Source organism: Triticum urartu, chromosome 1, assembly GCF_003073215.2.
Source record: "Triticum urartu cultivar G1812 chromosome 1, Tu2.1, whole genome shotgun sequence".
Lineage (NCBI taxonomy): Eukaryota > Viridiplantae > Streptophyta > Magnoliopsida > Poales > Poaceae > Triticum > Triticum urartu.
The window spans coordinates 291,805,190-291,877,278 of record NC_053022.1 but is presented as its reverse complement, the minus strand read 5'-3'; the positions used below and the strand labels follow the sequence as shown (position 1 = coordinate 291,877,278).

Below are 72,089 nucleotides of genomic sequence, written 5' to 3'. Positions count from 1 at the left end.
GGGACGGCTGTTGGAAATATGCCCTAGAGGACTAAGAATGGATCACAGGACAGCGGTCAAAGTTATCCTTAGTAACTAGTGGACTAAGGAATTTTCTCGATTATGGAGGTGGTAAAAGAGTTCGTCGTAAAGGGTTACGCCGATGCAGACTTTGACACTAATCCAGATTATTCTTAGTAAGTAAACTGGATTCGTATAGTAGAACAGTTGTTTGGAATAGTTCCAAATAGAACGTGGTAGCTGCATCTAGGAGATGACATAGAGATTTGTAAAGCACATACGGATCTAAAAGGTTCAGATCCGTTGACATAACATCTCTCACAAGCATAACATGATCAAACCCAGAACTCATCGAGTGTTAATCACATGGTAATGTGAACTAGATTATTGACTCTAGTAGACTCTTTGGGTGTTAGTCACATGGGGATGTGACCTTGAGTGTTAATCACATATCGATGTGAATTGGATTATTGACTCTAGTGCAAGTGGGAGACTGTTGGAAATATGCCCTAGAGGCAATAATAAATTAGTTATTATTATATTTCCTTGTTCATGATAATCATTTATTATCCATGCTAGAATTGTATTGATAGGAAACTCAGATACATGTGTGGATACATAGACAACACCATGTCCCTAGTAAGCCTCTAGTTGACTAGCTCGTTGATCAATAGATGGTTACGGTTTCCTGACCATGGACATTGGATGTCATTGATAATGGGATCACATCATTAGGAGAATGATGTGATGGACAAAGACCCAATCCTAAGCATAGCACAAGATCATGTAGTTCGTATGCTAAAGCTTTTCTAATGTCAAGTATCATTTCCTTAGACCATGAGATTGTGCAACTCCTGGATACCGTAGGAGTGCTTTGGGTGTGCCAAACGTCACAACGTAACTGGGTGGCTATAAAGGTACACTACAGGTATCTCCGAAAGTGTCTGTTGGGTTGGCACGAATCGATACTAGGATTTGTCACTCCGTGTAAACGGAGAGGTATCTCTGGGCCCACTCGGTAGGACATCATCATAATGTGCACAATGTGATCAAGGAGTTGATCATGGGATGATGTGTTACAAAACGAGTAAAGAGACTTGTCGGTAACGAGATTGAACAAGGTATCGGGATACCGACGATCGAATCTCGGGCAAGTATCGTACCGCTAGACAAAGGGAATTGTATACGGGATTGATTAAGTCCTTGACATCGTGGTTCATCCGATGAGATCATCGTGGAACATGTGGGAGCCAACATGGGTATCCAGATCCTGCTGTTGGTTATTGACCGGAGAGTCATCTCGGTCATGTCTGCATGTCTCCCGAACCCGTAGGGTCTACACACTTAAGGTTCGGTGACGCTAGGGTTATAGAGATATTAGTATGCGGTAACCCGAAAGTTGTTCGGAGTCCCGGATGAGATCCCGGACGTCACGAGGAGTTCCGGAATGGTCCGGAGGTAAAGATTTATATATGGGAAGTCCTATTTTGGTCACCGGAAAAGTTTCGGGTTTTATCGGTAACGTACCGGGACCACCGGGAGGGTCCCGGGGGTCCACCAAGTGGGTCCACCTGCCCCGGGGGGCCACATGGGCTGTAGGGGTGTGCGCCTTGGCCTATATGGGCCAAGAGCACCAGCCCCAAGAGGCCCATGCACCAAGAGATGAAGGAAAGGAAGAGTCCTAAAGGGGGAAGGCACCTCCTAGGTGCCTTGGGGAGGATGGACTCCTCCCTTGGCCGCACCCTTCCTTGGAGGAAGGGCCAAGGCTGCGCCCCCCCCCCTCTCCCTTGGCCCTATATATAGTGGGGGAAGGGAGGGCAGCAACACCTAAGCCCTGGCGCCTCCCTCTCCCTCCCATGACACATCTCCCTCCTCCCACAGCGCTTGGCGAAGCCCTGTTGGAATCCCGCTACTTCCACCACCACGCCGTCGTGCTGCTGGATCTCCATCAACCTCTCCTCCCCCCTTGCTGGATCAAGAAGGAGGAGACGTCGCTGCTCCGTACGTGTGTTGAACGCGGAGGTGCCGTCCGTTCGGCGCTAGGATCATCGGTGATTTGGATCACGACGAGTACGACTCCATCAACCCCGTTCTCTTGAACGTTTCCGCGCGCGATCTACAAGGGTATGTAGATCCACTCCTCCCTCGTTGCTAGATGACTCCATAGATAGGTCTTGGTGACACGTAGGAAAATTTTGAATTTATGCTACGTTCCCCAACAACGGCACCCTGCAAACCACCCGCCTCGGCCTCCAGCCGAATGTTGAAGCCCTCACTGTTGAACCACACTTGGACATACCCCTTGAGTTTGGCCGGGGAGCGACACGCAAAGCGCATCCGCACGGGACCGAGCCCCACCAACGACGTCTTGTCCACCTCCATCGGACGCCCAATTATCACTGTCCCTGCCATGAGGCGATCCACGCGGCGGTGCTTGGGCGGCACACCCCAGAGCTTGACCCACACATCCGACATGATTTCGGCCTTGGGCTCCTCCAGAAGCGCTTCCTTGATCTCTGCCATGATGTCGTTGATGGAGAGGTACAGCTTGCCGCTGCGCGTCTCCATCCGTAGCATGGCTTTGTTGGGGAAGACAACGGAGAACAAGTCGTCCCCGACGGTGGGGGAGCTCCGCCTGCAAGATGGGGATCGACAGCTTTCCGGGCGCCACCGAGATGAACGCAGCGTCCGCCACCACCGGGGCGCGCACCTCCTCGCCCTCCGTCTCCACGTAAGGCGGGCAGAAGAAGCCCTCGCCGGGGATGGCGTTGCCCATGATCTGAAGCAACAGAGGCCGCCCGCACGTGGGGCAGTGCGCCGACGTGTGTCCCTCCTCATGGCATACGACGCACAAGGGCTTGAAGTGGCACATGTTCTGGTAGTGGCCCGCCCGGCCACACTTGAAGCACTCTGGCCCGTCGGACTCCTCCACTGGGATCGGGGCATCGACCGAACCCCTCGACGCCGACGGCCCGGCCGCCAGAGACGGCAGCGCCGAGCCAACCCCCTTCTGCTTCTGCTTCTTGGCAAGAGGGTCCCCAGCCCGCTCGCCGCTCGGAAGGAGCAGAGATTCTTTCCTCTTGAGCTCTTTCTTCTGCTCTAGACCATGGCGCCGATATTCCTCCTTCTTCTTCTTTTTGCGCTCGCGATCCTCCATCTTCTTCCACTCTTGCTCTGCAAGCCACCAAGGAGGCGGCGGCCCCCAGCCCGTCTCCCCGGCGGGGGGCGCCGGCACCTTGGAGAGCGCTTTCGCCCGCAGATCTTGCTCACACTGACGCTCGGCCGCCGGGATCGGAGGCGACATGGGAGGCTTCTCCACGCGGCGGGATCCCATCCGCACCGCGGTTGCGAACGAGCAGGTGAGGGGAGGGGGAGGAGCAGAGCGGAGCGGACGACGAGCGAGATGCCCGAATCGCCGCACTTGCGAGTGGGATGCGGGAAACCCTAGCGACAGATCTAGGGCACCCGTTGGCAGCCACAGCCACCTATTAATAGGCGGAAGCGACCGCACCTCCTCCACCTTGTTGGGCCCGAGCCTAATCGCATGCAGGCGCAAGGCTACCGGGCCAGGCTGGCCAGGCCTAAGCACCGGGGAGCGCCCCCACTGGCGAAGACGCAGGCGGGTCGGCCAGTGGGCCCCCCAGCCCACGCTCTGGCAGGCTGGGCCAGTCCGACAGGCCCATCGAGGGAGCCGGCCCGGGCGTCGTCGACACCGAAACCCTAGCCAGGATCCGCGGCTCCCTAGCAGGGGCAACCCCGCCGCCGTCGCCGACCCCTGTCGACGCCAGCGAGCTCACCGAGCCCGAAGGTGGCGCAGCCACCACCAGATCGAGGCGCCCCACCTCCGGCAGGACACGTGAGCGGCCCTCGGGGCCCGCATCCACGCCCCTCGGCGGCCGCCAGATCCGCGGCGCCAGGCGGCGCCCGCCATGCCCACCAGGAGCGAACGCGCGCCGGCGACCAGCCTTGAAAGAGCCCCCCAGCTCCTCCGCGCGGGCGACAAAATCACCCACCGAGCACGCCGCCGGCGGCCTCAGCAAACCACCTTCACTCACCTGACTACTAACCTGAATTGACTCCTCCTCGTCGCTGTTGGAGTCGCCTCCCCCCAGCGCCCAGAACCTGCTCCCAGAGGGGGGCGAGCCAGGGGACCGCCCGCCGGGCGAGACGCACCACCGCGCGCGCTCCACGGCAGGTCGCACCGCCGTCCATCCATCCGCCGCCACCCCGGGGTTGCCCCCGCTGTCACCCGCGGAGTCGCCCCCCGAGTTGCCTGGTCGTACGAGAGCCGTTGGGTCTCCCATCCTCCTATTTCTGCCTATTCGGCACAAAGCTTTGTCCTGTATCAAGTTAGCAACATATATATAAAGCAAGAAAGAAACATAAACAGGAAAGAAACATGATGATTGTCTTAGCTCACGTGGGTAATAACATGGGTCTAATTTGAACATTTATAAGCACGCTTTCAGCACTAATTTAAGCTGTTGCCAACTTCTGCAGGACTTAACTTGGCTTGCTGACTAAATAATACTACCTCCGATCCATAATAAGTGTCGCAGTTTTGAACTAACCCCAGTTCAAAACTGCAACACTTATTTTCGGATCGGAGTGAGTACTATGTTAAGTTGCCTTCTGCTATTTGATCACACAACTTTTTCTTTAAATACTGAATTTGACTTGTATCATTCGTAAGAATTGTGCGTTCTTCATTCCAGCCCAAAAGATCTACTGTGCATCATAATTTTTGCTTATGTTACACATTATCTTTTATTGGTTAAGCTAAGGAACTCTCCCGTGTGTGCAAGAAAATAGTGCCCATCAGGACCAAAACAATTAAAGCCAGTCAAAAGAATTAGTACAAATCTTGAAGGGAGAAATACGAGTGTATGACCCGAACTCAGGGGCATAAAGACCAGGAAAATAAATAAAATACAGTATCATAATCTGGCAAGCAAGTGAAAAAGGCAATAGCAAGAACATCAACTCAAGAGGGCACTAAACGTCGACCTGATGGAGAAAAGCAGAGGAAAAGATGCCCTACCTGCCAATAGCTATACAGATCAACAAATACTGTGCTGGAACTTGGGTACAAAACTATGCATGTGCCGAATTTGCAAGGTGTCACGAGGAAATTCAAATCATCAACCATTGCAAGTCAAGGAATCATCAACTGTACACAGTGCAGTAACTGTGAAGCAAATTACGAAACAAGGGCAACAAAATGAATTAGCAAGAACAGCAAGGATGAAGAGGAAAGCACAACTTCAACTGAAAGGGGGTAGCAAACGTGCCCGGATGAATAACACTGAAAAAAGCAAAGACAGTAATTCCAGTGGTAGTAAGGTATGGAACTTTGAAGGGGCATCAGCTATACAGAATCAACAAATAATGGACTTGAGATTTCAAAATTTATGTACTAGCCAATATTGCCATGCGGTAAGGGCAAATTCAAATTATCAACCAGCACAAGTCACAGAATCATCAGTTGTAGATAGTGCAATGATGGCTGAGCAGATGATGAAACGAAGACGCCAGGATGAATTAACGAGAACAGCACGAATGAAGAGGAAAGCACAAATTCAACTCACAAGAGCAGAAGGCATGCTAGAACCAATAACGGTGAAATGGACAAGGATGATAATTCTAATGCCAATAAGATATGGAACTTTGGGGGGCCAACATACATTTGCCAACACAGCCATGCACTTATGTCGTATGCAGAAAGAATACAATCTTCCAGAACAAGACAACCATCCTTTGCACAATGCTGCAAACAAGGGAAGATTATCTTGCCACCATTTAAAGAACCACCGTCTTACCTTAGAAGTTTATTGACAAGGGGTGGAGGAAAAATATCAGCAAACTACCGAAAGAACATTAGGTCTTACAATTCCATGTTTGCGTTCACATCAATGGGGGGGGACTTTGGATAAGAAAATAAACGAAGGGCGTGGACCTTATGTTTTCCAACTGAATGGCCAGAACCGCCACCAGATAGGAACCCTGCTACCCGAAGAAGGAAATAGGCCTCGTTTCCAGCAGTTGTATATCTATGACACAGATAATGAGATCCAAAATAGGGTAGAAGCATCAAAATCTGGTGAACGTGATGCCTCACTAAAGCAAACAATTGTCAGTGGCCTACTAAGCATGCTCGACGAGAATAACACATTAGCACAATCATTCCGAATGGCAAGAGATAGATTTAAAGAAGATGACTACAACAACTTCACTCTGCGTTTACTTGGCAGCAGGGATCAAAATGGGAGGTAAGATAACATGCCATCAATATCAGAAATTGCTGCACTGATAGTCAAAGATCCAACCCAAAAACATTACGGACGTGACATTGTTCTCGAGTACAAAGATATGAAACCTAAAAGGGTATCAGAAATCCATCCAAAATTCATGGCCCTGCAATACCCGTTGCTCTTCCCATACGGGGAAGATGGTTATAGACTTGGAATCAAGTACAAAAAAAAAGAAAGGTGTAAGTAACAAGAAATACATCACCATGTTGGAATACTATGCATATCACCTCCAACAGCGCCCAGGCCAGTCAATGTTAATGCTAATGTGTGGAAATCTGTCAATGCAGTTTGTGGTAGATGTCTATACATGCATCGAACAGGATAGGCTCAATTGGATCAGAAAAAATCAAGGAAATTTAAGAACACAACTTTATGATGGACTACAGGACGCATTCAGAAAAGGAGACACACTGACAGAGTAAGTAGGGAGGAGAATAGTACTCCCAGCAAGTTTCACAGGAAGTCCTCGAAACATAGAGCGAAACTACCAAGATCTGATGGCAATATGCCGTTGGGCTGGACATCCTGACTTGTTCGTAACATTCACATGCAACCCTAATTGGCCTGAGATTCAGTTGATGCTAGATGAAGCCGGGAACCAGAAACCAGCAGAACGACCTGACATTGTAGTTCGAGTGTTCATATAAAACTAAAAGAGCTAATGTTTGATATTAAGAGTAAACAACATTTTGGAAAGACTAAAGCAAGTGAGTATCAGTAAATCGTCACTTATCAGTAATACATGCTTGCACTTTTTTATACTAGTAATTTACTAATACAAAGTGAAAACATATATGCAGTCATCTTCACAATAGAATTCCAGAAGAGAGGACTCCCACATGCCCATATACTAATATTCCTTGACAGAAGAGAGAAAGGGAAGTGTCTCAAGCCCTCACAAACAGATCAAATTATATGCGCTGAAATCCCGGACAAGGACAGGGATCCGGAAACATTTGAAGCTGTCAAGAATTTTATGATGCACGGACCATGTGGTGAGGAAAATCCAAAGTCACCCTGCATGGAAAAACGTATGTGCAGTAAGTACTTTCCAAAAGAATTCTGTGATGAGACGGTCGTTGATGAAGACAACTTCCCAAGATACAAGAGACGGGATAATGGCCGACAAATAGATAAGGGAGGAGTCAAGTTGAATAACGGATTTGTTGTCCCATACAACAAAGATCTCCTGGTAAAATTTCAAGCACACATAAATGTGGAGTTGTGTAACCAATATATGCCAATCAAATACCTCTTTAAGGATATCCGTGAAGGAGATAACCAAGCAACAGCAATGGTTGAAGAAAAAGACCAATCAAAAAACAACGATGAGATTAAAATGTACCTTAGATGCAGATACATAACAGCAACTGAAGCATGCTGGCGAATATTCAAGTTTCCTCTGCGGTACCAGGAACCATCTGTTCAGAGGCTATTGTTCCACCAGGAAAACAAGCAACAGGTAATTTTTCCGGACTCAACAAACCTAGATGAAATAATACAGCGGCCAAGATCAGGTGTCACTGTGTTTACTGAGTGGATGGAGATGAACAAAAAGCATGAAGATGCCCGATAACTAACATATGCAGAGTTTTCTACACAATGGAGATGGGTTAAGAAAGAAAAGAAGTGGACAAGGCGAATAAGAGGAAAGAAAATTGGCAGGATCTACAATGCACATCCTGCAAGCGGTGAAAGGTACTATCTCAGAGTTCTCCTCAACACTGTGAAGGGTTGCATGACATTTGAAGACATCAGGACATACAAATCAGCATGTCATGCGCTAGGGCTTCTTAAGGATGACAAGGAGTGGATTGAGTGCATCAAGGAAGCATTCGAATGGGCATCTGGGGTGCAACTGCGCCAATTGTTTGCAACTATTTTGTGCTACTGTGAGGTTACTGACCCAAGGATGCTATGGGAATCCAACTGGGAGGCACTCTCTAAAGACATACAGCACACACCAAGCTGGATCATGTACTTCCCAACCCCCTTCACTCCTTCACACAATAGAAAATGCACTTCAATCGAAATTGAGAAGAAAATGGGACAAGCCGGAAAGTCACTAAAGGAATACCCTGGAATAGAGCTACTAAACATGCCCGAGTTAAATGGAACTGAGAACAGCCTTATAAATGAGGAAATGAACTACAACAAAGACAAGTTGAAGGCTGAACACGTGCAAGTAGTGAACAATCTAAATTTAGATCAAAAGAAGGCCTTTGATGCAATAATAGAGTCAGCGGATCAATCGTTAGGGAAAATGATATTTGTGGATGGCTATGGTGGGACAGGTAAGACATACCTTTTGGAAAGCTATCACTACAAGGCTACGATCGGAGGGAAAAATCGTACTCACAGTTGCATCTTCTAGCGTCGCAGCGCTTCTGCTTCAAGGAGGTAGAACAGCACACTCAGCATTACCGAAAAAGGGTTTCCCCCCGCTTTGTATTCCAAAGCAACCAACACCGATACATAGGAATGCTCGGGCGAGAAGCACAACAAGCCCAAAGAAAAGAAAAAGAACAAAGAAGAAGAAAGAAATGCCAACAATGGCAACTCGACAAAGCGCGGATGACCCGCCACCGCTGCGCCCTCCGAAATTGACCCACCATAGACCCAGGCTCCGACCCACCGCGTACCAAGCAGCACCTCCAACAAGGGATGCGATATCGACGATGCTGCTGCCCGGACATGTCCTAGGGTTTCCCCCGGCACGCGAAAGGAAGTGGGGGATGGATACATCCGACACCCTCCAAGAAGGGATCATGGCAACCGCAGGTGTCACCGCATCGGAGCCGAAAGAGAGCCGGCAAGGGATTTCTCCCGCACTCCAAACCCCACCGCCCAACCAGGCCGGAGCCAACCAGCCACCTCGCCGCCCACCAGCATGCGCCACCACGGTCTTGACGCCACCCACGCCGCCTCACCAAGATCACCACCACGAGGCCAAGAGGATGGAGAGAGACGCACGAGGCGACAGGAGCAGCAGCACCGGAGCCACGCGGGAGGGAACTACCCCCACGGCCATCGTGTGGGAGGCCCGAGTCTCTGGCACCGTCGCGGTCGCCGTCCGGACGCAGCAGCAGGGCATACCAGGCCACCCCTGGCCCGGCCAGGACCGATTTGGGCCCATAAAGCCCCGCCGGCCACGCTGCAGCAGGGCGGCACCAGCGCCGCCAGCATCCACCCGCCCATCGCCGCTCCCCGGCCTCCCGGAAGCCACACCAATGACCCTCCCTGCCGCCGGCCCGCGCAGACCCAGATGGGGCCCGAAGGGCCCAGATCTGGGCCGAGCGGGTGCCGCCAGATCACACCGTCGCGCCGCCCCGCCGCCAACGGCAGCGCCGCCGCCCAGAAGATCCCCCGCCACCACGCCGGGGGGCACCGCCGCCGCGCCGGACCGTCGCCGCCTAGGAGCACCCCGCAGCGCCGCACCGCCCCACGTCAGAGCGACCGGCGAGGGGAAAGGCCAGTGGCCACCGCCGCCACCGCCGCTCGGGCCAGGCCTGGCGCCAGACGCCAGCAAGGAGAGAGGGGAGGGGGAGAGCTCGGGGAGGAGGCGCTGGAGGCGCGACCGGTCGCCCGCGGGGGCGACGCGGTCGCGAGAGTCATCTACCCACACTCAGCATTCAATATTCCAATCAACCTGACAGATCAATCTACATGCTACATCAACCAAGGTTCTGAGGTGGCTGATCTATTAGTGAAGACATCACTAATAATATGGGACGAAGTTCCAATGGCAAACAAAAAATGCTTCGAGGCACTTGACAAGAGCCTAAGAGATGTGCTCAGGTTCACCAATGAGAATAGTTGCAACAAGCCCTTCGGCGGCATGACAGTTGTTCTAGGAGGGGACTTCCGACAAATCCTCCCTGTTGTGCCAAAGGGAAGAAGGGAGCACACTATAAGTGCATCAATCAAATGCTCATACCTCTGGCAACATTTCAAGGTATTCAACCTTACTAAAATTATGCGGCTCAATTCTCTGTCCAATGAGCAAGCAGAGCAGCAGAAAACTGCAGAATTTGCGGAATGGATACTACAGATCAGCAATGGAGACCCATGTTTATTAGATGAAAAGGAGTATGTAAGTATCCCCAGCGACCTGCTTCTACAAAACGAAGATGATCCGAAAACAAAAATCATCCAAAGTACCTATCCTGACCTGCAAGATAATCTATGCATACAGAAGTTCCTGGAAGAAAGGGCGATATTGTGTCCATTGAATGAGACAGTCAAAGAGATAAATAAGGATATCATGCGTCAAATCCAAGGTGACAGGGTGACATACCTGAGCTATGACAGTGTGAGCAGATCAATGTCTTACAGCCATGAAACGGAATTGCTGTATACTACAGAGTTTCTAAACAAGTTAAAGCACACGGGATGTCCAGATCACCTACTTGAGCTCAAAGTTGGTCTGCCAGTGATGCTTCTTCGCAACATCAATCAAAGTGCAAGGCTATGTAACGGTACTAGAATGACAATCACAAAACTTGGAAAAAGAGTCATCAAAGCGCGGATCATAACTGGAGCACACGTCGGTAGTAAGGTATGCATCCCTCAGATCATCACTTTGACAGTCGAGCCTAAATGGCCATTCGTTCTAATAAGAAAGCAATATCCCCCCTGAGGACTGGTTGCGGAGGCAGCTAAAAATATCATACCTTGGGCTTGCGTCGTTGGAACGCACGATTGCGAGGCAGCAGGCACGCATCACCACGCTCAAGGATGAAGACGCCAACACGACATTCTTCCATCGACAGTGCTCTTTCCGCCGGCAGAAGAACCACATCCACAGCCTCACCGTAGATGGACACGTGATCGCGGACCAGGAAGGGATGGCGCAGGCGGCCTTCTCTCATTTCGACGACCTGCTGGGCTCGGCCCCCACCCATGGCCACTCGCTGGATCTATCGCAGCCTCGCGACCTGACTTGCCTCGACGCCCCATTCAGCCCCGAGGAGATATGGGACGCCGTCAAAAGCCTCCCAGCACGCAAGGCGCCTGGGCCCGACGGATTTACAGCCGAGTTCTTGCGGGCATGCTGGAGTACAGTCAAACAGGACTTCCTAGACATCTTCCATCCGCTCTTTCTGCTGCGCGGTCGCGGCTTCAGCAAACTTAACCAGGCCCTGTTGACCCTGCTCCCGAAGCGCGTCGATGCCTGTCAGCTCCGCGACTACCGGCCGATATGCCTGATACACCTCGTGGCCAAGATCTTCGCGAAAGTACTCTCGCTTCGCCTTGCGCCAAGGTTGGGCGACCTGGTCAGCTGCAACCAGAATGCATTCATCCCAGGTCGGAGCCTCCACGACAATTTTGTCCTGGTCAGACAATCCATGAAGCTACTGCACCAACTCAGGGTCCCAAGAGTCATGCTCAAACTTGACCTCACGCGAGCCTTCGACTCCCTATCTTGGCACTTCCTCTTCGAGGTGCTGGACCGGTACGGGTTCGGGCCTCGGTTCCGGGAGTGGCTTGCGATACTGCTTTCGACCTCGAGCACCAGGGTCATGCTGAACGGCGAGCCAGGGCCGCCGACTTGGCACCGATGCGGACTGCGACAGGGCGACCCCGTGTCGCCACAGCTCTTCGTGCTTGCCGTGGACACCCTCGGGCGCCTCATCCGCCGTGCACACGAGTCCGGCATCCTGCAACAGCTGCACCCCCGACGAGCCATCCCGGCCATCTCCTTATACGCCGACGATGTGATGCTCTTCTGCCATGCCACACCGGGAGACATGGAGGCCATCAAGGGCATACTTACACTCTTCGGTGAAGCTAGCGGCCTCCAGGTGAACTACGCCAAGAGCTCGGCCACCATCCTTCATGGCGACCCCGACGCGGCTGTAGCGATCGCCCATGTTGGATGCAGGACGGCAGACCTGCCCATCACCTACCTCGGCATTCCGCTCACATTGCGCCGTCCCACGGCCGCCCAGCTCCAACCCCTCGTGGATTCAGTGGCAGCCAGGCTTCCAACTTGGAAAGCATGGCTCATGAATAAGGCTGGACGGCTCGCATTGGTCAAAGCGGTGCTCGAGGCCATCCCGGTTCACCAACTGCTCGCCTTCGCCCCCCCCCCAGAAGACCCTGAGGCAGCTGGAGAAGATACAACGGGGCTTCCTATGGGCCGGACGTGCAACTGCCAATGGTGGGCACTGCCACGTCAACTGGCGCCATGTTTGCCGTCCATTGGAATATGGTGACCTGGGGATACGGGACCTGGAGCGCGCTGGCCTGGCACTGCGGTTGCGATGGTTGTCGTACACTCGCACGGACGACAACCGCGCATGGCAAGGCCTTGACTTGCAGTTCACTACAGAGGAGCATGCGCTGTTCTTTGCCTCCACTGCCATGATCCTCGGTGACGGATTGACGGCCCTGTTCTGGGACGACCGCTGGCTCCAAGGGCAATCCATCCGCGAGATCGCCCCTGCGCTTTACCAGTGCATACCCAAGCGGAGGCGCAAGGTGAGAACGGTGGCGGAGGCTCTAACAGGCAACGCTTGGGCACGGGACATCCAGGGAGTGCTTGGGATACATGAAATTGGGCAATACCTGAGGCTTTGGCAGGCCGTGCAGTGCATCACCCTCACAAATGCTCCTGACCAAATGCTCTGGAGGTGGACGGCAAACGGCACTTACACGGCGCAGTCATGCTACGCTGCGACCTTTCATGGATCCACGAGATGCCCCTCATGGAAGCTGACATGGAAGAGCTGGGCACCACCCAGAGTCTGATTCTTCCATTGGCTGGCCAGCCAAGACCGGTGCTGGACAGCTGAACGGCTGGCCCGTCGCGGCCTGCAACACCACCCCAGATGCCTCCTCTGCGATCAAGAGCCGATAACCATCCAGCACCTACTCCTGACCTACCCTTTCGCGCAGCAAGCCTGGCACGCCACCCTGGACTGGACGCGCATTCCAGCACAGCCACCACACAACGAACCCTCACTAACAGACTGGTGGCAGCGAACGAAGGGAGGGACACCGCACGCGATGCACAAAGGATTGCATTCCATCTCCATGCTAGTCCCTTGGATGATCTGGAAGCAGCGCAATGAATGTGTTTTTGAAAACACACGGCCATCGATAGTAGCACTAGTGGATAGAATTAAAACGGAAGCCAAATGATGGGCACAAGCCGGGGCAAAGGGGCTCAGGGTAGTCCTGCCCACGTCCTGGGACGTCCACTGACTGAGTACACAGACCTTTGTAGCCCCAGCCTCCTAGGAGGATTATAATATCCCTTCTCTTCAATGCAATGAAACGCAAAACTCTTTGCGTTTTCTCAAAAAAAAAGCAATATCCTCTGTCTGTGTGCTTCGCGATGACAATCAACAAGAGCCAGGGACAATCTTTGAACAAGGTCGGCCTCTACTTGCCCAGGCAAGTTTTCACTCATGGGAAACTCTATGTGGCAGTCTCCAGAGTGACAAACAGGCATGGCCTGAAGATCCTGATCGCCGATGACGAAGAACGCGCAAACAAAGGGATGGCAAAAAACATAGTCTACAAGGAGATCTTCTAAAATGCCTAGCATTGCAGTAGTGTTTTATGTTGTAAACAAAGTTATGTCAAGATTGGCCGTGCTGCTGTTCCGGCCATTAATAAGCTAGTGTTCTATAGCACAGTTGTAGCACAACTGATGCCAAGACTCTCAGCCGCAGATATGTGCTTTGGTTAATCTCTTGTACTACTATACCATCTATTTGCTCAAATTTGTGTTTTCATCTCATCATTCGGACTGGATTACTACGGGTCAACAATTCGAGGATGTGTCTGAACGCACACACGTCGAACAGTACAATATGGTGCGTTGAAGCAAAAATTGGGAGGTGAATCTAGTACCGGGCGGACTTGACGGTGCGAGGGGGGGAGGGGCAATGTGAGCGATAAGGCTGATGGCGGCGGCAAGTTCTGGGGGGATGCGTGACATTGAGACGGCGGCGAGGAACCCCCACCGGGTTGCTGGAGGGGCAAAAATTTGAGGAGGAGAAGGTATAACACTGTTTCATGTTTGTAGACGTGTCCGAGTGAATTGAAAAAACATCACATTTGAAGCTCAATTCCAGGTTTGCTTATATACAGATGTTTTTACTCATTTTCTCAATAAACATTGATGATCGATTTAGACCGAATAAATCTGATTTCTAACATACAGGAATGTGGTCGGTGCCATGTGTCACTAAGAGTCAACCATGTTTGCGTTGACCTTATGTCACATGTGGGGCCCACCCGCCAGAGTTAGAGTTAACACTCCTCTCTTATACCATTTTCCTTTGTGGAATTTCGTTGAGCGGCTTAAGCGTAGAGGGCGCCGGGGAGGCGTCCGTCGTGCACTGGCCGGAGCAGTAGGCCACAGCCACTAGTCGGACGTCGCCAGTTGCTATGCGTGCTCCACCATGGCCATCGGAGTGTGTGTACTCATTCATAGACGAGTCAATGGCTCGTCGGTGGTTTTGCCCTGTTTTCCATGGTGCGCGTCCAGTTTCGTCCCCGATGGGCGTCGGGCACTTTTTGCCTGTGTCTCCTTTTAGCAGCAAGCCATGCCCGTGATGGTGGCGACCGGTGTAAGCTGTGACACCCCCGATTTGACCATACACTAATAATGCACGCAAATGTGTACGATCAAGATCAAGGACTCACGGGAAGATATCACAACACAACTCTACAAATAAAATAAGTCATACAAGCATCATATTACAAGCCAGGGGCCTCGAGGGCTCGAATACAAGAGCTCGATCATAGACGAGTCAGCGGAAGCAACAATATCTGAGTACAGACATAAGTTAAACAAGTCTGCCTTAAGAAGGCTAGCACAAACTGGGATACAGATCGAAAGAGGCGCAGGCCTCCTGCCTGGGATCCTCCTAACTACTCCTGGTCGTCGTCAGCGGGCATCACGTAGTAGTAGGCACCTCCGGTGTAGTAGGGGTCGTCGTCGACGGTGGCGTCTGGCTCCTGGACTCCAGCATCTGGTTGCGACAACCAGAATGAAAGGAAAAGTGGGAAAAGGGGGAGAAAGCAACCGTGAGTACTCATCCAAAGTACTCGCAAGCAAGGAACTACACTACATATGCATGGGTATCAAATGGAGTAAGGGGTATCATATGTGGACTGAACTGCAAAATGCTAGAATAAGAGGGGGATATCTAATCCTTTCGAAGACTACGCTTCTGGCAGCCTCCGTCTTGCAACATGTAGAAGAGAGTAGGATGAAGTCCTCCAAGTAGCATCGCATAGCATAATCCTAACCGATGATCCTCCCCTCGTCGCCCTGTGAGAGAGCGATCACCGGTTGTATCTGGCACTTGGAAGGGTGTGTTTTATTAAGTATCCGGTTCTAGTTGTCATAAGGTCAAGGTACAACTCCAAGTCGTCCTGTTACCGAAGATCACGGCTATTCGAATAGATTAACTTCCCTGCAGGGGTGCACCACATACCCCAACACGCCTGATCCCATTTGGCCGGACACACTTTTCGGGGTCATGCCCGGCCGCGAAAGATCAACACGTCGCAGCCCCACCTAGGCACAACAGAGAGGTCAGCACGCCGGTCTAAACCTAAGCGCCCAGGGGTCTGGGCCTATCGCCCTTAGCACACCTGCACGTTACGTGGGCGGCCGGAAGCAGACCTAGCCTAATAGGCGTTCCAGTCCAATCCAGCGTGCGCCGCTCCGTTGCTGATGTCACGAAGGCTTCGGCTGATACCACGACGCCGGGATACCCATAACTACTCCCGCGTAGATGGTTAGTGCGTATAGACCAAATGGCCAGACTCAGATCAAATACCAAGATCTCGTTAAAAGGGTTAAGTATCTGCGAACGCCGACCAGGGCCAGGCCCACCTCTCTCCTAGGTGGTCTCAACCTGCCCTGTCGCTCCGCCTCAAAGTAACAGTCAGGGGCCGTCGGGAACCCAGGCCCACCTCTACCGGGATGGAGCCACCTGCCCCTTCAGCCCCCATCTCCGAACAGTATCATAAGTAAGGTAACTGTGTAAAGTATATTATATATGCCCGTGATCACCTCCCGAAGTGATCATGGCCCAGTAGTATAGCATGGCAGACGGACAAGAGTGTAGGGCCACTGATGGAACACTAGCATCCAATACTAAGCAGTAGGATAGCAGGTAATGGTAACAACAGTAGTAGCAAGGACAGGCTATGCATCAGGATAGGAATAACGGAAAGCAGTAACATGCTACACTACTCTAATGCAAGCAGCATAGAGGAGAGTAGGCGATATCTGGTGATCAAGGGGGGGCTTGCCTGGTTGCTCTGGCAAGAGAGAGGGGTCATCAACACCGTAGTCGTACTGGGTAGCAGCGGCGTCGGTCTCGGTGTCTAGCGAGAGAAGAGGGGGAAGAAACAATAAATATAATGCAAACAAATGCATGACGATGCATGACATGACAAAGCGTGATGCTAGGTGTGCCCTAACGCGGTACGAGGTGGTACCGGTGAAGGGGGAAAACATCCGGGAAAGTATTCCCGGTTTTGCGTTTTCGGACGATGAACCGGAGGGGGAAAGTTGCGTGTTTGCTATGCTAGGGATGCGTGGCGGACGAACGGGCTGCATATCCGGATTCGTCTCGTCGTTCTGAGCAACTTTCATGTACAAAGTATTTTCATCCGAATTACGGATTAAAAGATATGATTTTCTAAAGATTTTATTAATTTCTGGTATTTAATTAATTATTTAAATTAATTCGAAAATGAATTAATGACATCAGCATGATGTCATGCTGACGTCAGCAGTCAACAGAGTTGACTGGGTCAAACTGACATGTGGGTCCAGTGGGACCCACCTGTCATACTCTGTTTAGGTTAATTAGGTCTTAGTTAAACTAAGTACTATTTAATTAAACTAACTAGTTAATTAGATTAATTAAACATGATTAATTAACTTAATTAATTCACTTATTGATTAATTAATTAATGTAATTATTATTTATTTATTTTTAATTCTCTTTTTTTAATAAAGTTCTGGGGGATGGGGCCCCCATGTCATAGGTACAGGGGGGCGGGCCCAGTTGTCTGTGGCCCCCTGGGCTTAGCGGTTACGGGCGACCAAAGGGGCGGGGCGCCCGAACGAGCGTGAGCCCGAGAGGCGCTGGGCGCGCGGGGGCACGCCGGCGGCCAGGGCCAGGGGAGACGGGGCTCCGGCGAGCCTCCGGAGCGGCGGCGGCTGGCGTGTAGCGGCAGCGACGGCGCTGCAGAAAGTCGGGTCAGAGGGGGGGTAGGCGCGGGCGGCTCCGGGGAGCCACGTCCAGGGAGGGAGTGGAGCTGAGCGGCGGCGCCGGTGAGCGCAGCAGCGGGCGGATGCACGAGCAGGAGCGGCGACGGGGAGTGTCAGCGCGAGCGCGCGTTGCCAACCGCGGTCGGACACGGCAAGGAACGGGCAGGGGGGCACAGCGAGGCGAAGCAGAGGCCGCGGTGTACGGCGGGGTGGCCGCGGGCACCAGGCCGCGGGGAAGGCTACGGGGCAAGGGTCGGGCGGAGCTGCGGGAGCACGGCGGGCGAGCGAGTCCCGTCGAGGACGATCCCGGTGCGGGGTCAGAGAGGGAGATGGAGGTGGCGCTCACAAGGGGTTGCAGGGGACTGGGCAGCGGGGCGCGAGGAGGAAGACGGGGACGCCGGCATCGTAGGGGAGGCAGTCCGGCGAGGTGGTCTCCGGCGACGGCGTCGAGCGAAGAGGACGGCGGCGTCGGGCGCGTGGAGGTCGTTCGGGGAGGATTGGTGGAGCGAGGCGGCGGCAATGGCGTTCCGGCGACGGAGTGGTGGGGCGGGGCAGCCCGGTGACGATGGGGCGGCGTCGGGCCCCGGCGTCTGGCTCGGGGGCAAGGGGATCGGGGCGATGTGCGTTGGGGCGCCCCCGATCCAGATCGCGTGGGGGGGAGGAGAGTGGGGATCGTGGGGAAGGGGGTTAGCGTTTCGGGGAGAGGCAGGGGGTTAAGCAAGGGTTAGGTGGGCCGGCCTAGTTGGATGGCCAGCTGGGCCGAGGCCCAGTGAGGGGGGGGGCTTTTAATTTCTTTTGTTTTCTTCTATTTTTATTATTTTCCCTTTTCTATTTTATTTATTTTAGTTAGCGAAATAGCTTTACAAAAATATAACTCCTACTCCTAAATTAGCATAACAACATAGGCCACCTACTCCAAAAAGTTTGGTGATTATATAAACTAGATTAACATTTGTTTAGTATTTAAAAGCATTTAAAATAATTGTTTTGCTGCTGTTTTACCCATCTCATATTATTTAAACATTTTATGCATGTGTGGTTTTCCCCCCATAATTATCTATGCAATATTTGGTTCACTCCGAACATTTTAGTTTTAATATTTGAAAACTTTTATTGTTTGCCTATTTTTTGAATTTGAATTTGAATCGGTTTCGAACTAACTCGAGATTAGCAACTATAAACGAGGTGACGTGGCATCATTAGCAGAGGGTCACTGTAGCTTAATTACCCGGGCGTCACAATTCTCCTCCACTACAAGAAATCTCGTCCCGAGATTTAAGCGGTGGAGTAAGGGGCGAAGGTGTTGGTAGCGAAAAACCTAACGAGTCTTCTCGGTCTTGGCCGCCCTTTCGAAGAGGTTGATCCCTTTTGTTGATGTCTTCATTTCACTGCTTCAAGTCACCATGATTAATTTGTCATCCTTTCTTCGGGATCTCCATCGTACTTACGAATAGGTAAGGTGCAGCTCTACAACGATAGGATGTTACAAGGGAAAATCTTCTAGGGGTTTCCCAAGTATGAACATATGAGTATCTCTCGAGTTGAACAAATGAAACACATCGAGAGCAAAGTAAGACGGTGCAATAAGAAGTTTCAAGCGGATAGGCAATCGTTCATTGCCTGAAACAGAGTGTGAATGGGGTTTAGAGCAACGGGAATAAGTATTGTGTCCGATACCAGAATTGATCACTAGGAAGGTGGCTCGCAAATTACATACAAAGTCAAGCTCTAGGAATAACTTTGGCAACAGGGTGTATAGGAGAGTCAGGTTTTGATCCTGTGGAACTGTGGGTTATGGGCCCACCATGTGGGTTAAAAGCAGGAAGGGCGGTGACGTATTGCACGATCATGAAAGCAAGGCATGTCAGAGGATAGTCTGTCGGTTATGTCGGCAACAACATCGGTACCAAGGGCAAGGGACGAAGAGAACCATTTTCCTGCTCGTTGAACGAGGCGGACCAATAGGTAGAGTTCTCGTCCATCGGCGTTTACCAGAAAGTTTTCAACAATAGTAACAGGGTCTTATTGACAGAATTGTACACCGAGGTGTTTACCTAAGTAGGAGAAAACTACTGCTTAGATTATATAGATCACAAGAGAGGTCAAACAAACCAATGAAAAAGGAAAACGTGATCATCAGGTTAAACAGAACAATGGAAAGGGAAATGTGTTTAAACACATATTCCACGGGTATATCTTTCCCAAGGACGAGGAGAGCATGATATCCATGACATGATAGAAAGCAGAAAACCCTTTAGGTAAGGGGAGAGAAATTTCATGACATTGCCCATATAGCGGTGTTTGGATAACTGAGCAAGAAACATTTAGTATTGGGCTTCAAATGGTCTTGTTGAAAATTGAAGTACCATAGGCATGCTCCGAGAAAGCATTGACATGGTCATCATTTGAAGATCAGACTTTGGAAACACAAAGGATCCATCAGGAATAACTTGTAGAATAAGTCTTACAATTTCCTCATGGAAGAATGGATAACCTTGCTGAAAAGGAATCTATAACAATATGGCCAACCGGCCAGGTGTGTTGGGCATGCCATCACCTTACCGGGTCATAAAAGACCAGTGTTATAACTCTTGGAAAAATGTTCCAACCATCATATCTGACCGAGATTCAGATCTGATCGGTGTTAGGATACCTTAGACTCAGGATGCCTGAGAAGAAAAGGTGCAACACAAATTGTCAAGATGACATTGTAAGATTCTCGGGAATTGAACTATGGAAGCAAGTTTCGAAACAAGAGTTCATCATTTAACCAAGGAAAAGGACGAGGAGTGGCTGATGAACTCGGCAACAATTCATTGAGATTTTCAAAAGATGGATTTCCACACTTATGTGAACAAGGAGATAACATTTGTCAAATCAAATGATATAATGTGGTATGCTCGAGAAAAACATACACAATTTAAACATTGGTTGAAGAGTGAAGCTGAAATATGGGCATAGGTAGCCTGATCAACTGTTAGAATGGTGATTCAATAACAGATAGGCTAAGAATGAACGGCCGATCATTAACTTCAAAACAAGAGGGTAATAGTTCAGGGTAGAACATAATACAAGCTGGATAGCAAGTTGCATCCATAACCGGAACAAGTTTGCGATAAAAGGAAGGTAAGGATGTAGTCGATGGTAATCAAGTTACCAAGGAACGAGGATGGCACTTATCATCATGAATTCGATCGATATCCTAGAAGGAGTCAAAAATGTTGATGATGATCACGACAATTTTTGTCGAGCGGCTCCACGAGAGGAAATCGAACCACGACTGCATCAAGCAAAAGGACTGATGCAACGAAAGATTATTGGGACCACATATACGACACAAACTTGGAATCAAAGTGTGTGGTTCGAGGTGAAACGATAAGACGAGGAAATCGACGTAAGCTTAGCTCATAGTCGAAAGCTGTGTTCCGATAATAAGGACCGGGTGGCACAGTTAAAATTTAGCACGAATAATGATATAGCCGATCAGGCTAGGAATGACTTGATCAGATACAAAATCGTACTTAAATAAGATTACTTAAAATTTGTTGAACCGTAGTGCGGACTCGGTTCAGTTATCGGTGTCTTTTGAGTGTTTAATAACTCAGGGCACATGAAAAGTTGTAATCAGTGGGAATGTAGTACTAGATGAAGAACTCATAAGAAGTTATGCAGTTCCAAGATAACCTCGAGATACCAGGGAGGTAATACTCGACGAAAGATCAAAGTAAAGGTTGGAATGGTGGTATTGATCCACAGAAGACAAGTGCTTAAACTTGCCCGAGAAATGGGATCTAAGAAGAACATATGGTCGAAACCACGATTGCAAAGGATCAATTCACCGATACCAAAGGATATTATATCAAGGAAATAGTTATTACTACAAGCAGCTTCCATGATAAGTTCCACATTGGGTCCATGGGCATGAACACAAAGTTCAAGGTCGACTCCCACTTCTTCAATGTATAACCTTTCATTCACTGCTCTAGATATAAATGATTTCAGTGTCAAAACCTACCTGGTGAATTACCAGAGGAGCATGACCCGTGCAAACTTTCGAGTTCACCCAGATTAAGGAAGGCATAGGTTCAACCCAACGGGGCTTCTTAGAACATATACCATGAACTTCAGGAGTAAATAACACAAGATCGATAGTACAGCATGCTTGAGCAAGCAGAGGATACAATTTATCAAAGGCATTATGTATCGGAGAAAGAACTCACAAAGTGATTAATTATGAAGGACACTGTCGGATAATAATCCAACAGTGGATATGGTGATCCACAATGGGGCTGATGTGAGTATCGATACCCAATCAGAGGAAGAAAGATTGCAAATGCATCGTTTTATAGAACATCTGAATAATTCAACGTTTAAATAGCAAAGTAATTATGATTTTCAAATCAAGGGATCAGGAGCAAATGCTCTGATCAAGGATGGATAAGCTGAATAGACTTAGGGGTACAATCGACGGCAATTTGATTGGTCGATAACCAGCTCATGTTTAAAATGACGTCTGAGCCGGAAGGATGAATTCTAGGATCTGATTGAGGATGGCGAGCTCTCGCAACATTTGAATCAACGGACTCAAAAATGATAATGACAAGGGATGCCAATAAGATTATAGACTTATGGGATTAACCATAAGGTAAGCAAGTAAGAATTCCAAGAGCAATAGGTTACTCAGGATTTTCGGAAGTTCAAATAGTATTTTGAATACTTTTGTGAAATACATGAATCAACTAGGGATGAGCAAATATCCAGTGAGTGCTAGAAATTATCCATAGTGGTATCCATGTGGCAAAGAACCGCAAGGCAGTAAGCTCAAGGATTCTCGGAACAACAGAGGGAATTTTGGGATATCTTGTAATAACAAGATCAACTGGGAAGCATTGTATGAATGGCGAGTATACGTGGTTATCCATAGGGGTTTATCGGTGGTCGGGAATAGAAAAAGTGATGGCACAAATCTCGACAGAACATCATAGAGTATCCTCAGAATCTTATGGTGAAGCAGGCCATCATCTGGGATGAAGGGGCTCTCCGGGAGAAAGTATTTACGAGAACCTAGAGTTAGAGTTAGCAAAATCGTTTAACCCAAGTAGGAGAGAGTTCAGTGTCCCAGAGTAAGGATCGAGGAGTAAAAGAGCCTAATACCACCCAGATGGCGATGTGGGCCCGTAAGGCACACAGCCATGTTAGTAAAAGATTTTGTAATGTCTAGACTCAACTTCGGCCAAGGAGTGTGGAAGGGGAATTCCTACAGGCAGTCGGCTCTGATACCAACTTGTGACACCCCCGATTTGACCGTACTAATCATGCACGCAAATGTGTACGATCAAGATCAAGGACTCACGGGAAGATATCACAACACAACTCTACAAATAAAATAAGTCATACAAGCATCATATTACAAGCCAGGGGCCTCGAGGGCTCGAATACAAGAGCTCGATCATAGATGAGTCAGCGGAAGCAACAATATCTGAGTACAGACATAAGTTAAACAAGTCTACCTTAAGAAGGCTAGCACAAACTGGGATACAGATCGAAAGAGGCGCAGGCCTCCTGCCTGGGATCCTCCTAACTACTCCTGGTCGTCGTCAGCGGGCATCACGTAGTAGTAGGCACCTCCGGTGTAGTAGGGGTCGTCGTTGACGGTGGCATCTGGCTCCTGGATTCCAGCATCTGGTTGCGACAACCAGAATGAAAGGAAAAGGGGGAAAAGGGGGAGAAAGCAACCGTGAGTACTCATCCAAAGTACTCGCAAGCAAGGAACTACACTACATATGCATGGGTATCAAACGGAGTAAGGGGTATCATATGTGGACTGAACTGCAGAATGCCAGAATAAGAGGGGGATATCTAATCCTTTCGAAGACTACGCTTCTGGCAGCCTGCGTCTTGCAACATGTAGAAGAGAGTAGGCTAAAGTCCTCCAAGTAGCATCGCATAGCATAATCCTAACCGATGATCCTCCCCTCGTCGCCCTGTGAGAGAGCGATCACCGGTTGTATCTGGCACTTGGAAGGGTGTGTTTTATTAAGTATCCGGTTCTAGTTGTCATAAGGTCAAGGTACAACTCCAAGTCGTCCTGTTACCGAAGATCACGGCTATTCGAATAGATTAACTTCCCTGCAGGGGTGCACCACATACCCCAACACGCTTGATCCCATTTGGCCGGACACACTTTTCGGGGTCATGCCCGGCCGCGAAAGATCAACACGTCGCAGCCCCACCTAGGCACAACAGAGAGGTCAGCACGCCGGTCTAAACCTAAGCGCACAGGGGTCTGGGCCTATCGCCCTTAGCACACCTGCACGTTGCGAACGCGGCCGGAAGCAGAACTAGCCCCCTTAATACAAGAGCAGGCTTACGTTCCAATCCGGCGCGCGCCACTCAGTCGCTGATGTCACGAAGGCTTCGGCTGATACCACGACGCCGGGATACCCATAACTACTCCCGCGTAGATGGTTAGTGCGTATAGACCAAATGGCCAGACTCAGATCAAATACCAAGATCTCGTTAAAAGGGTTAAGTATCTGCGAACGCCGACCAGGGCCAGGCCCACCTCTCTCCTAGGTGGTCTCAACCTGCCCTGTCGCTCCGCCTCAAAGTAACAGTCAGGGGCCGTCGGGAACCCAGGCCCACCTCTACCGGGATGGAGCCACCTGCCCCTTCAGCCCCCATCTCCGAACAGTATCATAAGTAAGGTAACTGTGTAAAGTATATTATATATGCCCGTGATCACCTCCCGAAGTGATCACGGCCCAGTAGTATAGCATGGCAGACGGACAAGAGTGTAGGGCCACTGATGGAACACTAGCATCCAATACTAAGCAGTAGGATAGCAGGTAATGGTAACAACAGTAGTAGCAAGGACAGGCTATGCATCAGGATAGGAATAACGGAAAGCAGTAACATGCTACACTACTCTAATGCAAGCAGTATAGAGGAGAGTAGGCGATATCTGGTGATCAAGGGGGGGGCTTGCCTGGTTGCTCTGGCAAGAGAGAGGGGTCATCAACACCGTAGTCGTACTGGGTAGCAGCGGCGTCGGTCTCGATGTCTAGCGAGAGAAGAGGGGGAACAAACAATAAATATAATGCAAACAAATGCATGACGATGCATGACATGACAAAGCGTGGTGCTAGGCGTGCCCTAACGCTGTACGAGGTTGTACCGGTGAAGGGGGAAAACATCCGGGAAGGTATTCCCAGTGTTTTGCGTTTTTGGACAGACGAACCGGAGGGGGAAAGTTGCGTGTTTGCTATGCTAGGGATGCGTGGCGGACGAACGGGCTGCATATCCGGATTCGTCTCGTCGTTCTGAGCAACTTTCATGTACAAAGTATTTTCATCCGAATTACGGATTAAAAGATATGATTTTCTAAAGATTTTATTAATTTCTGGTATTTAATTAATTATTTAAATTAATTCGAAGATGAATTAATGACATCAGCATGATGTCATGCTGACGTCAGCAGTCAACAGAGTTGACTCGGTCAAACTGACATGTGGGTCCAGTGGGACCCACCTGTCATACTCTGTTTAGGTTAATTAGGTCTTAGTTAAACTAAGTACTATTTAATTAAACTAACTAGTTAATTAGATTAATTAAACATGATTAATTAACTTAATTAATTCACTTATTGATTAATTAATTAATGTAATTATTATTTATTTATTTTTAATTCTCTTTTTTTAATAAAGTTCTAGGGGATGGGGCCCCCTTGTCATAGGTACAGGGGGGCGGGCCCAGTTGTCTGTGGCCCCCTGGGCTTAGCGGTTACGGGCGAGCAATGGGGCGGGGCGCCCGAACGAGCGTGAGCCCGAGAGGCGCTGGGCGCGCGGGGGCACGCCGGCGGCCAGGGCCAGGGGAGACGGGGCTCCGGCGAGCCTCCGGAGCGGCGGCGGCTGGCGTGTAGCGGCAGCGACGGCGCTGCAGAAAGTCGGGTCAGAGGGGGGGTAGGCGCGGGCGGCTCCGGGGAGCCACGTCCAGGGAGGGAGTGGAGCTGAGCGGCGGCGCCGGTGAGTGCAGCAGCGGGCGGATGCACGAGCAGGAGCGGCGACGGGGTGTGTCAGCGCGAGCGCGCGTTGCCAACCGCGGTCGGACACGGCAAGGAACGGGCAGGGGGGCACAGCGAGGCGAAGCAGAGGCCGCGGTGTACGGCGGGGTGGCCGCGGGCACCAGGCCGCGGGGAAGGCTACGGGGCAAGGGTCGGGCGGAGCTGCGGGAGCACGCGGGCGAGCGAGTCCCGTCGAGGACGATCCCGGTGCGGGGTCAGAGAGGGAGATGGAGGTGGCGCTCACAAGGGGTTGCAGGGGACTGGGCAGCGGGGCGCGAGGAGGAAGACGGGGACGCCGGCGTCGTAGGGGAGGCAGTCCGGCGAGGTGGTCTCCGGCGACGGCGTCGAGCGAAGAGGACGGCGGCGTCGGGCGCGTGGAGGTCGTTCGGGGAGGATTGGTGGAGCGAGGCGGCGGCGATGGCGTTCTGGCGACGGAGTGGTGGGGCGGGGCAGCCTGGTGACGATGGGGCGGCGTCGGGCCCCGGCGTCGGGCTCGGGGGCAAGGGGATCGGGGCGATGTGCGTTGGGGCGCCCCCGATCCAGATCGCGTGGGGGGGAGGAGAGTGGGGATCGTGGGGAAGGGGGTTAGCGTTTCGGGGAGAGGCAGGGGGTTAAGCAAGGGTTAGGTGGGCCGGCCTAGTTGGATGGCCAGCTGGGCCGAGGCCCAGTGAGGGGGGGGGGGGCTTTTAATTTCTTTTGTTTTCTTCTGTTTTTATTATTTTCCCTTTTCTATTTTTTTTATTTTTGTTAGCGAAACCGCTTTACAAAAATATAACTCCTACTCCTAAATTAGCATAACAACATAGGCCACCTACTCCAAAATGTTTGGTGATTATATAAACTAGATTAACATTTGTTTAGTATTTAAAAGCATTTAAAATAATTGTTTTGCTGCTGTTTTACCCATCTCATATTATTTAAACATTTTATGCATGTGTGGTTTTTCCCCCATAATTATCTATGCAATATTCGGTTCACTCCGAACATTTTAGTTTTAATATTTGAAAACTTTTATTGTTTGCCTATTTTTTGAATTTGAATTTGAATCGGTTTCGAACTAACTCGAGATTAGCAACTATAAACGAGGTGACGTGGCATCATTAGCAGAGGGTCACTGTAGCTTAATTACCCGGGCGTCACATAAGCGCACAGTCAAGTCCATAGCGTGTGTGGCGCGTGCGTGCGTTGTGTGTGCTCGTGGCATGCGTGTGTGTCGTCGGGTAGGCGTGAGTGTAACACCCCGGATGTAACTTACCCAATTTGTACTCCAACTCTTGCCGTTTCAGCGTTAAGTTATTTTATTTTCTCGAGTTCGGGTCTTTGTCTCCGTGTGTTGTTATCATTGTCATGCATCTCATATCATGTCATCATGTGCATTGCATTTGCTTACGTGTTCATCTCATGTATTCGAGCATTTTCCCCGTTGTCCATTTTGCATTCCGGCGCTTTGTTCTCCTCCGGTGGTCATTTCTACCTTTCTTTTGTGTGTGGGGATTAAACATTTCCGGATTGGACCGAGACTTGCCAAGCGGCCTTGGTTTACTACCGGTAGATCGCCTGTTAAGTTTCGTGCCATTTGGACTCCGTTTGATACTCCAACGGTTAGCCGAGGGACCGAAAAGGCCTCGTGTGTGTTGCAGCCCAACACCCCTCAAATTTGGCCCAAAACTCACCTAAACCCCTTCTATCATCTAGAGCGTTCGATCATGATCGTGTGGCCGCAAACCGCATCTCATTTGGACTCTCCTAGCTCCCCCTATGCCTATATATAGCCCCTTCCCCGAATCCCGGATCAAACCCTAAAAATCCTCCTCTCGCCGCTGCCGGACACGTCCGTCCCGGGCGGACAAATTCCTGCCGCCGCCCGCACCAGTGGCAGGTTGCCACGTGGCGCCCCGTCACCTGTCCCGCCGCCGGCCCGGGCGAGCCCGAGCCGGGCCCCCGCGCGGCCCGCGCCCCCCGCCGCCGATCCTCTCCGCGCCGCCGCGCCTCCCGCGCCGACGCCGCCGTCCCGTCGGCTCTCCTCGCCGACCGGCCACGGCCCCGCCGCCGATGACCTCGCCTCGCCTCGCCGCCACCCCGTGCCTCGCCGGAGCGCGCGACGCCGCCGCCCTTGCCGCGGATCCGGTCGGGCCGGACCGGATCCGGCCGTCCCCGACCTCCCCGGCCCTCCTCCGGCGCCGCCCCGCCGCCACATCGCCGGCGAAGCCACCGGCGTCGCCGTTGACCCCGGCAAACCCTAGATCTGGGAGGTGGGTTTTTCTTCTAAGTCCCAAAAATCCCAGATCCATATGTTCCTGTTCATCGTGTCGTATCTCCGCATCCGTAACTCCGTTTTTGGCATATAGCATATCAAAATGTTCATCTCAGAGAGCACATCATTTCATTCCATTGCATCATTTCCATTTGAGTTCATCTTGATGCCCGAAATGCTGTTAGAAGAGGGCTACTTGAGATTATTGCCAGATCTGCTACTCCATTTAGATATTTGATCTTGCCTTTTCTAGCTTGCATTTTGTGTATTCTTGATGGGTGTATGCTTAGCTTATCATGACTTGCTCCGTATTGAGTGCATCGAGCTCGTAAACATGCCTACTTGAGAAATGTTTTCAGCATGCTCCAGTTTTCACTAAGTCTGAAAACTGATTATGCTTTTGCTATGTTCACATGCTTGCAATTGTATTTTCTGATCCCTTTTGGCTCAAGGTCACTAAGGGACTTTTGTTAAGCTCTTTGAGTAGAACCATGCCATGCTTTACTTTGCCATGTTCAGGTCCTGTAGCATGTAGTTTTGTTGCTCCGAAGAGTGCTACCTGATCTGAAATTCCATACAAGTGTTGATTTCACTAAGTCTGAAATCTGTTTGCCATCTGCATTTTTTCCATGCTTGTTTGAACCTGTTAATGGATGAATTGGCCGTAGCTCAGTGCTAGACTTTTGTTAAGCATCTTGAATGTATCCCTGCCATGTATTTTGTTGTCATGTTTGGGGTGCTGTAGCATGTTCATCTCATTGCATTTAGATGGCTATTTGCTGTAAATCGCAGACCGGTGTCATATTTGAATCGCTTGTCATTTCCAAACCGTAACTCCGATTCCGATGTTCTTTATATCGTTTTCAAGCGATTTCATCTCATCTTTCCATTGGCACACATGGATTTCCAAGTTGAGGCCAGGTTCATGCATCCCTTGTCTAATCTTGCATATGCATCCCACATCGCATCCCGCATAGCATACCATCCTTGCATCATATTGTTTGATCCTTGCACGTGGTTGATTGTGTCCTTGTGGCTTGTTTGTCTTGTTTGGGTAGAGCCAGGCGACGAGTTCGCTAATGAGGAGCCCGTTAAGTTTGTTCTCGAGGATCCAGTCAACTCTGACAACTTTGCAGGCAAGATGATCATACCCTCGAAATCACTACTATCTTTGCTATGCTAGATTGCTCGCTCTTTTGCTATGCCAATGCTACGATGCCTACCACTTGCTTTCAAGCCTCCCAAATTGCCATGTCAAACCTCTAACCCACCATGTCCTAGCAAACCGTTGATTGGCTATGTTACCGCTTTGCTCAGCCCCTCTTATAGCGTTGCTAGTTGCAGGTGAAGATTGGAGGCCGTTCCTTGTTGGAACAATATTTACTTATTGGGATATCATTATATTATCTTGTTTATCTTAATGTGTCTATATACTTGGTAAAGGGTGGAAGGCTCGGCCTCTCGCCTAGTGTTTTGTTCCACTCTTGCCGCCCTAGTTTCCGTCATATCGGTGTTATGTTCCCGGATTTTGCGTTCCTTACGCGGTTGGGTTATAATGGGAACCCATTGATAGTTCGCCTTGATTAAAGCTTTTCCAGCAAGGCCCAACCTTGGTTTTACCATTTGCCACCTAGCCTCTTTTTCCCTTGGGTTTCCGGAGCCCGAGGGTCATCTTATTTTAAACCCCCCCGGGCCAGTGCTCCTCTGAGTGTTGGTCCAACCTAGAGCCCCTTGCAGCGCCACCTCGGGGAAACTTGAGGGATGGTTTTAGTTGTACGGATTGCTTATCCGATTGTGCCCTGAGAACGAGATATGTGCAGCTCCTATCGGGATTTGTCGGCACATTTGGGCGGTGTTGCTGGTCTTGTTTTAACCTGTCGAAGTGTCTTGAAGAACCGAGATACCGAGTCTGATCGGAACGTCTTGGGAGGAGGTCTATTCCTTCGTTGAGCGTGAGAGCTTGTCATGGGCTAAGTTGGGACTCCCCTGCAGGGATTTAAACTTTCGAAAGCCGTGCCCGCGGTTATGCGCAGATGGGAATTTGTTAATGTCCGGTTGTAGATAACTTGAACCTTAACTTAATTAAAATGAATCAACTGAGTGTGTTACCGTGATGGCCTCTTCTCGGCGGAGTCCGGGAAGTGGACACGGTGTTGGAGTAATGTTTGCGCAGGTTGCTCTCTAGTTTCTTGCTCGTGCTTTGCCTCCTCTTCTCGCTCTCTTTTGCGAACAGGATAGCCACCATATTTGCTAGTCGCTTGTTGCAGCTCCACATATTTGTACCTTGCCTCACCTATAAGCTTAAATAGTCTTGATCGCGAGGGTGCGAGATTGCTGAGTCCCTGTGGCTCACATATTACTATTACACCAGATGCAGGGCCTGATGATTCCGCTCCTGGAGACGCGCTTGAGCTCAAGTGGGAGTTCGACGAAGACTCTCAATTTTACTATGTTTCCTTTCCTGGTGATCAGTAGTGGTGCCCAGTTGGGGGTGATCGGGACCGTATCGCTTGTTGGGTTATCTTTTATTTTGGCGCCGTAGTCGGGCCATGAGTGTTTGGTTGATGTAATGTTATTTATGTACTTGATTGACGTGGCGAGTGTAAGCCAACTATGTTATCTTCCCTTTTATTGTCTATATTACATGGGATGTTGTGAAGATTGCCTAACTTGCGACATATGCCTTCAATGCGATTATGCCTCTAAGTCGTGCCTCGACACGTGGGAGATATAGTCGCATCGAGGGTGTTACAAGTTGGTATCAGAGCCTTCCCCGACCTTAGGAGCCCCTTTGCTTGATCGTTTTTAGCGGCCGAGTTGTGTCTAGAAAAAATGTTTTGAGTCATTTAGGAATTATATATCGGAGAGTTTAGGAATTCTTTTTACTTCCCAGTCTCCTCATCGCTCTGGTAAGGCATCCTGACGTAGAGTTTTGACTCTTCTCTTCTCAAATTTCACTAAAAAAAATTTAGGATCACGCGGGTATCTTGGAATCGTTCCGATGGTGTTATGATGAGAACATTGTCTTGGTGCCTCCTGTCAGGGGTTTTGTGGAAGTGTCCCGGGGAGTTGAGCTCTGAGGTGTTGTCGTCATAATTTTATCGTTGCAGTTCTGGTATACCTGAGTTTAGTACGCCGACATTGAAAATCTCTTTTATGCAGTTCGTTGGTGAGGTAACCTCGACGCCACCTAGTACTGGGGCGGGAGTTCGGGAGTATCACCATAACTTGTATAACGGATGCTTTTCGAAGGTTGAGGTAGATGGTTTCTGAAGTTTTTCTCGGTTATGTGTTGAAGGATGGATACATCTGGATGTAGGATTTGCTAGATTTGGGTGAGATATTATGCTTCCCCTGTATCCCCAACACCTGATTGCATAACCGGAAAGGTTCGGGAGTTTCATAGGTGGGAATTCTAGTAGCTCTACTTCTTCTTCCACGAATATTGGTTTGAGATTGGGATTTCTTACCGATTATTCGTTCTTGATCCGTACCTTGTTGATTTATTTCTCTACCTTAATTCTACGTGGCTTCTCAATTTATGGATATGTGACCATTTCAAGAGGAATGCATTCGTTCATTTTGTTCGGATGTGAAGACTATATGTTGCAATTTTCATTCCGTTGGATTCAGCTTCAATATTTGTCTATTAATGTGCTAATGGAAGTCAACCTCTTCAGGATGGCTCCCCCAACGCGCACGACTCTGAATCCTAATCCGCCACCACCTCCACCTCCTCCGGAGGCATGGCAAGCTGTGATGGCCGCAACCAATGCAAACACACAGTTGATCATGCAAATTCTCCAAGAGCGTAATCAAGGCAACCAAGGGAACCAAGGCAACAATCAGAATCACTTTGCTACACTCAAACAGTTCCTTGCTAACAGGCCAAAGACTTTCAGCAATTGTGTTGAGGCAACCGATGCTGACGATTGGCTTGTGGATCTGTGCAAGCATTTCGAGTGCAGTAACATCAGGCCTGAGGACTTTGTTAAGTTCGCTTCCTTCCAACTCAAAGATCAAGCTGCAGAATGGTTCCAGCAGTACAAGGGTTCCAGAGGTGGACGTGTTATCACCTGGGACGAATTCCGTCAAGATTTCCGAGCTCATCATATTCCTCAGAGCGTGGTTGAAAGCAAGCGTGAGGAATTCCGCAACCTGAAGCAAGGCTCTTTGTCTGTCTATGACTACAACAAGTTGTTCCAGAAGCTCGCCCGCTTTGCCAAGCAGGACGTCCCTGATGAGAAGAGCATGATATACCAGTTCAGGGGTGGTCTCAGAGAAGAAATTCAGCTAGCTCTTGTTCTCTTCGAGCCCTTGAGATACGATGAGTTCTACAACATGGCATTGAAGCAAGAGGCTGCTCAATTGAGGTGTGATGCTTCCAAGAAGCGAGTCAGAGATGCTACTCCTTCTTCCTCTACTCAAGTGGCCAAGCAGCAGAAGTATTGGCTTCCTCCTCCTCCGTTCCGTCAGCCGTATCAGCAGAAGAGCAAAGGTGGCAGTGGATCTTCCCACCCACCCAACCCTGGCTTTCAGAACAAGACTTCGTCTCAAGCTCCAAGATCGAGTGCTCTGTATCACCGTCCGCTTTCAGAGGTTACGTGCAACAAGTGCCAACAGAAGGGTCATTATGCCAATAAGTGTTTCAATCAGAGGCGTCTTCCTCCTCCTCCTGTCAGATCGGCAAGTACAGCTGTGGTCAAGCATAACCCCAAGTACGCCAAGGTCAATATGGTGAATGCAGCTCAGGCATAGGATTCATCAGATGTCATCATGGGTAACCTTCCTGTTAATGATATTCCCGCAAGAGTTCTTTTTGACACTGGTGCATCGCATTGTTTCATCTCGAGACCTTTTGCATCTAAGCATGATTTTGTTACTCAAGTGTTGTCGAAACCGTTGGCTATTGTCTCTCCGGCCCATCAAATGACATCTCGAGTATGCATTCCGGATGTTACAATCACTTTGGGTGACTATAAGTTCTTGTCCTCTCCAAATGTTCTTGGTGACTCGGATATTGATCTTATTCTCGGAATGGATTGGCTTTCTAAGCACAAGGCTCAGCTGGATTGTGCAGCCAGGCAGATTCAATTGACTCATTCGTCTGAGGATGTAATTGTCATTGCCGCTCGTGATGATACTATCCGTCTGTTTTCTCTCAACGAGAAGGGTGAACTCGATGCCATCTCGCAAATTCCAGTCGTTTGCGAATATCAAGACGTCTTTCCAGAAGAGCTTCCAGGAATGCCTCTGCACCGGCCATTGAATTCGTTATTGATCTTGAGCCCGGCATGGAACCTGTGTGCAAGCGTCCTTACAAGCTCGGACCTGAAGAGTTGAAGGAGCTGAATAAGCAACTCGATATTCAAGAGAAAATGGGTCTCATCCGGCCTAGTTCTTCTCCATGGGGTTGTGGTGTTCTTTTTGTGAAGAAGAAGGATGGAACGGACCGACTTTGTGTTGATTACCGACCATTGAACAAGAAGACCATCAAGAACAAATACCCACTTCCCAACATCAACGAGCTGTTCGAACAACTCAAAGGTGCCCAAGTATTCTCCAAGCTTGATCTCCGTATGGGTTATCATCAGATTCGAATCCGTGAGCAAGATATTCCCAAGACGGCTTTCAGGACAAGCTATGGTTCATACGAATACACTGTCATGTCTTTTGGCCTCGTCAACGCTCCTCCGACTTTCCCTCGCATGATGAACATCATCTTCAACGCCTACACCAATGACTTCGTTTTGGTCTATCTCGACGACATTCTGGTTTTCTCGAAGAACAAGGAAGATCATGCCAAGCACTTGCGTTTGGTTCTTGATAAGCTCAGGGAACACCAGTTCTACGCCAAGTTCTCCAAGTGTGAATTTTGGCTCAATGAGGTTCTTTATCTTGGTCATATCATCTCTGCCAAGGGCATTGCCGTGAATCCTGAGAAGGTGTCTGCAATTGTGAATTGGGAACCTCCTCAGAACGTGAAGCAACTCCGTAGCTTCCTCGGTCTCGCAAGCTATTGCCAAAGATTCATTGAAAACTTTTCTAAGATCGCGAAGCCTCTCTCAAATCTTCTCTAGAAGCACGTCAAGTACGTTTGGTCTCCGGAGTGTGACATTGCTTTCAACACTTTGAAAGAGAAATTGATCACTGCTCCAGTTCTGACTCCGCCTGATGAATCCAAGCCGTACGAGGTCTTTTGTGATGCCTCTCTCCAAGGTCTTGGCGCAGTTTTGATGCAAGAGAAGAAAGTTGTTGCTTATACCTCTCGCCAGTTGAAGCCCAATGAGAAGAACTACCCCACTCATGATCTCGAGTTGGCGGCAGTTGTGCATGCCATTTTGACTTGGAGACATCTCTTATTGGGAAGAAAAGTGGACATTTTCACTGATCACAAGAGTCTCAAGTACATCTTCACTCAGCCTAATCTCAACCTCAGGCAAACTCGATGGGTCGAAATGATTCAAGAGTATAATCCGAGTATCGAGTATACTCCAGGCAAGGCCAATGTGATTGCTGACGCATTGAGCAGAAAGGCTTATTGCAACAGTCCGATTCTCAAGCCTTATCAACCCGAGCTTTGTGAAGCTTTCCGCAAACTTAATCTGCAAGTTGTTCCTCAAGGTTTCCTCGCCAACCTTCAAGTCTCTCCTACCTTGGAAGACCAGATTCGCCAAGCCCAGCTTCTTGATGCTATGGTGAAAAAGTTAAAGATTGGGATTTCCAAGAGTCAACCCAAGTACAAGTGCTACCGCCTTGATGACAAAGATACTATCTTCTTCGAGGATCGTATTGTTGTACCCAAAGGTGACCTCCCTAAAGTGATCTTGAACGAGGCTCACAATTCTCTCCTCTCCATCCACCCAGGGAGTACGAAGATGTATCAGAACCTCAAGCAGGCTTATTGGTGGACTCGAATGAAGCGCGAGATTGCTCAATTCGTGAATGAATGTGATGTCTGCAGAAGAGTGAAGGCAGAACACCAAAGGCCAGCTGGTCTCCTCCAACCTCTTGCCATTCCAGAATGGAAGTTTGACCACATTGAGATGGACTTCGTGACTGGGTTTCCAAAGTCCAAGCGTGGCAATGATGCTATATTCGTTGTCATCGACAAACTCACCAAAGTGGCTCACTTTCCGCCTATCAAAGAGTCGATCACTGCAGCCCAATTGGCGGAACTCTATACCTCTCGGATTGTCTCTCTGCACGGTATTCCACAAGTGATCTCTTCAGACCGTGGCAGCATCTTTACATCCAAGTTTTGGGATTCTTTTCAGAAGGCCATGGGCACCAACATCCGCTTCAGCACAGCTTTCCATCCTCAAACTAGCGGTCAAGTCGAGCATGTCAACCAGATTCTTGAAGATATGCTCAGGGCTTGTGTGATCTCCTTCGGCATGAAGTGGGAGGATTGTCGTCCTTATGCTGAATTCTCTTACAACAACAGTTTTCAAGCAAGTTCGGGCAAGGCCCCATTTGAAATTCTGTATGGCAGGAAGTGCCGTACCCCTCTCAACTGGTCTGAAACCGGTGAAAGTCAGCTTTTGGGTAATGACTTAATCACAGAGGCAGAGGAAATGTGCAAAGTCATTCGAGATAACCTCAAAGCAGCCCAATCCTGCCAGAAGAGCTACTATGATAGTAAGCACCGTGATTTGGCTTTCGAGATCGGAGATCATGTTTACCTCCGTGTCTCTCCTATGAAAGGTACTCGTCGCTTCGGTATCAAAGGGAAGCTTGCCCCCAGATATGTGGGACCTTTCAAGATTGTCAGCAAGAGAGGCGACCTCACCTATCAACTCGAGCTTCCTTCAAACTTTGCAAATGTTCATGATGTGTTCCATGTCTCTCAGCTCCGAAAGTGCTTCAAGACTCCTGACCGCACCGTCAACTTCGAGGACATTGAGCTCCAAGAAGATCTCTCCTATCGTGAGCACCCAGTTGCTATTCTTCAAGAGACTGAACGCAAGACTCGCAACAAGTCAATCAAATTCCTCAAAGTCAAGTGGTCACACCATTCCGACCGTGAAGCTACCTGGGAACGCGAGGATCACCTCCGTTCTGAGTACCCGGCGTTCTTTCAGTCCTAGATCTCGGGACGATATCCTTTCGTAGTGGTGGAGTGTTGTAACACCCCGGATGTAACTTACCCAATTGTACTCCAACTCTTGCCGTTTCAGCGTTAAGTTATTTTATTTTCTCGAGTTCGGGTCTTTGTCTCCGTGTGTTGTTATCGTTGTCATGCATCTCATATCATGTCATCATGTGCATTGCATTTGCATACGTGTTCATCTCATGTATTCGAGCATTTTCCCCATTGTCCGTTTTGCATTCCGGTGCTTCGTTCTCCTCCGGTGGTCATTTCTACCTTTCTTTCGTGTGTGGGGATTAAACATTTCCGGATTGGACCGAGACTTTCCAAGCAGCCTTGGTTTACTACCGGTAGACTGCCTGTCAAGTTTCGTGCCATTTGGACTTCGTTTGATACTCCAACGGTTAACCGAGGGACCGAAAAGGCCTCATGTGTGTTGCAGCCCAACACCCCTCCAATTTGGCCCAAAACCCACCTAAACCCCTTCTATCATCTAGAGCGTTCGATCACGATCGCGTGGCCGCAAACCGCATCTCATTTGGACTCTCCTAGCTCCCCCTATGCCTATATATAGCCCCTTCCCCGAATCCCGGATCAAACCCTAAAAATCCTCCTCTCGACGCCGCCAGACACGTCCGTCCCGGGAGGAAAAATTCCAGCCGCCGCCCGCACCAGTGGCAGGTTGCCACGTGGTGCCCCGTCGCCTGTCCCGCCGCCGGCCCGGGCGAGCCCGAGCAGGGCCCCCGCGCGGCCCGCGCGCCCCCGCCGCCGATCCTCTCCGCGCCGCCGCGCCTCCCGTGCCGACGCCGCCGTCCCGCCGGCCCTCCTCGCCGACCGGCCACGGCCCCGCCGACGACGACCTCGCCTCGCCTCACCGCCACCCCGCGCCTCGCCGGAGCGCGCGCCGCCGCCGCCCTTGCCGCGGATCCGGTCGGGCCGGACCGGATCCGGCCGTCCCCGACCTCCCCGGCCCTCCTCTGGCGCCGCCCCGCCGCCACATCGCCGGCGAAGCCACCGGCGTCGCCGTTGACCCCGGCAAACCCTAGATCTGGGAGGTGGGTTTTTCTTCTAAGTCCCAAAAATCCCAGATCCATATGTTCCTGTTCATCGTGTCGTATCTCCGCATCCGTAACTCCGTTTTTGGCATATAGCATATCAAAATGTTCATCTCAGAGAGCACATCATTTCATTCCATTGCATCATTTCCATTTGAGTTCATCTTGATGCCCGAAATGCTGTTAGAAGAGGGCTACTTGAGATTATTGCCAGATCTGCTACTCCATTTAGATATTTGTCATTTTTGCCATGATTATTGTGTGCATGATATGCCCATGAGTTCTACATATGTTTTGTTAAGGGTTTGCCATCTTTCCAGAGGTGCAACCCATGTCTTTTTGTGATGTGTGTGGTGACTAGCACAAGCTTGCAAAGTGGTGCACTTGGTAATTCTGATTTCAAGGACTTAGCATTTCCACTAAGTCTTTGAGCTGTTTATCTCATTTGGCCATATGTTCATGTTGTTTCCTAGTGATCCGTGCCTCTTTTGAGGATGATCAGTAAGGATGTTTTGTTAATATTGTAGTGCTCTATCCATCCATGCCTTTGTTTGCAATTATGGAGCACCCTAGCTTGAGTCAATCGAGCTCTACTTTTGCTACTTTGTGAATCTGGGCAGATTGTCAACTTGTTTGCAATTTTGCCGATGATGTTGTAGTTGATCCGTGCATGCTATGCTATTGATCTTGCCTTGTCTAGCTTGCATTTTGTGTATTCTTGATGGGTGTATGCTTAGCTTATCATGACTTGCTCCGTATTGAGTGCACCGAGCTCGTAAACATTCCTACTTGAGAAATGTTTTCAGCATGCTCCAGTTTTCACTAAGTCTGAAAACTGATTATGCTTTTGCTATGTTCACATGCTTGCAATTGTATTTTCTGATCCCTTTTGGCTCAAGGTCACTAAGGGACTTTTGTTAAGCTCTTTGAGTAGATCCATTCCATGCTTTACTTTGCCATGTTCAGGTCCTGTAGCATGTAGTTTTGTTGCTCCGAAGAGTGCTACCTGATCTGAAATTCCATACAAGTGTTGATTTCACTAAGTCTGAAATCTGTTTGCCATATGCATTTTTGCCATGCTTGTTTGAACCTTTTAATGAATGAATTGGCTGTAGCTCAGTGCTAGACTTTTGTTAAGCATCTTGAATTCATCCATGCCATGTATTTTGTTGTCATGTTTGGGTGCTGTAGCATGTTCATCTTGTTGCATTTAGATGGCTACTTGCTGTAAATCGCAGACCGGTGTCATATTTGAATCGCTTGCCATTTCCGAACCGTAACTCCGATTCCGACGTTCTTTATATCGTTTTCAAGCGATTTCATCTCATCTTTCCAGCGGCACACTTGGATTTCCATGTTGAGGCCAGGTTCATGCATCCCTTGTCTAATCTTGCATATGCATCCCACATCGCATCCCGCATAGCATACCATCCTTGCATCATATTGTTTGATCCTTGCACGTGGTTGATTGTGTCCTTGTGGCTTGTTTGTCTTGTTTGGGTAGAGCCGGGAGACGAGTTTGCTAACGAGGAGCCCGTTGAGTTTGCTTTCGAGGATCCATTCAACTCTGACAACTTTGCAGGCAAGATGATCATACCCTCGAAATCACTACTATCTTTGCTAGGCTAGATTGCTCGCTCTTTTGCTATGCCAATGCTACGATGACTACCACTTGTTTTCAAGCCTCCAAAATTTCCATGTCAAACCTCTAACCCACCATGTCCTAGCAAACTGTTGATTGGCTATGTTACCGCTTTGCTCGGCCCCTCTTATAGCGTTGCTAGTTGCAGGTGAAGATTGGAGGCCGTTCCTTGTTGGAACATTATTTACTTGTTGGGATATCATTATATTATCTTGTTTATCTTAATGCATCTATATACTTGGTAAAGGGTGGAAGGCTCGGCCTCTCGCCTAGTGTTTTGTTACACTCTTGCCGCCCTAGTTTCCGTCATATCGGTGTTATGTTCCCGGATTTTGCGTTCCTTACGCGGTTGGGTTATAATGGGAACCCCTTGATAGTTCGCCTTGATTAAAGCTTTTCCAGTAATGCCCAACCTTGGTTGTACCATTTGCTACCTAGCCTGTTTTTCCCTTGGGTTTCCGGAGCCCGAGGGTCATCTTATTTTAAACCCCCCGGGTCAGTGCTCCTCTGAGTGTTGGTCCAACCTAGAGCCCCATGCAGCGCCACCTCGGGGAAACATGAGGGCTGGTTTTAGTTGTACGGATTGCTTATCCAATTGTGCCCTGAGAACGAGATATGTGCAGCTCCTATCGGGATTTGTCGGCACATTCGGGCAGTGTTGCTGGTCTTGTTTTAACCTATCGAAGTGTCTTGAAGAACCGAGATACCGAGTCTGATCGGAACGTCTTGGGAGGAGGTCTATTCCTTCGTTGACCGTGAGAGCTTGTCATGGGCTAAGTTGGGACTCCCCTGCAGGGATTTAAACTTTCGAAAGCCGTGCCCGCGGTTATGGGCAGATGGGAATTTGTTAATGTCCAGTTGTAGATAACTTGAACCTTAACTTAATTAAAATGAATCAGCTGAGTGTGTTACCGTGATGGCCTCTTCTCGGCGGAGTCCGGGAAGTGGACACCGTGTTGGAGTAATGTTTCCGCAGGTTGCTCTCTAGTTTCTCGCTTGCGCTTTGCCTCCTCTTCTCGCTCTCTTTTGCGAACAGGATAGCCACCATATTTGCTAGTCGCTTGCTGCAGCTCCACATATTTGTACCTTGCCTCACCTATAAGCTTAAATAGTCTTGATCGCGAGGGTGCGAGATTGCTGAGTCCCTGTGGCTCACAGATTACTATTACACCAGATGCAGGGTCTGATGATTCCGCTCCTGGAGACGCGCTTGAGCTCAAGTGGGAGTTCGACGAAGACTCTCAACGTTACTATGTTTCCTTTCCTGATGATCAGTAGTGGTGCCCAGTTGGGGGTGATCGGGACCGTGTCGCTTGTTGGGTTATCTTTTATTTTGGCGCCGTAGTCGGGCCATGAGTGTTTGGTTGATGTAATGTTATTTATGTACTTGATTGACGTGGCGAGTGTAAGCCAACTATGTTATCTTCCCTTTTATTGTCTATATTACATGGGATGTTGTGAAGATTGCCTAACTTGCGACATATGCCTTCAATGCGATTATGCCTCTAAGTCGTGCCTCGACACATGGGAGATATAGTCGCATCGAGGGTGTTACAGTGAGAACCGGTGCTAGCTAGCCAGGCCGAACTTGGTGGCCGCTAGGCGTGGTTGTTAGCGCATGCATGCAGGAGGTAGTTAGCGGGTCTGTTGCGAGCGGCCACAGTGAGCGCGTCGTGCGCGTGGCGGAGCGAATCGCTCGCGAGCAGCGGAGTCTGCAGGCGTTCGTGCGTACGTGCGCACAGGTAACGTGGGAGCTGCGCTGCCGTGGGACTACAAAAGGCCCGGCCACGAGTGTGTTTGTACCTGGGAGTTGCCGAGCATGTAGCCTGTGAATACAAAGAAAAGATTGGGACGTTCGTGCGCCCACGGCGGCGTTCGAGCGCCGGCCGGGAAAATTTCTTGTCTTGTGTCCATCTTCTTCTTCTACCTCGGTTCACATCATAGAGCGAGAGAGAGCGAGAGGTAGGCGAGAGCTAGGGCTAGACGGCAACAACAATTGGTATTCAGAGCCAAGTTCGAGGGACGGTCGTGGCGTGCGGCGACGTCCACGCCGCGTGTGGCGGACATGGAGGCATCGGCTGCGGTGCGCGACGATGCAGTGTGATGCCGTGCGCGCGACGAGCAGCGGCGGTCGCGGAGACGAGGAGGTCGTGGAGGACCTGCGTGGTGGTGCAAAGGCTGCGGCGGTTCAGCGTGACGACCGTGGAGGTGCTGCGCTGCGGTTGAGGCCGCAGTGGTGCAGGGCAATAAGCTGTGGCGGCGAGCCGGGCGCGACCGATGCGTGTTATGGGTGTGCACTGGACGCGTCGGGCGCGTGTACGGACATGCAGATCACCGGGGGTGAACACGTCCGGCGGAGCGCAGGGCGGCCGCGTCGATCACGTCAGTGCGTGATCGTGTGCGTGAGCCGGGGCGTGCAGGGCGTGGCGTCATGGAAGAGCTCGGCGTGCGTCGCCGAGGAGCTCGACGTGGCCGGTGGAGAAGAAGCTCGACGTGCGATCGTCGAGGAAGAACATGGAGGTAGCGTCAAACCTTGGTGTGGCTGCTGGGAAGCGTGGTGGAGGCCGTAGCAGCGGCCATGGCGCGACGTCGACGAGCTTGACATGTGCAAGGGTCATGGCTTGGGGCGTGAATGTTAGCAGCAATCCATGCCAATGATGGTGGCGATCGGTGTAAGCGCACGGTCAAGTCCATAGCGTGTGTGGTGCGTGCGTGCGTTGTGTGTGCTCGTGGCATGCGTGTGTGTCGCTAGGTAGGCGTGAGAGCCGGTGCTAGCTAGCCAGGCCTGTTGGGTTTCATAGTAATTTCAAAAAAATTCCTACGCACACGCAAGATCATGGTGATGCATAGCAACGAGAGGGGGAAGTGTGATCTACGTACCCTTGTAGATCGACAACGGAAGCGTTAGCACAACGTGGTTGATGTAGTCGTACGTCTTCACGGCCCAACTGATCAAGCGCCGAAACTATGGCACCTCCGAGTTTTAGCACACGTTCAGCTCGATGACAATCCCCGGACTCCGATCCAGCAAAGTGTCGGGGAAGAGTTCCTTCAGCACGACGGCGTGGTGACGATCTTGATGTTCTACTGTCGCAGGGCTTCGCCTAAGCACCGCTACAATATTATCAAGGACTATGGTGGAAGGGGGCACCGCACACGGCTAAGAATATGATCACGTGGATCAACTTGTGTGTCAAGGGGTGCCCCCTGCCCCCGTATATAAAGGATCAAGGGGAGGAGGCCGGCCGGCCCTCTATGGCGCGCCAAGGAGGAGTCCTCCTCGTAGGAGTAGGACTCCTACTAGGAGGGGGAAAGAAGTGGGGAGGGAGAGGGAAAGGGGGGGCGCCGCCCCCCTCTCCTAGTCCAATTCGGACCAGGGGGAGGAGGCGTGCAGCCCACCTCTGGCTGCCCCTCTCTCTCTCCACTAAGGCCCATATGGCCCATTACTTCTCCCGGGGGGTTCCGGTAACCCTCCGGCTCTCCGGTTTTCTCCGAAATCACCCGGAACACTTCCGGTGTCCGAATATAGCCGTCCAATATATCAATCTTTATGTCTCGACCATTTCGAGACTCCTCGTCATGTCCGTCATCACATCCGGTACTCCGAACTAACTTCGGTACATCAAAACTCATAAACTCATAATATAACTGTCATCGAAACCTTAAGCGTGCGGACCCTACGGGTTCGAGAACAATGTAGACATGACCGAGACACGTCTCCGGTCAATAACCAATAGCGAAACCTGGATGCTCATATTGGCTCCTACATATTCTATGAAGATCTTTATCGGTCAGACCGCATAACAACATACGTTGTTCCCTTTGTCATCGGTATGTTACTTGCCCGAGATTCGATCGTCGGTATCTCAATACCTAGTTCAATCTCGTTACCGGCAAGTCTCTTTACTCGTTCCGTAATACATCATCTCGCAACTAAATCATTAGTTGGAATGCTTGCAAGGCTTATGTGATGTGCATTGCCGAGAGGGCCCAGAGATACCTCTCCGACAATCGGAGTGACAAATCCTAATCTCAAAATACGCCAACCCAACATGTACCTTTGGAGACACCTGTAGATCACCTTTATAATCACCCATTTATGTTGTGACGTTTGGTAGCACACAAAGTGTTCCTCCGGCAAACATGAGTTGCATAATCTCATAGTCATAGGAACATGTATAAGTCATGAAGAAAGCAATAGCAACATACTAAACGATCGGGTGCTAAGCTAATGGAATGGGTCATGTCAATCAGATCATTCACCTAATGATGTGATCCCGTTAATCAAATAACAACTCCTTGTTCATGGTTAGGAAACATAACCATCTTTGATTAACGAGCTACTCAAGTAGAGGCATACTAGTGACACTCTGTTTGTCTATGTATTCACACATGTATTATGTTTCCGGTTAATACAATTCTAGCATGAATAATAAACATTTATCATGATATAAGGAAATAAATAATAACTTTATTATTGCCTCTGGGGCATATTTCCTTCAGTCTCCCACTTGCACTAGAGTCAATAATCAAGATTACACGGTAATGATTCTAACACCCATGGAGTCTTGGTGCTGATCATGTTTTTCTCGTGGAAGAGGCTTAGTCAACGGGTCTGCAACATTCAGATCCGTATGTATCTTGCAAATCTCTATGTCTCCCACCTGGACTAGATCCCGGATGGAATTGAAGCGTCTCTTGATGTGCTTGGTTCTCTTGTGAAATCTGGATTCCTTTGCCAAGGCAATTGCACCAGTATTGTCACAAAAGATTTTCATTGGACCCGATGCACTAGGTATGACACCTAGATCGGATATGAACTCCTTCATCCAGACTCCTTCATTTGCTACTTCCGAAGCAGCTATGTACTCCGCTTCACATGTAGATCCCGCTACAACGCTTTGTTTAGAACTGCACCAACTGACAGCTCCACCGTTTAATGTAAACACGTATCCGATTTGTGATTTAGAATCGTCCGGATCAGTGTCAAAGCTTGCATCAACGTAACCTTTTACGATGAGCTCTTTGTCACCTCCATATATGAGAAACATATCCTTAGTCCTTTTCAGGTATTTCAGGATGTTCTTGACCGCTGTCCAGTGATCCACTCCTGGATCACTTTGGTACCTCCCTGCTAGACTTATGGCAAGGCACACATCAGGTCTGGTACACAGCATTGCATACATGATAGAGCCTATGGCTGAAGCATAGGGAACATCTTTCATTTTCTCTCTATCTTCTGCAGTGGTCGGGCATTGAGTCTTACTCAACTTCACACCTTGTAACACAGGCAAGAACCCTTTCTTTGCTTGATCCATTTTGAACTTCTTCAAAACTTTGTCAAGGTATGTGCTTTGTGAAAGTCCAATTAAGTGTCTTGATCTATCTCTATAGATCTTAATGCCTAATATGTAAGCAGCTTCACCGAGGTCTTTCATCGAAAAACTCTTATTCAAGTATCCCTTTATGCTATCCAGAGATTCTATATCATTTCCAGTTAGTAATATGTCTTCCACATATAATATTAGAAATGCTACAGAGCTCCCACTCACTTTCTTGTAAATACAGGCTTCTCCAAAAGTCTGTATAAACCCAAATGCTTTGATCACACTATCAAAGCGTTTATTCCAACTCCGAGAGGCTTGCACCAGTCCATAAATGGATCGCTGGAGCTTGCACACTTTGTTAGCTCCCTTTGGATCGACAAAACCTTCTGGTTGCATCATATACAACTCTTCTTCCAGAAATCCATTCAGGAATGCAGTTTTGACATCCATCTGCCAAATTTCATAATCATAAAATGCGGCAATTGCTAACATGATTCGGACAGACTTAAGCATCGCTACGGGTGAGAAGGTCTCATCATAGTCAATCCCTTGAACTTGCCGAAAACCTTTTGCGACAAGTCGAGCTTTGTAGACAGTAATATTACCGTCAGCGTCAGTCTTCTTCTTGAAGATCCATTTATTCTCAATTGCTTGCCGATCATCGGGCAAGTCAACCAAAGTCCATACTTTGTTCTCATACATGGATCCCATCTCAGATTTCATGGCCTCAAGCCATTTTGCGGAATCTGGGCTCACCATCGCTTCTTCATAGTTCGTAGGCTCATCATGATCTAGTAGCATGACTTCCAGAACAGGATTACCGTACCACTCTGGCGCGGATCTTACTCTGGTTGATCTACGAGGTTCAGTAGTATCTTGTTCTAAAGTTTCATGATCATCATCATTAGCTTCCTCACTAACTGGTGTAGGTGTTACAGAAACAGTTTTTTGTGATGCACTACTTTCCAATAAGGGGGCAGGTACAGTTACCTCGTCAAGTTCTACTTTCCTCCCACTCACTTCTTTCGAGAGAAACTCCTTCTCCAGAAAGTTTCCGAATTTAGCAATAAAAGTCTTGCCTTCGGATCTGTGATAGAAGGTGTATCCAATAGTCTCCTTTGGATATCCTATGAAGACACATTTCTCCGATTTGGATTCGAGCTTATCAGGTTGAAGCTTTTTCACATAAGCATCGCAGCCCCAAACTTTCAGAAACGACAACTTTGGTTTCTTGCCAAACCACAGTTCATAAGGCATCGTCTCAACGGATTTTGATGGTGCCCTATTTCACGTGAATGCGGCCGTCTCTAGAGCGTATCCCCAAAACGATAGCGATAAATCAGTAAGAGACATCATAGATTGCACCATATCTAGTAAAGTACGATTACGATGTTCGGACACACCATTACGCTGTGGTGTTCCGGGTGGCGTGAGTTGCGAAACTATTCCACAATTTTTCAAATGTACACCAAACTCGTAACTCCAATATTCTCCTCCACGATCAGATCGTAGAAACTTTATTTTCTTGTTACGATGATTTTCAACTTCACTCTGAAATTCTTTGAACTTTTCAAACGTTTCAGACTTATGTTTCATTAAGTAGATATACCCATATCTGCTTAAGTCATCTATGAAGGTGAGAAAATAACGATATCCGCCACGAGCTTCAATATTCATCGGACCACATACATCTGTATGTATGATTTCCAACAAATCTGTTGCTCTCTCCATAGTACCGGAGAACGGTGTTTTAGTCATCTTGCCCATGAGGCACGGTTCGCAAGTACCAAGTGATTCATAATCAAGTGGTTCCAAAAGTTCATCGGTATGGAGTTTCTTCATGCGCTTTACACCGATATGACCTAAACGGCAGTGCCACAAATAAGTTGCACTATCATTATCAACTCTGCATCTTTTGGCTTCAACACTATGAATATGTGTGTCACTACTATCGAGATTCAATAAAAATAGACCACTCTTTAAGGGTGCATGACCATAAAAGATATTACTCATATAAATAGAACAACCATTATTCTCAGATTTAAATGAATAACCGTCTCGCATCAAACAAGATCCAAATATAATGTTCATGCTTAACGCTGGCACCAAATAACAATTATTTAGGTCTAATATTAATCCCGAAGGTAGATGTAGAGGTAGCGTGCCGACTGCGGTCACATCGACTTTGGAACCGTTTCCCACGCGCATCGTCACCTCGTTCTTAGCCAATCTTCGCTTAATCCGTAGTCCCTGTTTCGAGTTGCAAATATTAGCAACAGAACTAGTATCAAATACCCAGGTGCTACTGCGAGCATTAGTAAGGTACACATCAATAACATGTATATCACATATACCTTTGTTCACCTTGCCATCCTTCTTATCCGCCAAATACTTGGGGCAGTTCCGCTTCCAGTGACCAGTCTGCTTGCAGTAGAAGCACTCAGTTTCAGGCTTAGGTCCAGGTTTGGGTTTCTTCTCTTGAGTAGCAACTTGCTTGCTGTTCTTTTTGAAGTTCCCCTTCTTCTTCCCTTTGCCCTTTTTCTTGAAACTAGTGGTCTTGTTGACCATCAACACTTGATGCTCCTTCTTGATTTCTACCTCCGCAGCTTTCAGCATTGCGAAGAGCTCGGGAATAGTCTTATTCATCCCTTGCATATTATAGTTCATCACGAAGCTCTTGTAGCTTGGTGGCAGTGATTGGAGAATTCTGTCAATGACGCAATCATCCCTGGAAGATTAACTCCCAATTGAATCAAGTAATTATTATACCCAGACATTTTGAGTATATGCTCACTGACAGAGCTGTTCTCCTCCATCTTGCAGCTATAGAACTTATTGGAGACTTCATATCTCTCAATCCGGGCATTTGCTTGAAATATTAACTTCAACTCCTGAAACATCTCATATGCTCCATGACGTTCAAAACGTCGTTGAAGTCCCGATTCTAAGCCGTAAAGCATGGCACACTGAACTATCGAGTAGTCATCAGCTTTGCTTTGCCAGACGTTCATAACATCTGGTGTTGCTCCAGCAGCAGGCCTGGCACCCAGCGGTGCTTCCAGGACGTAATTCTTCTGTGCAGCAATGAGGATAATCCTCAAGTTATGGACCCAGTCCGTGTAATTGCTACCATCATCTTTCAACTTTGCTTTCTCAAGGAATGCATTAAAATTCAACGGAACAACAGCACGAGGCATCTATCTACAATCAAGCATAAACAAGCAAGATACTATCAGGTACTAAGTTTCATGATAAATTTAGGTTCAATTAATTTACTTAAAGAACTCCCACTTAGATAGACATCCCTCTAATCCTCTAAGTGATTACGTGATCCAAATCAACTAAACCATGTCCGATCATCACGTGAGATGGAGTAGTTTCATTGGTGAACATCACTATGTTGATCATATCTACTATATGATTCACGCTCGACCTTTCGGTCTCCGTGTTCCGAGGCCATATCTGTATATGCTTGGCTCGTCAAGTATAACCTGAGTATTCCGCGTGTGCAACTGTTTTGCACCCGTTTTATTTGAACGTAGAGCCTATCACACCCGATCATCACGTGGTGTCTCAGCACGAAGAACTTTCGCAATGGTGCATACTCAGGGAGAACACTTCTTGATAATTAGTGAGAGATCATCTTATAATGCTACCGTCAATCAAAGCAAGATAAGATGCATAAAAGATAAACATCACATGCAATCAATATAAGTGATATGATATGGCCATCACCATCTTGTGCTTGTGATCTCCATCTTCGAACCACCGTCGTGATCACCAACGTCACCGGCGCGACACCTTGATCTCCATCGTAGCTTCGTTGTCGTCTCGCCAATCTTATGCTTCCACGACTATCGCTACCGCTTAGTGATAAAGTAAAGCATTACAGCGTGATTGCATTGCATACAATAAAGCGACAACCATATGGCTCCTGCCAGTTGCCGATAACTCGGTTACAAAACATGATCATCTCATACAATAAAATTTAGCATCATGTCTTGACCATATCACATCACAACATGCCCTGCAAAAAAAAGTTAGACGTCCTCTATTTTGTTGTTGCAAGTTTTATGTGGCTGCTACGGGCTTAAGCCAGAACCAATCTTACCTACGCATCAAAACCACAACGATAGTTTGTCAAGTTGGTGCTGTTTTAACCTTCGCAAGGACCGGGCGTAGCCACACTCGGTTCAACTAAAGTTGGAGAAACTGTCACCCGCAAGCCACCTATGTGCAAAGCACGTCGGGAGAACCGGTCTCGCGTAAGCGTACGCGTAATGTCGGTCCGGGCCGCTTCGTCCAACAATACCGCCGAACCAAAGTATGACATGCTGGTAAGCAGTATGACTTATATCGCCCACAACTCACTTCTGTTCTACTCGTGCATATAACATCAACATATAAAACCTAGGCTCGGATGCCACTGTTGGGTTTCGTAGTAATTTCAAAAAAATTCCTACGCACACGCAAGATCATGGTGATGCATAGCAACGAGAGGGGGGAGTGTGATCTACGTACCCTTGTAGATCGACAACGGAAGCGTTAGCACAACGTGGTTGATGTAGTCGTATGTCTTCACGGCCCGACCGATCAAGCGCCGAAACTATGGCACCTCCGAGTTTTAGCACACGTTCAGCTCGATGACGATCCCCGGACTCCGATCCAGCAAAGTGTCGGGGAAGAGTTCCGTCAGCACGATGGCGTGGTGACGATCTTGATGTTCTACTGTCGCAGGGCTTCGCCTAAGCACCGCTACAATATTATTGAGGACTATGGTGGAAGGGGGCACCGCACACGGCTAAGAATATGATCACGTGGATCAACTTGTGTGTCAAGGGGTGCCCCCTGCCCCCGTATATAAAGGATCAAGGGGTGGAGGCCGGCCGGCCCTCTATGGCGCGCCAAGGAGGAGTCCTCCTCCTAGTAGGAGTAGGACTCCTACTAGGAGGGGGAAAGAAGTGGGGAGGGAGAGGGAAAGGGGGGGCGCCGCCCCCTCTCCTAGTCCAATTCGGACCAGGGGGGAGGAGGCGCGCAGCCCACCTCTGGCTGCCCCTCTCTCTCTCCACTAAGGCCCATATGGCCCATTACTTCTCCCGTGGGGGTTCCGGTAACCCTCCGGCTCTCCGGTTTTCTCCGAAATCACCCGGAACACTTCTGGTGTCCGAATATAGCCGTCCAATATATCAATATTTATGTCTCGACCATTTCGAGACTCCTCGTCATGTCCGTGATCACATCCGGGACTCCAAACTAACTTCGGTACATCAAAACTCATAAACTCATAATATAACTATCATCGAAACCTTAAGCGTGCGGACCCTACGGGTTTGAGAACAATGTAGACATGACCGAGACACGTCTCTGGTCAATAACCAATAGCGGAACCTGGATGCTCATATTGGCTCCTACATATTCTACGGAGATCTTTATCGGTCAGACCGCATAACAACATACGTTGTTCCCTTTGTCATCGGTATGTTACTTGCCCGAGATTCGATCGTCCGTATCTCAATACCTAGTTCAATCTCGTTACCGGCAAGTCTCTTTACTCGTTCCGTAATACATCATCTCGCAACTAACTCATTAGTTGCAATGCTTGCAGGGCTCATGTGATGTGCATTACCGAGAGGGCCCAGAGATACCTCTCTGACAATCAGAGTGACAAATCCTAATCTTGAAATACGCCAACCCAACATGTACCTTTGGAGACACCTGTAGAGCACCTTTATAATCACCCATTTACGTCGTGACGTTTGGTAGCACACAAAGTGTTCCTCCGGCAAACGGGGGTTGCATAATCTCATAGTCATAGGAACATGTATAAGTCATGAAGAAAGCAATAGCAACATACTAAACGGTCGGGTGCTAAGCTAATGGAATGGGTCATGTCAATCAGATCATTCACCTAATGATGTGATCCCGTTAATCAAATAACAACTCCTTGTTCATGGTTAGGAAACATAACCATCTTTGATTAACGAGTTAGTCAAGTAGAGGCATACTAGTGACACTCTGTTTGTCTATGTATTCACACATGTATTATGTTTCCGGTTAATACAATTCTAGCATGAATAATAAACATTTATCATGATATAAGGAAATAAATAATAACTTTATTATTGCCTCTAGGGCATATTTCCTTCAAGGCCGAACTTGGTGGCCACTAGGCGTGGTTGTTAGTGCATGCATGCAGGAGGTAGTTAGAGCATCTCCAGTCGTTGGCCCCCAGGGGGCGCCTAAAATCGCCGCCTGGGGGTGAGCCGGCGCAAAAAATCGACCTGGGGACGAGTTGGTCCCCAGCCGCCCGCCCCCGGGCCGCCCCAGGCGCGTTCAAAAAAGGCAAAAATATAGCAAATTTCGGCAAAGTTCGGCGAAGTTCGGCATATATTACATAATAGTCGCGGATTTTTATTACATAATATATCTAATTAAAAAAGAAACTGGCTGAACGCGGAGTAGTCACCGTCGTCACCACCATCGTCGCCGCCGTCGTCGGGCTTCTCCTCCTTGACGCGGCCGTCCCTGGTGGACCCCTGACCGGCGTCGCCAACGCGGGCTGGTGGCGGCGGTGCGTCGTCGTCGTCGCTGTCCTCGATGACGATGACGCCTCCTTCGTCGCTGCGCGAATCGCTGCAGAGCGGCGCACTGGCGCTCCCTCGCCATCTTCAGGGAGTCCGCGCACGCCCATTCCAGGGTCGCGTCGTCGTCGTGCTCGACGTCGCCGCCGTGCTCCGTCTTCACCGTGGGGAGGAGGTCCGGCTCCGTCTTCACCGGTGCGAGCCCCGGCTCCGTCTTGGGCTTGACGAAGCGCAGAGGAGGAGCCGACGAGGAGGCGCGCCAGCCGCCCTCGTTGATGACGATGCCGGCGCTGCGAGTGCGCCGGCCGAGCGGCATCTCTACCGCGGGCTCGGCCTTGACGCCGAGCAGTGCCGGAGAGCCGGAGGAGTGCGAAGAAGAGCGTGATGAGGAGGAAGAAGAGGAGGCGCCGAACCTCCTGGGCAACCATTGCCCGTCGCGTCGGCGGTGAGCCGTGGCCGCCCTCGCCGGGGGGTACGCCAACGGCGGGTTGTTGCCGCCCTCGAGGTGTGTCAGCACGCCCTCGAGTGTGCGGCCGGGGACGCCCCACCATAGGTGGCGCCCCTCGCTGTTCTTCATGCCGCCGACCACTGCCGCACCATTGGTGGACGCCAGCTGCTGCTGCTGACGGCGTTGGAAGTACGCCGCCCAAGCCGCGTGGTTGTCGGCGGCGTACTGGGGGAGGGAGAGCTGGGCGTCGGTGAGGGAGGCGCGCACGACCTCGACCTCGTCGGCGAAGTACGAGGGTTTAGCCACGGCGTCGGGCAACGGGGGAATGGGCACTCCCCCGTTGCTGAGCTTCCAGCCCGTCGTCCCGGCGCGCATGTCCGGCGGCACCGGGATGTTCGCTTGGAACAGGAGCCAAGACTCATGTTCGTGGAGCGAGCGGTGGCGGAAGCCGTTGGCCGCCGCCTCATCTCCGGGGAAATGCTCGGCCATCAGGAGAGGGAGGACTCGACGGCGGCGCTCGGGAGAGGGAGGGCTCGACGGAGGCTCTTGGGAGAGGCAGAGCTCGACGGCTAGGGCTAGGGCTGGTGTGGCCAGAGGCGAGGGAGGCCGCCGGCTTTATAGCCGCGCCGCGCCCGTGTGTACGCGTGCGAGGGAGGGGAGGCGTCGGTGCGCCGTCCCGTGACGCGTCGCCCGTGAGGAATCAATGGTAAGGCTGACCGGCGGCAGCCTTGCCATTGATTCCCCGCAGGAAACCGAGGCGTTGGGGGAAGACGACGTACGGTGTCACTGACGCGGCGGGCCCGCGGCTCTTTCACGCCAAAACCACTCGCCCCGGCGTCCCCGAGCGCCCCCCAGCGCGCCGGGTTCGGCCTGGGTCCGCCGGCGCTAATTTCGGCCCAGGCCGGCGAAAATCGGGCTCCTGGGGGCGCGACTGGGCCGATTTTTCAGCGCCAGCGTGAAAAAATTGCCTGGGAAGGCCTTTTTGGGGGGGCGCGGCTGGAGATGCTCTTAGCAGGTCTGTTGCGAGCGGCCATGGTGAGCGCATCGTGCGCATGGCCGAGCGGATCGCTCGCGAGCAGCGAAGTCTACAGGCGTTCGTGCGTACGTGCACACAGGTAACATGGGAGCTGCGCTGCCGTGGGACTACAAAAGGCCCGGCCACGAGTGTGTTTGTATATGGGAGTTGCCGAGCATGTAGCCTATGAATACAAAGAAAAGATTGGGACGTTTGTGCGTTGGGCGGGAAAATTTCTTGTGTCTTGTGTCCATCTTCTTCTTCTACCTCCTTTCGCATCATAGAGCGAGAGAGAGCGAGAGGTAGGCGAGAGCTAGGGCTAGACAGCAACAACATCTCCATCCTACACGTTTTTGGCCTGTGTACTCGTTCATGGACGAGTTGGTGGCTCGTATGTGGTTTTACCCTGTTTTCCATGGCGCGTCCAGTTTCGTCTCATGCGCACCCCGTGCATGTCCGTCGTCGTGAGCCGCTCCAGCATATGGCCGGGCTAAGTCCGGCGTTCACGGAGGGGAGACAAGTGGCAGCATCAGCACTCATCAAAGTGCCGGAAATTGTCGAGCCGGTTCATTGAGCTATAGCCCGAGCCCGCCGTGCGAGCAGAAGCACGAAGACGCCCATGGGTGCGACGTCAGGCGAGGGCCTCGATGGTCGAGGGCATTCGCCGCACGCTCAAGGGCCCAAACCCTAGGCTCTCCTCCCTCCTAGCGTCCTCTCTCTTCCTCCCTCTCCCGTGACCAAAAATCAGTTTGGTTTCATGTTGGTTTCTTCCGTGATCAAAAATCAGTTTGGTTTCATTTTGGTCTCATGCTTGGGAAGTCGACCAAGGAATCCATTTTCTTGGTACAATTCATGAAGAGATACAGGGAGCAAAAGAATGACCTGCATGTGGTGTTCATTGACTTGGAGAAGGTCTACGATAAGATACCGTGGAATGTCATATATGATAACAGGGCCGTCTCCAGAAATTTGGGGGCCCGGGGCGAACTGCAAAATGTGGCCCTAAATTTGGAAATTTTCATATAACTAAGATATATGTTCATTTTGTTAATTATATTACTTCAAATGTATGTAATTTGGTATGATATTTATAAATATTTCAAAAACTAATGCTAAAAGAGTAAAGGTGATACAAGTAACTAAACACATTTTCTACCAAAAAGCAAAACAAAAGGAATGATTGAAACAGAGAGCATATCTGCATATGTATGATATTGTTTGCAGGACTGAAGGAGGTGGACCTTTATTTTCAGGATCCGTAGAAGCAGATACGTTTCCGTTTTCTATACCAAAATTCAAAATTCAAAAGTTTATTATCTGAAGCAAATCGAATCCAACCTGCAGCAAATAGGCCTCGAGCACTCACGTGGGGTTAGTTTAGGTTGGGGAACTAGCCAATTACCATGCACCATTCATCCGTAGATCACAGGAGCACTAGACGAGAGCGACGACGGGAGGGCAAGCAGTCAGATCAGCGGATGGAATCAGGTCTGGGCGATGGGGAGAGGCGGCTACGAGTGGGATACTAGGAGACGACGATTTAGGCGATCGGGCAACCTGCTTGTTTCGTTGGGCTCCTGGTTGGGCTACCGGGCCTTTTTCAGATTATAAAGCAGCCTACCCATCACCTACTGATTTGGAGACCCCAAAATATTGGGGGCCCTGGGCGGTCGGCCAATTTGGCCTGCCCCATCGACAGGCCTGTACGATAATATTGTGACAAGTGTTCGAACAAGTGATGATGACATTAATGACTTCCCAATTAAAATAGGACTGCATCAGGGGTGAGCTTTGAGCCCTTAGCTTTTTTACTTTGGTGATGAATGATCTCACAAAGGATATACAAGGAGATATCCCATGGTGTATGCTCTTTACGATGATGTGGTGCTAGTCGATGATAGTCGGACAGGGGTCAATAGGAAGTTAGAGCTATGGAGACAAACCTTGAAATCGAAAGGTTCTAGACTTAGTAGAACTAAAACCGAGTACATGAGGTGCGGTTTTAGTACTACTAGGCACGAGGAGGAGGAGGTTAGCCTTGATGGGCAAATGGTGCCTCACAAGGACACATTTCGATATTTGGGGTCAATGTTGTAGAAGGATGGGGATATCGATGAAGATGTGAACCATTGAATCGAAGCCGGATGGATGAAGTGGACCAAGCTTCTGGCATTCTATGTGACAAGAGAGTGCAACAAAAGCTAGAAGGCAAGTTCTATAGGACGGCGGTTCGACCCACAATGTTGTATGGCGCTGAGTGTTAGCTGACTAAAAGGAGACATGTTCAACAGTTAGGTGTGACGGAGATGCGCATGTTGAGATGAATGTCTAGTCACACAAGGAAGGACCAAGTCCGGAATGATGGTATAAGAAATAGAGTTGGGTAGCACCAATTAAAGAGAAGCTTGTCCAACATCGTCTGAGATGATTTGGGCATATTCAATGTAGGCCTCCAGAAGCGTCGGTGCATAGCGAAACGGCTAAAGCGTGCTGATAATGTCAGGAGAGATCAGGGTAGATCGAACTTGACATGAGAGGAGTCCGTAAAGAAGGATCTGAAGGACTGAAGTATCACCAGAGAACTAGTCATGGGCAGGGGTGTATGAAAACTTGCTATACATGTGCCAGAATCATGAGTTGGTTGCGAGATCTTATGAGTTTCACCTCTAGTCTACCCCAACTTGTCGCTACTCCTATAAAAGACTCAGTCGGTGATGATAGTGTGTCTGTCGTCCGTCATTTCTGACCATTGGATCTGCGTCTAACGACTATGATGTAAGTTGTGACCTTTTTGCAACAATATCCCACTTACCGGAAAAGGCTTTTGCACCACTTTATTTAAAGACATTATAACTGAGCAGTTTTCCTGCCATCTTAGGGCATTAGCAAGGTCAGCCGTTGGATTAGCGCTATGTTAGCCGCGAACTGGGCCTAATGTCGCAAGGGAAGCTACTCTCGTAGCTATTTTGGAGCCCAGGGGTTAATCGGGCCAGTTTTCTACTCGGCCCAAGGCAGCGAAGCCCGCTTCAGCGAAGACAATAAAACAGCGAACCAGCACGTCCCTTCGCTCCTCACGACGCCCCCTCCTCTCCCCGCCGCCGCCCACGACGGCATCTCCTCGCCTCCCTCAACTTCGGGCGTTCTTCTTCCATCCGGCCTAAGTCGAGCCTCGCGAGGGATTCCGACGCGGGTGGGGATCAATCCGAGGCGATGCTTGCCAGTGATCCGGCGCGGGAGGGGATCAACCCGAGGCGACGCGTGCGAGGATGCGATGTTCAACAGGATCCCGCCGGTAGCAGATGTGCGACGTCTCATCTTCCCCGTCACCGTTGCTCCTAGCTGCAGCCACTCGTGCACGTCACCGCCAGGTTTAGTTCAATCGCTTCTGTATATGAGACACTGTCTGATGCTTAGATTCAATGCGCCACTAGCCTCAAGGGAGATTTGGAGGAGGCCGAGGCTTGGAACACCGAAGACATGTGCTTGCGTCAGCTTGATGCCACTCCGCCACTGCAGGTTATTCGCATAGATTCAGCCGCTCTCCTATCATTTTGTTCATCAAAAATGATTGTCGGATATCACTTGCAGTTCTATATAATATGACAATTCTGGTATTCATTGCTCCCAGTTGCTTGAGGCAAATAATTAGATTAGTACATTTGGTGGAGTTGTACGATGTGAAAGAACAATGTTTGTTTCTATCAGTTAGAAGCTGAAGAATACATCTAAACTCAATGATTTCAAGAATACAAATTAGTGATAGAGATGTACGAATTGATGATTCCATTAGATTCCAAGAACATTTCAGTGGCTCCTTTTTTTTACTATGTATATGTAGTTGGCCGTACAAACAATTCTTTGTGTCTTGCAAATGTAGTGTGAGATTCCAATATAAATATCCATTTACTGTGTCCTAGTGTAGTTTAAGAAAGAGGATAAATGTTCCAAAAGAGCTGGTAACTTTCTCAATTATGTAGATTATTAGGAGATATGAAGGAAGTTTGAGTGGATGAGTTATATCCTATCCAAGATACCTGGTGTACAATTATCCTGCAATTATCCGTCGCTGGCGAGTGGCGCACACCAGTCGCCATTAAGGTCCTTTTGTGATGGTTATATACGTCCTTGATTTCCGGCAATTGTCCGATGCTCAAGGTGACCCTCTACCTCTGCAGGCGGATTACCATGGTCGGCTGGATTGACCTCCCCCCGATTCACCTGCATCACGCATCTCGGCTTGATCGACTGGATACCATAAAGCGCTGGATTCCTTCGGGTGCCTTGCCGCAGCTGAATCTCCTCGAGCATGTTGTCTCCCTCCCGCACTGGATCCCCTCGGATATTTGAATATCATTCCGGTCTTAAATTATGTTCCTGGAGAGAAATACAGGAAACTGAGCTACTGCTACGCTGCCTGATCTTCTTTGTCCCCAACGGATCTCCTCTCACATGATCTTGTGACGGTCGACGTGCAGGTATTGACTTCTGTTTCTACATTTTAGATAGATCAGTAGGCTAAATTTTCAAAATGGAGATGACTAAGCATGCTTTCTCTGTCTTGTGCAGAATTGAGAGGACTTGAATGTGGTAAGGACCTTTGCTACATCGGCTAACACAGCAGCAAGGATTCGCTTACTTATTATTATCCATTGCTCCAGCCCTATATAACCTTGCAGGTTAGGTTATATCGATGAATATTATTAAAAAAACTTCATACATTACAACAATGTGATTTATTTCTGGTTCCATAACATCTATTTGTGGTCTGCACTCTGGAATATGCTTGCAACAATCGAGTAAAAGGAATATTTACTGAAATGGCCAGCATTTCCGTCAACTATGGTATTTGATCTTTACTACCACCAGTGTTTTTCAGGTGTATTTTTTAATTATTTTTCTCTTTCTCTCATTTACAAAAAAATATATCTCTCTGTCAAAAAAAACTTCAAAATAGATGAGTGCAGCAACGCGCGCCAACAATGATCTAGTATATAAAGCAAACCACCAAGCCACAAGGTCTAACAAGAGTTCACACTGACGCGCACACACAGCCGCACTCAAGGTAGCACAATATATACTCCTATAAAAGACTCGGTTGGTGATGATGGTGTGTCTGTCATCCGTCATTTTTGACCATTAGATCTGCATCTAACGATTGTGATGTAAGTTATGGCCTTTTTGCAACAATATTCCACTTATCTGCTTCAATTTACAAAAAATCCCTTAGTATCTTGAAACCAAACCATATTCCTCCTTTGCTTCATCAAAACAGTCCAAGGAATATAATTTGAGTGAAACATAAGATATTATTAGTCATATATGTATATCAAAACTAGACTTTTTTCTTTGAAATTTATGAATATGTAGTACTACTTCAGATCCGTTGCAACGCACGGACATATTGCTAGTTTGGGACTAGACTTTGTTGTTGATGTGTTTGTGTTGCTGCACATGAATTTGTTGTATGGTTGTTTTACTTTTTTATAAAAAAGACGAAAGCCTGTTTCGATAGAGAGTAAGTGTGTACCAGGATCGCGACGCCATCACCTCCATCATTGCCGACCTTCGCTCGATGGCTCTCCGCTTGGCGCCGCCGCTCCCTCCGCCACCTCCAGAGCCGGATTAGATCCTTTGTTGCTACTTCGGATGCTGCGGTTGACCCGCCTCCTTTGTTTATTTTCAGGGCTTGTTGAGTTGTCCTCTCAGCAGAACCGTTTGTACTTTGTGTTGTGGTACTCTATGTGTGTACCTTGTTGTACTTTGTGGCTCTGGTGGTTTGCTTTATCTATAAAGCGGGGCGAAAGCCTTTTTCGATAAGTGCGTACCAATTTTAAAAAGAAAATGGAAACGTGAAGAAAACGTAAATTGCTTAAAAAGAGAGACCTATGCCGTAGGGCATGAGCATGACTTGACCTGGCGTGCTACTGCTGCAGTGGGAATCTCACACTATTCACTCACGCACGCGGCAGCGAAGGAATCCAAAGGGGTTCAGGCACAAGCATGCCCATCATATTAAAGCAGATTCTGTAGTTTTACGTGTCATTCTCTTCACACGTGGCTACGAGATCAGACTGAACAAGACACCGTAGTAGAAGAATACATCAGGTTTTTTCCTTCTTCTAAAATGCTGCTGCTGCTCACAGCATTAGATCAGGCTTCTATTTTCTGCGACATGTGGTGACGAGATCAGACTGCAGAAGAATACATCAGTTACTTGTAGCATACAAGACAATGGGGGTGGGTGGTTGCACTCACAGCGTCAGGTGCTGCTGCTCCACTAGACACAAACCACTCTCTGGCTTGCGCTGCTAGACTGCCACATTCCAGCATTTACTTGTGGTGACTGCCTTTAGTGGGATCTGGGAAGGATGGATGCATCAGCTGCAGCAAGAAATCACTTCAGAGTTTAGCTGATAGCCAAGAACGCTGGTGTTCAAGCAGTTCAACGGCTGTGCTGCAGAGAAGAAGACCAGGTAGGGCAGGTGACATGATGTTGTGCTTCCTTTCCTATCTTCTTCTATGATCCACAGCCGTGTCTCTTTCATGGACTCATATCTTGCTCTTATCTTTTTCAGCCGGACAATCTCTCATTTCCAGGGCATGCATCTTCACGAACAGGAGAACATTAGGAACAGTTGAAGGTAGTGCCTGAAGAACACATAACTCAAATTCTCTAGACTAGATGGTTGATGCAACTGGCATACGGGGGACAACGAGTAGGAGAAATGGAAGTTTGGGCTTTAGAAGGATTTGGTGTTGCTCATATTTTACAAGAGATACTTACTTATAAATCTGACCGTCTTATAGCTCGCCAAGAAATACTTAATGCTACGATCTGAGGAAAAAGAATACCTAATCATGAGGATCCTCCAGAACCTTTTCGAGTGCTCGTTCAAGAACTACGATCTTTGGCTCTAGAACTGAATCATTTCCTTGTATCCTGCTAGCCAAATATTTCACTTGATCAGAGCTTTGGGTTGCTTCTTCTTCTTAGTTTCCTTTTCCCCCTTGGGTTAGAGAGTTTAGATGTGTGGCCCTTCTCTACTTTGCTATTTCGTCCGTACAGTCTTGTCTCTTCTTTGCGCTCTTGTAGATAATAAGCCTAAGGGTTATTACAGATCTTTGGTCGATGGACCTGAATAGCATGTGATTCCATGCGGCCCAGATCTTTCACAAAGAGGTTAGTAGAACCAAAGGCCACATATTGGCCAGCATGTCGTGTGGCAGTGTTGTGCCCCATAGCTCATCGACGTCTTCGGATATAGGTGAAATACCCAAGCGTTGCCAAACTCTATCAGCTAGAGGGCATGAAATGAAAGAGATGCGATGTGTCTTCACATTGCTCATGGCACCGAGGGCACACATTGTTGGTGATGATGTGCTTGTGCGCGAGGTTGGCGTGGGTGTTGAGCCTGTTTCTGAAAAGTAGCCAGGCAGAGACTTTAAGTTTTCTGGGCACGTGTGCCCTCCAAATGATTGGAGTGTTCCTGTCCAGCTCAGGTTGTCTTCTATACTACTATTAAAAGAGCAAACATGACTTCTTTCAAAACCACACAACAAACTGTACACAGAATAACCTGTACCGTTAGATCAGATCAACCTAAACATATCCTACTGCTTATATTACACGAACGGTCTGTCACCTAGATGAAGGTCTGAGATGAAATATTCTGCCGAGCAGACGCGTGGTCTGCGATTCTTCTACGCTCCGCGTTCCCGATCCCGGCGGCCCCGCCCACAGCCCCGTGATTTTTGGGCACGATTCCCCTTTTATCTCTCCCTAGATCGAGAAATACGGATCCGCAGCAACGTTGCGCCGCCGGCCCTCCCTTCCCTTTCTCTTCGATGCACTTCCTAATCCACCCCGAGATAGACGCTGCGGAGGTTGGCCTGGCGCGGGGCTGGTGAGCGTCGAGGGGTCGCAGCAGTAGAGGGGGAGGTCGGACAAGGCGGGGAGTAGGCGGCCAGGCGCGCGGCAATGAAGGTGTTCCGCTCGGCGATCTCTTCCGATGGAGCGGGAGGTGGTTGGAGGAGGAGGAGGAGGCGGGCGCCCCTGCAATTCGCGAGGCCGAGGAGAGCAGCGGTTGGCCCCACAGCGAGGCCAGCGAGAGGTTGAGTCGCTCGAGCGCCGGGAACCAGAAGATCGGCGGGAGCAGCGAAGTCGGGCGTCGTCGGGTCCCCGCGCAGCGCCATCATGCCCTGCGTCACCCGCTCCGCTGCCAGTAGCCTGCCGCACTCCATCGAGGCCCGGTGCCACGACCGAGGGTCGCCCAGGAAGCCCACGAGTGGACAACCAGGAGGCGACGTGATGGCGAAGGCGGCAAGAACGGCGTCGCAGGTGAGTTCCACCACTCCTGGAACCTTCTTTCTCCATGTTCAGTTGAACATCTTATCTCTGCATGTCCTAAGTTGCTACTCCATGACTATTTGTGTGTATACAGCTGTTATATCCTACGCTACTCTCACAATTTTGATCCCAAGTTACGTGCTTTGTGTGTATAACTGTACCTTATTTTGCAGTGGCTGCCGGGGCAGCAGCTTCACACTACCACACCGCCCTAGGCTTCAAAATCTGGTAATGCAACACCCCCTCCGCCTCCTTAGTTCGGAAATTGGTTGGTGGTGTACAGTGGAGACTAAAAATTCAGTGGAGGCTTCTTTCCACAATTATGTTCATCTCAGCCATAAGATAGAGAGAGATCAATAGATAACATATCTTTCAGTAAAAAGTAAATTGCAGCCTTTGTTGAACTGTAGGTTTGCAAGTTTCTAGGATCGAGACTTACAAACGTGTAAATGCAATTAATTAGACTGGCCTACTCCTCTACAACATTGCTGAGATTCAACATTCAGGAGAGTATCACATATGGAAAATCTTCTACAACTGACCAGACTGTTCGAATTGTTTTTGATGGTCTTTATTTGAATTTTGTAAGTGAATAAGCAGGAAAGCTTCGAGAGAACTCAGTGCATCATTTCTTATGCAACTGCTACTGCAATCGATTCCTTTCCAAGCGCTGGTAATATCTTTCTACAGAGCTTTTTCCTTTGTATGCAAATGTGAAAGAAAAAATATATCCTGGCTATGGTATGTGGATTATTATTCTCCTTAAACAACTGGCACAACTACTTTCTGTCGGTGAAGGTGTTTCAGATAGTAGAGCCACAAAAACACTCTAAATCTAGGAATGCAGTGAGTATGTGATGTTTTTTTTCTTGATGTGCAGGGTGGTACCATTGGATAGTTGTTCGTCAGGACAATTTTGTTTGAAGTTCAAGCTGGTATCAAATATTTGCTCTGGTGTTCGTAAGCCATAGATGTACAAATGATGTTATTTCTTGAAGTCAATTTGAAATTTATGTCCATTGTGATTAACAAATAAACTACTCATCATGATCTTATTTGTATATTTTGAAATTGTTTCCTGGTTGATGTATTAGGAAAGCATGGTTAGTCCAAATTTAAATAGTATACTGCAGTTCAGTTGAACATAGTAAGTATGATTTATAAGAAATGATCAAAATTATCTGCTGTGAAGAACACGTTAGGCTTTTGTTTTCAATCTCCCTGTACTTCCATGGTTCCATATCTTCTCTTATAGGTTTGTTATCTTGTCTGCTTGTAGAACTGTACAACAAGTTAGTTTGTTATTCAAGCAAAATCCATTTATTATACAAAGTGTGCATGGATTGCTTGATTACTGGGATTGTAGACCACTAGGTTGTTCCAAATTCATTTATTTTGTAGAATTCCGCAGTCAAAAAATTATGGTAGCCCACTAAAATTGTATAAGGTTTGCTTATTTAGCGCAGACTTTGTAATTTGTGGCCAATGGCAATTCCATATTATTTAGGCAGTTGTGAATTCTATGAAATATGGATGAAAAGTTTCATTGCAGATCATGTATTTTTCTTTCAGCATTTCAGTGTTTTGACATATTTCAGTGCAAAATAAACTAACATCTACATGTCAAAGAGCATCTTGATGCATATAAAGAATGAGTGGCGCATCAATGACTTGAGTTTTATGGGTTTATATTGTCTCACGGAGTCCCCTTCCCTCGAAACTGGGCAAATAGGTAGGTGTGTTTACAAGATTCTTTTGGTTTCCTGAGTTCATATACGTTGATACTCGGTAGACTACTGTGATTGCTGAGCTCCCGACGAAAGAAAACTCGCCAAACTTTGAACTTGGCATGCGAGATGATTCCAGTGGTGTCTGTTTGTGTGTGTAACTGACAGGAACATTCGTCGCTTCATGTAAAAAAGATCCTATATGCAGCAATAGGTGCAAGCAAGTGTTTTCCTGTATGACAGGAACATTTATCGATTCATGCCAATACATTTTTTATTCAAATAATTGTCTCTTAACTATGATGAATGAGGAATTATCAAGTGTTTTATACGTGCGTTGCACGTGCAAATGCACTACAGAAAAAACATTTATGCTGATATGTACTCGGGGTAGGGTTCGGCGAGTGTAAAACTCGGTGAAGTGCACTTGGCATACACCTGGCATGGGGTTTGTGAAAATACTACTACTTAAGTAAAGCACCAACAGAAGTGGGTGTATTGATGTGTCGTATCTATGTGCTTGTGGAATGGTCGGCACTACAAGTTTATTTTACCTGACTTGATGAAATTTACACACAATGATATCATGTGTTGGTTCTATTACTTCACCATCTGCATCATCCTAATTGCTAAGTGTAACATTTCAGAAAAGTTGGAACCGCCATTCTCTGTACAATCCAATTGTTTTAAATAATTTTATCATGTGTTGTATTCTAATTATTTTATTCAGAGGTTGTATGTGCTGAGAAGTTGTCAGTCGTGTGGTCAGTGATCTAGATTTAATTTACTCCCTCCGATCCAAATTAATTGATGCTGACTTAGTACAATTTTGGACTAAAGTGCTACTAAGTCTTTGTCAATTAATTTGGATCGGAGGGAGTAGCACACTTGACATAGTAATGAGAATATTTTAGCAATGGGATAACGTTATCTGAACTTTTGTTTTACTTGCATCTTGGTTAGGGTCACTGTCACCAGTGAGCATTTGGTAACTAGGCAAAGGATTACCCACATGTGGTTGGAAGTGAGCGCTTGGCTAAAACTGAAGTAGATGGAGAGAGATCAAAGGAGGCAAAGTTCATCAAAAAGTCACTGTCTGCACTGGGTGATGTTATTGCTTCCCTTGGCTCCAAAATGCCCACGTCCCATATAGGTTGCACATTAGCATTTTCAGAAATCAACATATGTTCAAGTAAGTGCTCTTCACAAATGGTGCATGATGTTCTACTATTTATATTTCAGGGAATTTTTTCTGGACAAAGGAAAGGACAAGCTATATATTTGTGAACTTGAAGCAAGTTCCTATTTTTATAGCTATGTGAAAGAAAAACATTTATTTTATGGGAAAGGCAGTCAACAGTCTGCTTCTTCTAAACAATGTGCATGTTTTTTCACCCTTTTTTGTTTGTTTGTAATACCACTGATTGCATGCAGCAGTTTGTTAGTACTATTCCTTTCTCCGGGTGAATTATTGTATTTTTCTTCAAATGCATGTTCCAGTATAGTATTTCTTTGTATTCCAAATGCACGGTTTTATTCAAATAATTAGTTTCAATGTGCCGCCATCACAGGTCATCAGAATCATTCGTAACCTGCAGATTTTTAGATTTGAGTTGTAATCAAGTTGGAAAGCTGTTAGCTTGCACAACCTCATTGGTTGATCATTGTAGATACAAGAGCATTATACATGACACTGTCTTGTTTGTATCTTACAGCGAATAAGAGGAGGCAGAGGCACAACCAACTAAGAATCATCCCAGGTGAAAGGTGCAAAGCTTTCATCGCATGGATGTCCAGATGGTGGTTATCCCATGGCATATGGTAGTTTTTTTTTATAGAAGATTAAAAATGTAGCAATGCTAGATATATGTGACTAGACTTTCTGTGTAAGCTCGTGTCTTGTACTGAATTTTTGAAAAATGCCAATTGATCAAGACTTGAGTTGTGGTCAGATTTAAGAGGGGTTTTGTTTCTTTTGCTCAATATGTGCCTCAGGTTAAAACGTGCGTTGCACGTGCACGCTTACTAGTAACCAGAAATGACACGCATTTTTATGTGTGTTCAAGAAAGAAAGAAAGAAAGAAAGGAGTTTGAATCCAGGATCATAGAAAAGGACTGATTTCAAACTATATTTTACAAATAGCTTGGTGCGCCTGCACTATGCTATCCGTCCACATGCAACACCAATTACAGACTGGCTGCCTATTCTGCGCCAAAGCTTTGTGCTAAAGTGGCGAATAGGCATCCTAGTTCGTTTGCTACCCTCTTGTACGTATATTCATTTGCAGCCGATCATACCAGTTCAAGGAACCTGGAATATTGAACTGCTACTGCCGCTGTCCCATACGACACAACAGCAGATCGCTTAATTGCTCAACTCCCTACACCACACCGTACTCGATGACAGTGATCCAGACGAACGAAGTATGATATGTGGTAACCAAGGACCGAACACATCCTTCTATGCCTTATTCGCTGATCATGGCAAAATGATGGCAAACCACAGCCTGGACTTAGCTGCAACCAATACCGCATCATCACAGGATCTTCCTTTCGCTTGCCTATCGAGGAAGACTCAACACAAAAGCCAATATGAGAGCAAAATCCTGAACAAATGACAGCTGGCTGTGACAAGTGCCCGGCGCTAGAATCGATACATCACATTGCTCTTCATTTGCAAGAATTATTATCTACTTGGTTGAACAGGTGAAGGAAATAAAACTCTTCCAAAGCCTCGCCAGTATGTTTTGCTGCATGCGCCCCTGGCAAGCTCACAACAACAGGGTCTTCAACGACAGAGCAACTCTGCACCGCAACCTGCTACATACGATTGCACTTGTCATGGTGGTAGAAGACAACGACCGCAGAAGGAGACGCTGGACGCGGCGTGCCGGGAGGTGAGGCGATGGAGCAGCCCTAGCTCTGCCGCACGCCGAATCGGAGTATTCAGGACATCGATGACAAGTGCGAAGAGCATCAGCAATAGGAGGTCACCCTGGCGGAGTCCACAAGCATGCGAGACAGGGTAGCCTGGGACGCCATTGACGAGCACATGGGTGGAGGCCACAGCAAATAGAATAGTGATCCACTCGCGCCGGCTTGGCCCAAAATCCAGGTGATGAAGTGTCTCAAGAAGGAACGGCTAAGAGACCGAGTCGAAGGCCCTGGCAATGGCAAGCTTGACCATACAAGGGACCTTGAGGTTGCGAAGTAGCCCCGCAGTTTGCTGCACCAACAAGTTGTCATGAATGCTGAGGATAAAAGCACCTTGGTTTACCGAAACAATGAGACCAAGGTGCGGGGCAAGCCGGAGGAAGAGGGCTTTGAAAAAAAGCTTCGCGAGCAAGTGGATGAGGCTAATGGGCCAGAAGTCGAAGAGGGACTCGGCATCGGCACGCTTGGGGAGGAGGGTGATGTACGCCTCGTTGAGGCTTCCTTTGGTTCATTGGGTAGGAAAATCGTAGGAATAGGAAAGTCATAGGAAATGAGATGACATGTATCTCAAATCCTATGAGTAGGAATAGGAAAGAAGATGCCCTTTGATTCACATCATAGGATTTTTTTCATTGAGTCTAGGCTAATATTTATTTTCCTATGAAATGTGGAGGATAGGAAGAATTCCTCCATAGGAATAGGATTTCATTCCTACAAACCAAAGGGCTCTAAAGAAATTTTTCCTATAGAAATCCTATCCTATGAAATTCCTACAAGATTCCTCTAAACCAAAGGAGGCCTCTGAGTTTTTGCAAGCCTCGCAAATTGAGGGAGTAGAATTTGCCAAACATGTCACAAATGTCGTCCTTGACAATGTCCCAGTAGCTCCGGAGGAACTTGGAGGTGAAGCCATCAGGCCTCGGCGCCTTGCCGGTAGGAGCTTCTCCATGTCTTCGATATCATCCCTGGGATGCGCACTAACATCGCCAAGTGCTCGGCTATCTCGACCCGCTGATAGAGGAGCACGTCGACGTCATCCGCAACGACCTCGCCTGCCCCATCTCAGCCTTCCCAGTGCAATACCTCGGCCTCCCCCTCACAGTCTGCAAGCTCCCTTCCTCTCGGCGCTGCTCCCCCTAGTGGTGAAGCTGGAGAATAAGCTTTCCACGTGGCGTGCCTTGATGCTCTACCTTGAAGACCAGCTTTCTCTCATCCGCCATGTGCTCTGCGCCATGCCCACTCACTTTCTCATCGCCATTGACTTCAATAAGTCGATTTTGGCGCGAGTTAATCGGGTGATCCGAGGCTTCCTTTGGGCTGGGCGTATGGATGCTCGTGGAGGACAATGTAAGGTGAGCAAACCGCGCGGTTGCCGCCCTCTCCTGCTTGGTGTGCTCGGTGTCTGGGACCTCCACCGCTCCGGCCTTGCCCTACACGCCAGATGGATCTGGCTGCAGCGCACCGACAGCTCTCGCCCCTCGAGCCATCTTCCCCTGCCGCATGATCCCAAGATGCTAGCGGTTGTGCGCACTTCTACTTGGAAGCTTGGCAATGGCATGTCCTGCCGATTCTGGACCGACCATTGGATGGATGGTCGCTGCATCGCTGAGATTGCGCCGCTCGTCTACGCATTGGCGACGCCGCAAGTAGCGGACTGTTTGCGAGGGGCTGCACCTGCACACCTGGGTCTGCGACATTCAGGGCGCTCTCGGCCCTGGGGCCTTGGTACAGTATGTTAACCTCTCGCGTCTTCTAGGGCAGACACCCCTCTCCCTAACTCCGGACCGGCTGGTTTGGCGCTGGACGGACTCCGGCAACTCCTCGGCTGCCTCCTGCTACCCTGCCTTGTTCCAAGGCTCCATTGAAGATCCCAATTGGCGCCTCACCTAGAAGACCTAGGCCCACATCCGCATTAATGTCTTCATGTGGCTCGCCCTGCAGGCGATCCTGCTGAACTACCGGCCGTATCGCCAGACGTGGCCTTCCTCACGCGTCCCTCTTTCTCCTCAGCGACCAGGAGCCTGGGAGCATGCAGCACCTCCTCGCTGGCTGCTCCTTCTCCCATCAGATGTGGCACAAGGTGCTCTCCAAGTGCCGGTCCACCTCCGTGTCGCCACTCCCAGATACCCGGTTCCAGACATGGTGGCTCAGCACCTGTTCTGCCGCGTCCCCAGCCTCTTGTAAAGGGCTCTCGTCGCTGCTACTTCTGGCCGCTTGGCTTCTCTGGAAACAACGCAACAACTGCGTCTTTGGTGGCATAGTGCCATCCATGCATCGACTGCTCAACCTCATCCGGTAAGAGGCTCACCTATGGTCTGGGGCTGGCGCTACTGGCTTGGCCAACATCATTCCTGAGTAGTACACGTGGTAGTCTCCCTTTTTTGTTGCAACCCCCTGTTTCTCCATTCCCTTCCCCGCGCATGATTCCTTCTTGGATCCTCGCTTGGGCACCCTGTAATTCTCTACCTTCTATATCAATGAAAGATATGCACTTTTCGTATTTGTGAAGAAAAAGATTTGATTGCAGAAGAGCTCCACACCTGGGCGCCACGTACCCATCAGGATGATGCAGCTATTTTTGAATTGGGAATCAAAGTTCACGTAGCTCTAGTACTAGTTTCTTTCACAAGCCTTGAGCCTGTTTGTATTAACAATGTAAAAACAGCTGCCCTCGTGCAACAATTGAAGAACAAATGACTGAAGCAGACAAGTAAGCAAAAACATGGGTTTAATTTGAATTTTTATGGGCATCTTCAACACTAAAAAGCAGACAAGTAAGCAACAATTGAAGAATAAATGATGGGCCTCTTAAGGCCTCCTTTGGTTTGGAGGAATTTCATAGGAATTCTAGAGGATAGGATTCTTATAGAATTTTTTTCTTTAGAGCCCTTTGGTTCATAGGAATGGATTCCTATTCCTATATAGGATTGGTTCCTATCCTCCACATTTCATAGGAAAATAAAAATGAGCCTAGACTCAATGGAAAAATTCCTTTGGTGTCAACCAAATGACATCTTGTTTCCTATTCCTACTCATAGAATTTGAGATACATGTCATCTCATTTCCTACAAGATTCCTATTCCTACGATAATCCTATCCTATGAACCAAAAGAGGCCTAACCCTCTTTGATTCACAGGATTTCAAAAACATAGGAATAGGCAAACACAGGAATCTACAGAATTGGATGTTTGATTCACAGGAATTGGAAAAACACAGGAATCCTGAAATACATGGTCAAATTAAGGTTAAGCCATATGCAAAAATAAAATGGAGTTGATATTATGCTACTTATGGCTTTTTGTCTCGTTCTTTGTGCACAGGAATGTAAAAAAGAGGTTGGAGCGGATTGTAAAATTTCTTCGTTTTTCCTTATGAAACTCAATCCAAAGGAAAAATACCTCCATTTTTCCTATGGTCAATTCTTTTGAATCAAACGGATGAATATTGCCACCATAGGAAAATTTCCTATTCCTATGATTTTCCTCTCCTTTTCCTATGAATCAAAGAGTCCCTGAAGCAGACAAGTAGGCAACAACATGGATTTAATTTGAATTTGTATGGCCATCTTCAACACTAATTTAAATTGTCGCCAACTTCAGCAGGATTTAACTTGGTGCACTGACTTAAAAATATGAGCTCTTTTAGGGTGGTTGGCGAGTTACGCCTCGTAATTTCACGTAACTCCACCTCAAGATTTTTCTGTCCGTTAGATCTGAAAAACTCACTTAAAAGTATTATTTTTTATAATAAGGGTATAATAGTCCTATCTGTCCCGCGTTGAAGCATCAAGCGTGCCCACGCCAAGCAAGGCCCAAGACAGTCCATCCCTCATTCCGAATCCTCTCACCCTCCTTGCGGGCGATGCTAACCCTAGAGCCGCCGGCGGCCGCCGCCACTTCGCCTGCCAGTGGCTCCGACCATGACTTCCAGCTTCTCCCGCCATCAGCGCCCCTTCCCCAGAAGGTCTCCTCCTTGGCCCTCGGATTAATCTCCCGCTCCCACTCCCGCCGGGTCCCTCATGAATCGTGAAACGGCGTGAGCGGGTCCGCGGTGAAGGCATCGAGGCTGCATCCACTGCCGTGCATGCCGCCCGGTGCAGGATCCTCGGGGACGTGGAGGAGCATGGTGGAGTACAACGGCAAGGCTGGGGTGGAAGGAGACGCCCTGGGCATTTTTTTGGACGCCGTGAGCATGGAATGACCTTACTACTCCATCTCCAACATAACTCCAGCTGCTATTGCCAGTTTGGTCTTCTCTTCTACATTGATCCGTTTAGGTATTACGCTTCTATTTGTAGTAAAGAAATTATATTGTTTGCATCTGCTGTCTCTATATCATATCAGTACTATCTGCAGATCCCAACTAATCAAGAGATATGAGGACAGGGAGGATGAAGGAGCCGCAGTTGTAAGTGCTACGGCGGGCGAGCAGGGATGCAACTGGAGATTGGTCAGAGACTGCAACATATTGTTAGCTTCATGAGGTTGGGAGCAACTGGATCTAGACCTCCCCGCAACTGACTAGAAAAGTATGCACAATTTATCTTTATCTGCCTAGTTAATCCTTTAGTTTCTTCCCCTTCATCTAGCTCCTTAGTACTAACTTTCCAAAGCTTCCACTCTAACATAAGGAATTTTCAAGAATATTTAACTACTATATTTGATCTAGCAACTATTAATACCATAAAACTAGAAAAGGATCTCATTGTTTCTGGATAGGGCTATTGCACAAATAAGAACATTGTTAGACAAAAAAGACAAGTGCACTAAATTGTTTCCCTCATAGTCCTAACCACCTTTTTTACCATACAGGCATTGCCTAATTTAGCAAGTATATTCTGCAAGATATGTCCGGTCATCCAAATTTCCTGACATATTAATTAACCATTGACTTTTGTATGTTTAATCGAGCGGTCTCTAATGCTTTTTGTTGCTGCTGAAATTCCTTATTTTGCTATTTATCTGTTAGAGCATGCAAGAGTTGGCTTCTAAGCATAGATTCTGTAAGATTCGCCACTGTTATTAATAACTAGTTGTTTTTCTCTTTATGCTCGCTGCAACTAGAATAAATTGGTTACTACCTAACTTACTATAGCTGTGTGGATCACCCAGAGTTCATGCCAATTATAGTTTATTACGATATTAAATATCATGTTGTGACAAACTTACCTGCAGCTGCATCTCATTGACCATTATTTCCGGTCTGTAGGATGAGTGAAAAGCAAGAAGTGTACTGTATTTCCGACATGTAGCACCTCATTGATCATTATTTCCGACCTGTAGGATGAGTGATCATTATTTTCGACCTGTCAGGATCATTACTTCCAGTCAGCATAAGAATGTGACCTGTTTCGATGAAAACTTCAATGGTTGATTGCATGCTACATAGCAGGACACTGCAATAGCTAGATTGTTATTGATTTTCTTAGTGACATAATTTTCCTTGTTAGAACAAAAATGGGTAGTGGGTTGAACAAAAATGTGATTCGTTGTCCTCTGTCCTTTGCAGGTGTTGACGATGTTCTCTGAACTCTGATCTCTCTCCCGTGTTTTCAGACAACAATGATCAGTAGTCCTTGGCACAATTTTACTTCTCTGTTTGCAGTCTAAAAGCTTGGGAAAAAAATGGGGGCCATGAATACCCGCATTGCTCTCATATCATGTCCATGAATGAAAAAGGGTACATAGTGCCATCATTGTTCATCCTCTCCCTTTGTTGCGAGCGTTGTCTGAATCAACTTAAACTTAGCTGACAAAAAGGCTTCATGTCTAGTTTTTCACCAGCCTTCACCTCTGTGCAGTTTTCTTGGCATGGGATCTGGAGGTCTAGAATAGGATGCTTATATATATTACCAACTTTTGTTTATGTTTTTGTGAGCCATGAGTGGACGTAGGCGATGGGTGGTCTAGCACGGAACTGATTTGCTACTTCATGATGAGCAGGAAATGATTTGCTGCTTCGTGATGAGAAGATTGAGTGGACAGATGATCCGCAGGATGTTCAAGGTTCAGGTTACTGTGGTTTGTGATTCGGTCATGTCCCGAGACTGAGAACGGCTAGCTGCACAAAGGAATCAGGTGTGGAGTTAATGGGTGACGATCATCAGTAGAAGTTTTACTAAAATATTGTCACACTTACAACCTATAGTTTACTAAAGCTAACACTGTCATATCAGAAGAAAAAAATACAGTTTAATGTAAAAGCACTGTTGGAGACACGCATGTTCCAGTTTAGTGTAAATGATATGTTTGTGCAGGCAACACTCTTTTAAGTGGAAATTTGAAGGGAAAACCAGTATTCGCAAAGTGGTTCAGTTCGAGAGAAGGTTGGAACTCGAGATATATTGGAAATTATAATATGACGATTTGAAACATAGATAAAAAAGATTCTCACATCATTTCATCCTTTGGAGAACAAAACTTGAAGTGAATGTCACTAAGGATACCTTTCATCCTGACCCGTGCGAATATGGAAGACAAAAATTCAAAGCCTACTAACAAAAACTTAAAGCCTACTAATGAACCATTCAACATCATCCTCGTTCTTAAGTTCTCTCTGCGTGCAGAATGATCATACTCGTTTGGGCTCACTAGTACCAAACTTAGAAGGACCCATAAGTATCGCTCTTAGTGGTTCAGGCCCACAAGTATTGATCTTATTAGTCCGAGCCTACAAGCACTGATCTTACTCGTTCAGGGTCACTAGTATCGATCTTTCTCGTTCGGGCTCACTAATATCGATCTTACTCACCAGGGTCCACAAGTACCGATCTTAGTCGTCTGGATCCACAAGAACAGATCTTAGTCCTTCGGATCCAAAGTATCTCTCTTAATGGTTCGGGCCCACAAGTATCCATCTTAGCAGTCCGAGCCTACAAGTACCGATGTTACTTGTTCGGGCTCACTAGTAACGATCTTACTCGTTCGGGCTCATTAGTATCGATCATCTTCACCAAGGTCCACAAGTACCGATTTTAGTGGTTCGGGCCCACAAGTATTGCTCTTAGTCGTTTGGACCCATAAGCATCGATCTTAATCGT

The 72,089-nt window shown here is 48.4% G+C and overlaps 1 long non-coding RNA gene across 3 annotated transcripts; it reads left to right on the top strand.

Annotated features, from left to right (window-relative positions):
• Positions 1-59,696: 59,696 nt before the first annotated feature.
• Positions 59,697-64,066, top strand: LOC125508333. 3 transcript variants are annotated; one of them, XR_007283367.1, is made up of 3 exons: positions 59,697-60,379; positions 60,562-63,268; positions 63,358-64,066. It is a non-coding gene; the product is annotated as an uncharacterized LOC125508333 (long non-coding RNA). The 3 variants fall into 3 exon arrangements; XR_007283366.1 differs by having other exon boundaries at positions 60,562-63,307; positions 63,831-64,066; XR_007283365.1 differs by having other exon boundaries at positions 60,562-64,066.
• The last annotated feature ends 8,023 nt before the right edge of the window (positions 64,067-72,089 follow it).